Genomic DNA, 69,887 nt, shown 5'->3' with positions numbered 1-69,887 from the left:
TCCAGCTTCATGAATCTTCATAAAGTAATATCGTGATTGTCGAATAGTTTATATAATCTTTTTTATTAAAATAATATTATAACAAATCAGTTTTATAAAAAAAAAACTTATGCTTTAGAGTAGCTTATTGATTAAAATTTTGAGAGATTTTCATTATTTTTTTCAAATTTTTCCCTTATTATATTTAGTACATATATTTAAGTTTTTGTAAATTTAAAGTTATTTAATCATTTATATAAGAAATTCACACCTTTTCTTATTAAAAATAAAATTTGATCAATACTATTTAGTTAAAAGTTAGTTTAGATTATTTAGAGCGTAAATAACAGTAAAAATTTTAATACTCTGTCCGTTTCATTATAAGTGTCACTTAGATATTTTCCACACATATTAAGAAAATAATTGAAATGTATTTATGTTTTTCATCTAATCGACCAATAATATTTGAGATAAATAAGTTTATTTATTAGATCCATGCATTTTACAATTAATATTCGGTAAAAACAAATAAAATTGCATTGAAAATCTAAAACGATATTTTTTATCTAACAAGAAAAAAACTAAAATAACACTCTTTAAAAAATGGAGGGAGTAATGAAGATAAATTCTACCTACCGAGATAGTATTTCATACTTTTTGTTCAAGTGATCAAGCCTGATGAGAATGAGAGAAATAGGTTCATCTGCTCTAATAGATGGTTGACACGAGTTTAAAACTAAATATCAAAGATGGATTTTATTCCCTTTTATGATATCACTCAAATTACCATAAGAAATGACTTTTACTCTTTCTACTCTCTCAAATAAAAGGTTCAGTTGTAATACTTAGGTATCAAATCCACATTGTTCAAAAAAAAGAGATCGAATCCACAAAGAGATAAGACACACAATATATCCTAATCAGCAGTGATTAAGCTAGGTAAATTAAAAACAGTAAATAAGCAAGCAAAGCGAACAAGGCAGTTGTTGAGTTGGTTGGTTTGAGGTTTGTAAACAATTATTAGAAAGCGCTAGATTTACGGTTTCTATTCAGGTAATCAGGATTATAGAGGTATAGAATATTTAGGTTGTCAATCCTAGAATTCGATTTATAGTGTAAAGATATCCAGCTTTCGCATGTGAATCTTATGTTTTGACTAAGTCCAATATCTCAGCTTCCGCTTACGGATCGAACGTCGATCGATGTTTTCTTAGACAAACCTTAACGAGTTGATCGATAGGTACTAGTATTGTCTAGATTAGCTTTCACTTGTTTCTAGCAATACTAGATCAGATAATCAATTCTGGTGTAGAACTTAACGTCGTAGTTGTCCTCTCTCTTTTTTTTGCTCATTAAAAAAAAAGGACAATTACGACGTTAAATTCTACAACAGAAGTTGTTCACAATCCTAATCCTAAGTTCAAGGTTCTAGTTAGCTACTCTAGAACACATGCATTAACATCAATTCCTTGAAATATATTTATCACCTTAGCAAAACTATATTTTGGGCTAATTCCTCATGACCTATTTGAACCCTAAATCTAACAGATGAATTACTCGGACATAACAAAGTAAATCATAATCATAAACATAAATTACATAAATAGAATAAAGTTAGAAATACTGGAGTTTCAATACAAATCTCTGAAAGAGTCTTGAATTTTCTCTCCAAACTACTAAAAACCCTACGTATTGTCTATTGTGAAAAGTAGAAAGTATGAAAAGCGTGTGTTGTCTAGAACAATGGCAGATCACATAAATATTAGGTTGAATCGGCCAGAGGTATTTCTGTAAATGTGGGTGACTTGGAATTTAAGTGGGCTGAAAACCTAGTCGGGTCTTGCGCGCTTTGCTGTTGATCGATGGCACAGGATGTACATCGATCGATGTTTGTCTCTGAATGTTGACCTCTGGACTGGTTCGATGGTCAGCTACGGGTTTCCTCTCATTTTATCTCTAAAATGCACTAAAATCACAACTTTCCTCCAAAACACTCCTGAACCAGTAAATATGCTAAAAAGACTCCAAAACGGAATAATTATATCTTACTACACTCATATATCATGGTTAAAAGCAGGTAAAACTCATGGTATATCAACATCCTCTGACTTACTCTTTTGCTTGTCCTCAAGCAAAACACTGAATAATCTTTATGAAAGAGGTTTGAAAACAGCAGAGACTCACACAATTTAATAACTCACTATCATCACCTCTACTATGTTGCAAGCTACATCAAATCAATTTCAACTTTAGAGGTATTCTATATATCATATCTTAGCTTAGCAACCAAATCTATCTGACCAACAATTTGGTTCATTTTTTCATTTTTTATTTTTTGTAATAAGTATTTTAAACTTTATATTTGAGATATTTTATTTGAATAAATTATTTTTTTCATAATAAAGATTTGATTTGTCGGCTGAAAAATATTTTCAATTTTTCATTTTTTATTAAAAACTGTCAATTTTCATCGATTTTATCAACCCAAATAACATTAATCTAAACCAATATATAAATTGTGAAAGCCCATTAAAAATAAACAAAAAAAAATTCTAAAAATTGGACATGTGTCAACAAAACCCACAATCTTCCACATGTCATAAAAGAGAGAAAAATCTATACTTTATATATATATAATTTAAAATTGTTTTTTTGATTCATTTGATAGTGGTTAGTGACAGGAGTGCAAGTGTTTTTCATTGAAAAAATTCAATAAAAATAGAATAAATAACTGATAATTGCACAAAATTAAATATAGTTAAGCTTAAAATATAAAATAAACAGGAAAAATGTGTAAATGCATGTGTTGGCTATGCTGATTGTTTGTCGTTGGGCTATTCACATATGTTTTTTGTTTTTTTGTTTTTTGAAAAGTATGTGACGTGTTTGTTATTGGTGCCTTTGGAATTGATTCATAATAGTGTGGTAGAATTGTTCTTTTGGAGTCGTATAAATTTTCCTTGATAGATATTTGTTTGCTTTTCGGTTAAACTATTGAGTTTTTAATGTATTGTATAAACGTTGATTTTATGTAGTATGTATGTTTGAGAAAAGAAAGTTAGACAAAAAGTAATTGTAAAAGAGTAATAATATTTTTATATTTGTGGCCAACATAAATCTACAGATAATTGTTATTGTTGAAGTACATAAAAGTATTTGGGATCTAATGTTCATATGTTAAGCAATAAAAAGTGATTCACCACGTATCAATTGAAGTAGATGAATTTTATCATTTGCTTATAGGAATAACAGTTCTTGTATCTCTTGTTGATGTTGTTTGGATGACATTATATTATAACATTCGTTGCTTGTAAAGTGATAAAGTAACACTTAAAATTTTTAATTAATATTCCATGCAATATTTTTTTTGTAACTTGGCTTTCATATATTAAAATGCATGAGAATTAAAATGTTTACAAGCCCAAAGCTAGTTTAAGTAGGTAAGCCCAGTTTTTGTTAAACCAGAAATCAGAAATCAAAAGAGTAATTAAGCCCATTAAACCAGTTGATGCCCATTAGGTAGGAGGTTACGGAGAGTGAAAGTTACGGAGTTTGCGAAGAGCAGAGCGATCGTGAAGAGTCCCGATCATTCAGTTGAAAACCAAATTTGCATCAACTTGGAGCTTATTGCTGGATTAGATGGTCTGAAGGAGGAGATCATGTTTGTGACTTGAGTGATGATGTTTTTTGTAATGGAGTCAGTTGAGCGGAAGACTGAGCGGTGAAGACGAGAGTTGCGTTCTGTCCAGATCGCATAGATCGTTGCTTGCCAGGCTATGATCACAAGACGACGATGGAGCTTACCCGTTCGAAGGGAAGTCAGTTGTAGGATGGTTTGGTCCCAGGCAGGTAGCGCTTGAAGAGAGCATCGACGGGATAGGGCCGTCCAAATTGAGAGGGAGAAACAGCAGTTGAAGAGGAGATGGTTCCTGGATTCAGGCTCAGTAGAACATAGGAGACAGGTTGGGTCTGTTTGCAATCCCCAACTAAGTATACGGTCCCTAGTAGGGCATCTGTCAAGGATAAATAGCCAAGTCAAAAAAGAGTGTCGTGGGATCGATCCAGAGGACCAAACAATATCTTTCCATGTTACCGCTGGTTGATCTCCTCGCAGCAATCGGTACACTTCTCCTGTTGAATAACGATTCCTTATTCTGCCCTGTAGTTCCCATTCATAGTAATCATCTCCATCTTGCAGTTGGAAGGTAGTTAAGAACGTGAGAAATTGAAGTTGATTGTCTGAGCGAGCATTTGGTAGACGCCACACACCGTTCCTGCACAGACTGGCCAGAGTTGCTGTTTTGGCTATGCCTAGACGTGAGTTGCCGTGAGGGTTAAGGAACACTTGCAGATTACCGAAGGGAGACCAGTTCTCAACCCAAAACTTACAGGTGCGACCATCTCTCACTCTTAGCTTTATCCAAGGGTAAACTTCACTTTTGAGCTTGAGTAGTTTGTTAGCGAGCCAAGAGTGCTTCCTGCTAGGTTGAATTGTCCAGTAGTTACTAATGTCCCCATTGAGAACTTCATCTCTGAACCATGCTACCCAAACCGAACCCGCCTTGAAAAATAACATCCAAATTAGCTTAAGACAGGTTGCTTTGTTCCAAGTTACCAAGTCTGTGATTCCTAGGCCTCCATGCTCTTTCCTACGAGTGACAATTTCCCAAGAAACTCTTGCAGTGTTGCGACCTTCTATATTGCCTTTCCAGAGGAACATGCTACAGAGGGAGTTGATTTTGTTGATGCAGGCCTTCGGCAACACAAACGAGGAACACCAAAAATTTGTAATTCCCGCAATTACCGTTTTTATCAACAGCAATCTGCCCGCAAAAGAGAGTGTTTTGACTGTCCATGAGTTGAATCTTGACTTCACTTGTTGGATCAGCCGCTCGCAATGTAGGAGATTGAGCTTTGTTGTGCACAGAGGTACCCCTAGATAGCGAACCGGTAGAACGTCGTGTATCATTCCCGTCGATGCCTGGATTGTGTCTATTTCTGCATCTGTAAGACCAGACGAGAAGAAGCTAGTTTTCTGTAAACTCACCTTAAGGCCTGACCGCTTCTCGAATTCATGAAGCACTTGAAGGACCCGTTGAACAGAGGAAACTGAACCATCTATAAAGATCAGGAGGTCGTCCGCAAAGCAGAGATGAGTAAGTTTTGAAGTGTTGCAACGGTCATGGTATCCAAGAGTCCCTGCTGTAGCCGCCTCTTTAAGAAGGAGTGAGAGATAGTTCATTGCGATGACGTACAAGTATGGGGACAAGGGGTCGCCTTGGCGCAAGCCACGAGTTCCCTTCAAGTAGCCATTAACAGTACCATTGTACCCAACCATAAAGGAAGTAGTACACACACATGCTCGTAGGCGTTGAAGGAAATAAGGTGGAACTTGTAGCCCTTCTAAGCAGTGGAATAAGAAGTCCCAAGATAATGTGTCAAACGCCTTAGCAATGCCAACCTTGATAGTTATCCTTTTAACTCCCCCTCTCTTGTGATAACCGTTTACTAACTCACTAGCGAGGACAGTATTTTCGACGAGAAGTCGATCCTTGACAAATGCGGTTTGGTTAGGAACAATGAAGTCTGGCAGCATAGGCTTAAGTCTGGAGACAAGGATGCGAGAGATCACCTTGTAGATAGTATTAAGACATGATATTGGCCTGTAATCCGTAATAAGAGAAGCTCCTGTCGACTTTGGAACCAATGAGATGATAGTTGCATTGGCTGATGAAGGCAGAAAACCAGAAGAGAAGAAGTGAGTGATCGAGTCTACTACTTCTTGTCCAATAATTTCCCATGAAGCGCGGAAGAACCCCGAAGTAAGACCGTCAGGTCCTGGAGCCTTATTTGGGTTCATCTTGAAAAAGTGTTTCTTGATTTCCTCTGGGGACGGTGGTTTGATCATTGTCTCGCCAATTATGGTGGAAACCCTATAAACTGATAAAGACTGAAACCAAGTCGGTGGAGTGTAGAGGAGGTTGTAGCGTATGTTCCGCGGTCCCAAGACAGACTCAAAATGATGTATTGCGTGCCAACTCATTGCAACCGGGTCAACCATCCAGGAACCTGAAACTGTGAGGAAGCTTCTAATCGCATTGTAGCTAGCTCTAGCTTGGCAGATCCTGTGGAAGAAGGTAGTGTTTTGATCCCCTTCAAGCAACCAGTTTATCCTAGATTTTTGTCTGAAAAAACATTCCTCAATTTCCCTTAAGAATAGCCACTTTTTATGAAGTTCATGTTCCTGCTCAAAGAGGTGTGGTGAAGGGTTTTTGGAGAGCTTGTACCTGCAAACATTGAAGAAGATTGTTAGTGTCATTTACTCTCTCTTGAATTTTTGAGAAGTTGTCTCTGTTTAGAGTTCTGAGAGCATTTTTCAAGCATTTAAGCTTCCAGCATAGGCTAGTCAACGTGTAGCTTGCGCTTCCGGCTTGAACCCAAGTCTCAAACACAACCTGGAGGAAGTTGGGGTGTTTGGAGAGGTAATTAAGGAGTTTAAAAGGTTTGGAACCGGCTGAAGGAAGGGTGATAGCTAGGCTTAGGATGCAAGGACAGTGGTCAGAGGTTAGGGGAGGAAGGAAGTTTGCAGCAGCATCAGGGAAGGACTGGAGAGCCATATCGTTTATTAAAAGTCTATCAAGTTTCTTCGCTATAGGCATAGTAGGTTGGTGGTTCGACCATGAGAAGGTTGGACTTTGATATCTGAGATCAAACACTCCAAGCTGATCCAAACAGTCATGAAAATCAGACATAGGAGAGGTTGTTGTGTCAATATGAGCCAAGGAGTGTTCTCTATGATCAACAATCTGATTGAAATCACCGCCTAGTATCCAAGGTTTTTTTTCGAGGCCAAGAGAGCGATGGAGATCAAGAAGCTCCACCCATAAGTCTGATCTTTCTGCAGAAATGTTTGAAGCATAGATCATCGTATAGCAAAAGGGTGGGCACAGCGGCAAAATGACTTCACAAGTTAGGGATTGTCTTGACTGGTGGAGGACATTAACAACTGCCGGGGCTTTCCAAATTAGAATAATACGACCATCTTCATCAGATTGATGATTTGATGCATAGTTCCAACCAAAACAAAGTTTTGCCATTAGCTGGCTAAGATTTCCGAATTTTATATGGGTTTCCAAAAGTGCACCAACAATGGGATTATTATTATTTAACCATTGACAAAAAGGGCGATGCTTGATCGGGTCATTTAAACCACAAACATTCCAAAAAGAGAGTTTTACACTCATAATTAATTAAGGGAAGGGCCTCCGGAAGAATGGAGGTCACCTAGAGACAAAAGAAGACTAAAAGAGTTTTTAGTGAAGCTAGAAATTTCTGGGTTTATAATAAAAGAGGTATCTGACACTCCTTTAGACAGAGTGGTAGTGTTAGGTTTAAAAAGAGGAGGAGAAGAGATTGAAGGATCAGAACGGGACCTTTTTAGAACCCTACGGTCAAAAGGACCAGGGGGGCTAAGGTGAAAGGGATCAAGGGAATGAGAGGGGAAAGCTAGTGTGGTTGGGGTGGAAGGTGTTTTGGGTGGAAGACGTGAGGATTTAGAGAGGGAAAATGAGTCAGACTTGGGAATAGGGGAAGGATTTGGTAACTTTGAAGATGGGGCTTGAGATGAAAACACTAGTGGATTAGCTTCAACAGGGTGGAAGTGATATTGCATCCTCCATGACTTGATCAGACGTAGATCCTTTTTCTTTAGCATCAGCTGAATTAACTGAGTTGTCATTTACTGGCTTCTTTCCATTGGCCTTGTCTGATTGTTTTGTTGGTTGTTTCTCTGCAGGTTGGGCATCTTTTGGAGGAGTCCACTTGAGACAGTTGCGGATTACATGTCCCAGCTCTTTGCAATGTGAGCATGTTGGAGGTAACCATGGGTAGGTGACAGAGACTTCGACCACCTCTCCACTTTCCCGTTCAAATTCCACAACTGAAGGAGCAGGAATCGTCAAATCAAGCTCCACTTTTACATGAGATAGCGTCAAGCTAACAAGATTCTTTGTGAACTCATCAGTCTCCTTAGGTTCACCCACCAAACCTGCAACTAAGCTGAAGCCTGCCTGGTGACGAAGATCTAAAGGAACCCCTGTTAAGTGAGCCCACAGTTGCACTGATTGGAGAGGAGGAGTTGAGGAGGAGTGCTCAGATGTCCACAAGGCTGTGTGAAATATAGAGTCACCAACATACCATATATGTTTCTCTAAGATCTTTCCCCGCAGGTAGTCACTATGGATTCTCACAATAACTGATCTTGTTAGAGGGTTATTGTGAATCTCAAGTTTCTTTCCTTTGCCCCACATATGATTAAACACACTTTGAATCTGGTTGAATGGGGGCGGCCTTCCATTGAAATAACATACTATGAAATCTTTATGCATCTCCTCACCTGTTTTGAAAACAGTCTGGGATTAGCACTCGTGGCCATCCTGATGCTGCAATGGTGATTGGGGCAAGTCGCTGTAAGGTTTTATCTTCGGACCAACGTATCTTTTCAACAAGAGTTGGAGCAGGTCGGGGGGTAGGGTTGACGGGAGGGATATGTCTGGGAGTAGGGTTTGGAGTGGGGTTAGCTGGAATAGGGTTTACAGGGGGTTGGGGGGGAGGTTCTTGCTGGTTTTGAGTTAGGGTTTCATGAATAGTGTTAGTCACTGATGGATTTTGTTGAGATGGAGGAGAGACAATAGTGGGGACAAATTGGGGGGTTGAATCTGGTTGGGAAGTAAGCAGTTTGGTGGATGAGGGAGTGTAGGAGGAAGAGTTTGAAGCTCTGTTTGTTTGGAGAGGAGAGTTATGAGATGGTTTTAAAATGGTGAAGGTTTTTTTAAAGGAATTTTCAGATCCAGTGACTTCAAGAGGGGGTAAGCCTGCTGAAGAGGTGGACCAGTTAGAACTTTTCTGATTCTTCCCAGATTCAATAGTTACAGAGGATAAGGTAGTGTCCTTCGCAACAGGTTTCAAAAGAGAGACAGAGTGCTTTGAAGGAACAGTTGATTTAACAGGAGGGGAAAAGAGTGGCGGGTATTGGCTGGGGGAAAAAGGAGAGGCTGGGTCTGGGGGGTCAGGGGGCTTAGGAGGGTCTTCACCAGGAGTGAGAGACGGAGGGTTCAGGCCGGAAGCACCGCCGGGAAGCTGCCATGGGTTTTGCATAGGGAACTGAGTCAGAAAGAGTATTTGACTTTTTTAATATTGAATTATTTGATTCTAAATTCCATGCAATATTTTCTTAATGCGATGGACTCTATCATAGATCGCCAAGCTTATAGTCTTGCGTCCAACCAATTTTATCAATGTAGGTTTCTCTTATATTTTTTTCACCTTTGCGAAGCATTGTTATACTGTATACATAAACTGCACCTAGGGACAACCGTCTATTGATGTTTGTAGGTGATGGAAGCCGTTGTCAGAGTTGTTTTTTTATCAAAATATTCTTGAATGCTTTTTACATGAAGAATTTCTTAGTTTCCAACTGATAAACACTTTGTCATAAAATCGTTAGAAAAGTAAGTGGATGGATGGTCAATAGTTTAATTGATGGTCATTTCTTACTTTTTATTCTTATGAATTTTATATTTTTATTCTTAAAATTTATATGCTTTGAGTTATATTTTATTTTTACAGTTTATTATTTTATATTGTATATTTGAATATATATTCATCTTTAAATACAGTTATCCATCTTATAACTTATTAAATTCTTTAATTTGGTTTTCCTAACCAAATAACTTTTTTGTGTGATTCAATTATTATTTTTATTGATCTGGATTTTATAAAACATGTAAAGCAATATTATAATGAATTTCTCTTCTTTTGGTTTTAATTCATTTTTCTGTTTATTATATTATGTATTTTGTCCAAATTATTAGTTGTCACAGTTCAAGTTATAGATTGTCACAAAATTATCATTTTTATTTGTTGTAGTTCGTTTATTTTATTTTCCAAAAAAAAAATGTTCTGATGATGTAATAATATTTGATTATTGTTTTTTTTTTCTAAGCTTTGGCTGGGATTCACTCTTTGTATGGATTTGATAAAACCTGAGAAACAATATTTTAAATATTTTTTATGTCAACATTTTTCTTGCTGAAATTAATTTGTTTAAAATTTATTATATATTTTTACTGAATTACTGTACGTTAGCAGCAAATTGAAAAACCAGTACAATATATTAGTAATAGTTAAGGAAAAGGTCTTTGCTTTTAATACATATACATGTAGATATTTGAACAATTAAAACGATTTTAAAATGGAGTAAACAAACTTAGTCATTTGCTTATATAAGTAGTAATGCTTGCATCTCTTGCTAATTTTTTAGGATGGAAAAATATGGTAGCCTTTGTTGCTTTAAGAACGTTGGAGCACTCCATGCAAAGTTTTTTAACGCGGTACCAACTTTGTCATCCATCTCTGTTATGTTTTCAACCGATTTTATTAAAGTATGCTTCTCCAACATCTTTATCTCTCTGGCATATAATGGTTATTTCTATAAATAAATTACATCTAGAGATGTATCTTCTGCTGCTGCTTTGAGATGATGGAACCCAACTCAGTATTAGTTTTTTGAAAAAATATTCTTGAATGCTTTTGACATAGTAAACTTCCAAATTTCCAGTTGTTAAACATTTTATCATGAGATCACAATACCTTGTTAGAGATGTAAGTGAACGGATGGTCAATGGTTTAAGTTTTAAATTCTTGTAAACTCAGGTGTCTTTAGCAGCCTCAGCCAGTTCTGGACACATTGCATCACATTCTTTGTGGTTGTTCTTGAAATTTTTGCAACCCTAGAGATGATATCTCTTTGAATGTTTTGAGGGAGTTGTTCTAATTTAGAGGGTGGTTGATTGGCGTTCAAATTTTTTTCTATAAGAGAATGGTTTTGTGTTTGATTGATGTACAGATTAACAGATTTGTGTAAATTGTATGTTGTAAAAACGCTTGAGCTTTTTTAGTCAAAAAAAAAACGCTTGAGCTTTTGCGGTAGTGGTATTTAGTGCATAATATTATTGAATTAATTATTAGGCTCTTTTTGATAATGTGCTAGTTGTGTTAATTTCATGAGTTAATACGGGCGTACGGTTTTGAAATATTACTTTGGGGTCCGGTAGGAAAATTTATTTATGAGTATTTTTGTGTGAGTTGTTAGTCGATTTAAGGTAGTTTTTTGTTGCCATGTTAAGTGTATTTAGGAATGTCTGATTACGTTATTAAGAATACTAGGGGTTTTCCCGGGCTACGCCCGGGATATTCGTATAATTTTTTGTTAACTTAAAAAGAAATTACATTTATGAACATAGACCATGTATATATATATTACAATCGACTTTAAACTATTAAATTGATAGAAATTCTAAAATTTGTTTGTATTTATTCACTATCTTGTATCTAACCAAATTAAAATCATATATAGAATGAGAAGTAAGATGAGTGAAAACTAACAAAACTGGTTATGATTTAAATACATTGTGTTAAGTTTTTGTTCTGTATAAAAATGTGTAAGATTTACAACTGATTTAAACCTTGTTTTCATTTTAGAATCTTTGGGTTCTTATGAGATTGAAAAGTTTTATAATAGAAATAAAATTGTATAAAAAATTGATCCAAATGTAAAAGTAGTATCATTGTCCAAGCCAAACCAAATTAAAGAACAATTTTTTTAGACAAACCATTACCAAAACTTGATATTTAAGACTGCATACACTTGTATGAACCTATAATCATTCACGTGACAATGATCTGATCAGGGAATCACTTTAGACTAATCTTAAGACAAAATCTTCTTACCGCCCTCCCTCTTAGTTAGTCCCGACTTCTTTATCGTCTTTAGAGAGCACTATATATCCTTTCTCGGACTGGATTCCATGATTTCTTTAATCTCGAGCTCCATACAGAGTATGCACTCTGCAAGAAAAAGCAATTTGAAGCTACTCAATTGATCAAGTCTAGCATGTTAATACAACACACACACTACTCACTTCACCTCTATAGCTTAAGATTAGAACCCACATTTACGGTGTCATGATACATCTTGTCCATTTGCCAGGTAAGAAGTATTTTTTTTAGTAATTTCCACAAACCTTTCAGTCTCATCAAAAGAAACATGTGAACCATACACTTACGCCTGCAACTCTGGAGGGAGCATGCCAATAAAATGATGATATTAGATGAGAAACCAAAAAAGTATTAAAGTGAAGTTAAGAGTTTTAGATGAGAAACCAAAAAGGAAAAGTGTTGCATGCTCTTCTTGTAAGCCTTATTCGACGTATAGTTGATGACTTATGCATAAAAGGGGTTTAATGAGAGGTTGAGATTCTCATCTAAAATAGCTAACACCGATGATATCAAGTATCAAATTATATTCAAGCAGCAAATTATATTCCTAAGTGTAAAAATGGAAATAAATTAATTTAAGATTAGAATAGTCCCTTTGATGAAGTTTCTCAACATATATTTCCTGCTAGAGAAAATAACAAAATGAGGACCAAGCATCAAGGCAATCACATATAATCTTCAGATCACTTTGGAACTTCACCATTAGCTCGTAACGATCCATCTCGCCAGAGAAAATTTTCAAATTATAATACGTGAGGTAGAAAGTAGACGGATGCTCTGCCTTAAAAAAAATAATCATAAACTGCATCTGATGTTACAGAGAAAATGAAGAATGAATCAGCTCACTATATAAACTTGGTGAAGAGAATATTCAAGAATCAAAAACCTTAACGACATAGGACTCCTTGTGACAGAACAAAAGCCGTAGTTGAACACGGTAAGCGGCGTATAAAGAAACTCAGAGGAAGATAGGTCACTTGTGCGGTAAAATGAAGATATAATTTATTTCACTTTCTACTATTCAGATCATATTCAGATCATATATGCACAGCACATGTAAACAATGATAGGTCACTTGTGCAGTAATATGAAGATATAATTTATTTCACTTTCTACATTACTGGTCCTGAAATTATTGTAAGAAAAGTGAATAAATTAATTAACCATAGTCTGAGAAGATTATAAGGATTGCATGTGGTTGCATGTTTCGCCATCTGAATTACTTCTTCAAAATGAGAGGGAAACCAATCAAAATGATGGCCTGTTTTGCCGTCTAAATCACACGGTATTGCATACCAATAAATTTGAAGAAAAGCTTTACTTTAATGTGGTTTTCGAGATTTTAGGTCATGTGGCATCATCTCCAGTTACGAAAAAAGAACACTAACTGTATATAAACATTATTATTTTAAAAAGTGATATTTTAATTTTTTATAAATGATTTTTTTTTCTTTATACTTTAGTTTTGATTTTATCATTTATATTTCTATTTAAAATATAATTTTTGTTATTTTGTCTTTCTCAGAAAATAATTAATCATCATATGATTTTATCATTTTATATCTAGGCTTAGGCAGGGGGCGTGGGGGTGGGGGGCTTGCAAGATTTATAACAAAGAATAGGCACCAAAGCGACGATATAATGAACGTAACTTATAAACTATGGCTACATGAGGTCATTCCGATTACTGATTTTTTTTATGTGCAAGGGAACATAATTATTGTATAAAAATAACTATTGCTTTATAGAATGAGTATAAAAATACCTATGCTGAATGAGTAGTAGCACTAATATAGATCAAACTGTGAGTTGTTTTGAATATGATCTACCAATACAATGATAAAAATGAATCTAATAGACACCAAAGTATATACCTGCAGATTCCACTGGTTGGTCAGGGGGTGGCGTGGCCATTGTGATTAAGCTTTCACAGTTTCTGGAGTTGAAAACCGAGAAGAAGGTGTACTACGTTTCTTGCGCTTATGCGTGAGGAATATGCGTATTTAGCAGATTTGGGTTTACTTGGAAGAGGTATAGAGAAAGAGTGTAAATGCTGGCACAATGAATAATACTTCTTTCCTTCTCAGATCAAGATTTTTCGTGATTTTGAGATTTGAAACTTATTTTGTATTAAATTAAAGATCATGTGCATTGATTAGATTGTGAGAGTTTTGATTTATTCCGAAAAACCCCCGGAAACTCTAGTCAGCACCACGTACACCTATCTCTCCTTGAACTTACTACAAACAGATTCTCTCATACCCACTACATAAGTCAACAAAACATAAAACATACTACATATGCAAAAGGCAAATGACCTTTTCCCAGATCCCTAAAGAGCCTGTGTCCATTCACATAGATCAAAGAACCATAGACTGTGAAAATCGTAAATGAATAACATTAAAATTAAAACAAAACACATGGGTTTGTCCTTCAGCAACTTGATAACATGCCACTACTCGTATCAAACTTAACTTCATTCTTAAGAACTAAAAGATTTGAAACACATAAATACTACCAAAACAATGTAGATTTAAAAAAAAAGATAAGTGAACCAATAGATAGTAATACCGAAATGGTTCTAATCCGCAAAAACAGAGTCTAGAAAGGAAAGTAACAATGCATAGTCTTTAATAAAACCAAAAAACAGAGATAAGAAATTTCAGCCACAATTGTCCCGTTAGACTTCTGCTGACTCAACAACATCAGAACTCTTCTTCACTTTCTCATCAGCAGATTTCCCTTTCCATCTTCAGCTTCCTCATCCAAGTTGCCATCCAAGATGCCTTCAGGGTCCAGAGCCTCAGGGTGCAGTACCTTGGTGACAGTGAAAGACATGAGATAGAAACATGAGATCATCCAAGCCAACGCAATATTACAGCCTTAAAACGTTGAAAACCAAACTGAAGATACATATTTTCTCGGGTCAAGATCAACCAGCCTTAAAACGTTTAATACTCTCTAGACTAACAGCCAAAATTGCAAAGATCAGACACAACCAAGCAATATTTCATCATAACATAATCAAAACCAATCTGTTTACACAATTATATGGATTAAGAACCATAAAGGTCTCCTTTACGGTCTCAGGCCTCATCAAATTCCTTGTGCCCATAGAATCGGATCCGATCCTCAGGAAACCCAACCGTACTGTCCGCTGAAACAGAGAGGACGGAGTTCCAAAAGAAAGTCACGGTCACATTTGGCTCAACAACACGGTACACAATCTTGCTCTTAGACCCGTAGAAGTTGGTGAGTCTGTATATGGAACCAGCAACCAAGTGTGGCAGATAGGTGTCAATCCTCCCTGGCGGAATAAACCCCTGAATCACAATACCATGTTCATAACAGCGGAACAACCTTAGTTACTGTCAATCATTCGACAAACCACAATAGATAAATCAAACAAATATACTGCGAATCAGACCTGCTCGTCGATGAGCAGCATCTTCGTGTGGTCCGAGTCCCACATCCCTGAAGGACAAAACTGCATCGGACTTGTCAGAGGAGACAACGGCCTTTCCTTGGCGTTTCTTGTACCTAGCTTCTCCGGCGACAGCGTTGGCGGAGGAGTCACCAGTTATGCCTCTTTTTGGCCTAGCTACGACAGAGGAATCGGCGGTTTCAGAGGAACGGTTCACAGGCTCACCGGCGGAGTTGACCAACTTCGCGGAGGTAAGATCGCCGGAAACAGAGGTCTTGCTGTTGGAATTCATCGTTCTTGAGATTTTTGAGAGTATTGAATCCTTTCGGAAATGACCCGATATAAATAGGAGGAGATACATGAAGGCAAAACGAACCCATTAAAGAAGAATTCATGGTGCAGAGATGGATTAATGGGGTGGTGGCGATGAAACGATTTCCGTTGAGAAATCCAATCGCCGATTTCTCCACTCTCGTCGAAGAAGAAGGAAGAACAGAGACGGTAAGAGGTAGCACGAGAAATTAGGGTAAATCACGAAAACGAACTGGGCCTAATAGACCTTACAGATAAACAAATTAAAAACAAAGAAAAGTCCATTCGGTTTTTTGAATACTTTTGCCTACGTGGCACAACCACAGTTGAGGATATGTTACTTTTAGTATTGTATAGATACAGTAAGATATTATCGGCATGGGCTTGGAGGCCCAATTTCTATGAGTCATTAACCATAACCCAAGGATTAGGGGGACCAATTAAAATGCACCATTCTGTTAATCGTGATGAAAACATATAATTGTTGACTCGCTAGTTAGGAATGCCCGTTCTTTTCATTGATCTTTGTGCTTTATTGTTGTTCTATTCCGGTCTGGTTACCCAGACCACCTCAAGCTTGAGTAATAGAATAGCCGTTTGTTGGCAAAAAAAAAAAATGAAAACATATAAATAGTTCAATTAACTTCTAGAAGCCATTATATACATTTTATGTTGATAAAATGGTTTAATTGGTCGTCTTGGTTATCTGTTAACTTGCTAGTTTTATATTTGTCTGGATGCTATAATTGGTTTGGAGACTGAATGAGAATTAACTGCATAATTAGCTGTGAGGAAAAATGAAAACTTGATAATGAAACTTGAAACAGAAGCAAAAGTTGAAGTTGATAAAGAAACTGGAACTAAAAACTTGAAACAACACGTTGTTCTCCAATTGATGATTGGTTGACCACCAAGATCTCTGATGCCCAATTCTCGTGATTCTAAAATAAATTTTCACTTAACGATAATCCGAACGGTACTACTAAACCGAAATACAATCTGTTACGAAGCTCCTTTATCCGAAGTAAATTGAATCATAAAAAATTTAAATGAAACCTAATCATTGAATCAGTTCAATGTTTATTTCAGTTTCTCGTACAGAACAATTCGAACCATTGAAGTAAACCGAACAAAAATCTTGTAACTTTAAAGTACCACAGTAGGAACCAATCCCATACATCTACTCGTGTTTGGAAATCTTGGAGCATATGGGTACTAAACTTTTCGGAAACTCCATTAGTTAAGGCCTGTTAACAAACTGCGTGCAGCCTTTAAATGTCACCTTTGTGATCAATATAATCCTATTCAAGTTTTGGATGAACAAATGATACTTCGCAAGAGCAAATCAGTACCATCTCTTAGCAAATACAATATCCTTTCTCTTTTATTATTAAATCTACTACTTATGTTGTTAGGGTCAATTAGAGCTTAGAGCTATATAACTTGTTTATTTAGAGTGTTCCTTTGTAGAATCTTAATGAGAACAAAGAGATAGCCGCTCGCAAGTCCATGACCAAAGATTTCATAAATTAACTACAGAACACATTAGCACACCACCAATATTTTTTTTGTTTAATGATGCCGCGTTAGGATTATTGTGGCAATATCTGAAAAAAGAAACGGATTAGGGATGAAGTAATGATGATAATGAAACATTCAAGTCAACGTGACAAAATCACAAAAGGGATGAAGTTCTTGAAAAAGTGAATCCAGAACACTATATACTCAAAACACGGACAAATCATACAGAAATCACGATTCACGGAATCATCGTCTCTACAAAGAATACTGAAATGTTTTGTGAAAGACTGTACGGCTGGACATATGGTGTTCAATGGCGAGACTGTTATGTCGTAGCTCTTTTGTCGGCTGAGATTTAGCCGGGAAATGATTGGCCTTGTCTGCTTCTTCCCGCTCCAGGAATTGGGTCGATTCGCTGTATGGTTTTTGACTGTTCTCTGTCTTCCTCCGCCAGGTTTGCTTTATCCTGAAGTCAACGAAGAAGACGATCATGATCACGCTTTCACTTAAGGTTCATCTTCAGCTGCCATCGCTACATATCAGAATCACTTCTATCTGCATTTTGAGTGATCAAATATCAAACTCGATCATGTTTCTCTGTTGTTGCTCCCCATTACGTCGAAGCCTCTTAGCTTGTAAACAGAAGCTTCACTGAAACGGCCTGAATTTGATTAGACGGTTCGCACTAACGTATCCTCGCATAAGCGTTGACTGTTCGAAAAGAGAAAATTTAAAGATTAGACAATCAAAATGGCAGTAATTCATTTAGCAAAAAAAAAAAAAAAAAAAAAAGAATGGCAGTATTCGTGGACAGAGTTATTAGGAGACGGTCGTGATTACCTTCTCGTCAAGAAATAACATGTAACACCCATTAGTTTACCGCCTTTCTTCACTTTCCTAGCCTACCAGAACCTCAGAAACCGGAAACCGGAAACCGGAAACCGGAGCCTTTCTTCTTTACCGCCTTTCCTCTCGTTGAGGTTGTGCTGTTCATAGCTGAGAGGAGCTAGAGGATTTATAGTCGTGGTTTCCGGCGGTTACTTTGGGAGATGATGAGGTCTATTGAATACTTGTGAGTAGGATAAATCATGTTAAAGCTCGGTGTTAAGTATGTATTAATGAAAGCTGAAGACGTTACAGATAGTTCATTGGCGGCATCGTTATCTGAAACAGTCGGCTGCTGATTTTTGATTGTCGACGTTCAGAAGATGATATCAAAACCCTACACTAAACTGGGCCTGACTAAAACATTGATTAAAAGCCCAATAGCAAGCAACGAAACAACAGCCTGCATCGCAACATCAACAAATCATTCGTAATTAACATTTTTAAGTTACACGCGTCTAAATTTGCCCTCTGCTCAATACTGATGTGGCTTAAGGAGAATGGAGAAAAATCTCATTTATTGTTATACGAGGTTAAACAACCGTAGATCCAAACCCATCTCCATTACGAACCCTAACTCGAGATCAGAAAATTTATTGAGAATTCCCAATAGCGATTCCGACTACAAAACTCTTATATCTAAACGGTGAATCGAGTCGATACTCACCTCTGCTCCTGGAGGAGACAATCCGGCGTCGAATCGATCGAGAAAAGGAGAGAAAAGTGGAGAGAGATCGGCGTCGCACGGGAAATCGTCTGAGGAGGAAACCCTAGCTTTTCACGCGAAAATGAGAGAAATGATTCTCTCTCCGCTTTCCTCTGCGTGACGTCGACTCCCCTTCCCCAATGAAAATGCGACACCTGTCGTGAACCCGTATCGGACGGGGTCAAGCGTAAGAGGCGGGTCGCGAGATTAAACCCAATATATGATTTATTTTTATTATCCGGCCCTATGATACTGAGCCCATGAACCTGTTATAAACCCTTGATGGGGTTGCTCTTAGAATCTTGTTTTGATTTGGGTTTTAGGCAGCGAAGGCAAGAGACAACCAAAAATTGCAAAGCATTTTACAAGAGGATGTACAAGTTTTGCTAAAGGATGTTTCAGAAAATGTGTAAAATCACTCAACATAATGATAACTACGTGGTCGTAAATATAATTAATATATTGTTCGCATATCTTCTATTGATAGGAAATAAGAATTTGTTTATTATCACAAAAGTTGTTGACAAAAAAAAAGGGTTTATTAATCAATCTATACAAAAAAAAGGTTTATTAATAGAATCCTATCTAATTTTAACCCATGTTATACTTTTTTATTTACTACCTATGCCACTGATTTTGGAAAGATTTCAACAGCTTCATTAAGGTCATTTCCGTAATTTAAAACTTAACGATTTCTCCCTCTTCTATTGGCTCTTACTTAATGATGTTCTGTAATAATAAAGATGTAGGTCCAAACGTTGTCTAACAATATGGCTTCGATTGTTACTAACCGTCTCGTTCTGCACCGCAGTTAACAATAACAAAAATCTTTACATATACCATATATCTATATGTTTTTATGACTGTTAAAACCACACCGCAGTTAAACCGTTTGTCCCGCATCGCTCAAATCACAGTTATCATTCGGAGACTATATATCGAATGTCTTTGAGAAATAGGTCCAGAGACAAAACGATGTAGCCTTGCTAATCAATAACGTGGAAAACAATTATGTATTTATTGCACTATATCATTTTACTTGGAATTCAAGGATACATATTTACTATGAAAATTATTTCACCTTTACATCGTAGATTTTATAAAGATATTTTATTCCAACTGAATTGTAAATATTATATTTATATCTAAATCTAAGCTAACAATAAATCTCTAAATCTTTTTTGCTTGATCACTACTCTAGGGATTTCCTAAACTGAATCCAAATATGCTAGAGAATTTTTTGAGCGACGCTTAAAAAAACATCGCCTAACCTAATATTATATACTATGATCGGCCCGTCCTACGGGCTGGATACATTTTACTTATGATCTAGATTATTATTATTTTTGTATGATTTGTGGTTTGTCTTATAGGTTTGCATTTGCAAACATGTGTATAATAATGATTTTGTCTTTTTGAAAATTTTAGCTGAGGAGGGATTATACGTGATAAAATATATTTTGCTTGTTTACAATAGTTATTTCTGTCGTCCAAAAACATTAATTTTACAATAGTATATATTAGTTAAATTTTATCTATTTTTATTGTCAACAAATTTTATCTACTTAATTAAATTATTTGTAACGCCTGTTGAATTTGATGATAGTGTATAAATGTCTTTTATCTGTAATTCAATGAAAATATCAGAAAACTGAAATTAAAAAAAATGAAAGATGAATTCATTTTTTAAAAGATGACTTTTTTATGTTTATATGAAAGTTATATATATAATAGTTATTTTATTATTATTTTATCGAATTAAGTTATATTTTACATATGTCCAGTTCAAGACCAGTAAAATTTATGAATTAGGTATTTATTCATCTGCGAGTAATAATTTATAGATTTTCTCCTATATGTATTATTATGTTATCTCTATTTTGTGTTGATATAATGAATCTCCATGTTATCGGTTAAATAGTTATATTGCCTGGCATTGTAGACTAAAGGAAGAACTTCATTGTACAGTTTGTTAAGAAAATATATTTCAAACTGAAGGAACATATAATGGAGTTTAAATTTTGAAGTTTTGTACGATTCATATTTGAAGTTCTAATATACAAAATTTCATATTTGAAGTTCTTTACTTTAAAGTCCATGAAATTATCTGTTTTTCAAATAACATAGTTAACTTTTATTGTTATCACTTTAGTTTTTATAATTTTATTCTTATACAATTAAGAACATCTTGCGGTTAACTATAGTATGTGGATTGCATCATTATTGAAGGAAAAAATAGAGCTTTGAAACAAACAATGGAGCTCCACTATATTTTGCGAGTTATAATAATATTTCTTGAAAAAAAAGTTCACTTAGTGTACTGGAAGACAATCACTTAATTCCAAACTAGATTTTGATCCGCGCTTAGAAAGCGCGGGTTTGTTTGTTTTTCATTTATTAATCGAAAACTGATTTACAAATTACCATTATTTTTCATTTCGAACCATAACAATTGAGTTTTTAGGTTTTTATCATTTGTTTTTTTTCTCTTCAAAATATGGTATTTGTTCGAAATATGGTAGCTGTTCTATAATAATGTTTGAGTTTTAAAATTTGTTTTCATATCTGACCTAGATTCATGTTTGAACCTATAGACCCAATACATTGTATATAATCCTGTTCGGATTTAATGAAAAATTTGTTAATTAAAAATCCGATATAACCCGGTAAAAACCTAAAAACTCACTATTAACCCGCGATCTGATACTATTGATCCGATAACAAAATATCTTATAGTACTTTTTTAAAAAATTGATTAAATTACTCATATATTTATTAATATTACATAAATTAGTGATTCCTTAGAATTTGATAAAATTTTATCATGTTATCTAAATAAAAAATGATAATATAAAATAACTTATTGATATGACAATATTAGTTTATTTTCGTTATTAATAACCTATTATAAGTTTGTGTTTGTATTTTAGATTTAAAAATTTATTTTAAGATAGTTTTTAAAATATTCTTGAACACTCGTAATTGCCATATTAATATTATGTATAAAATGACATTATACACTGAAAAATGATATTCAAATATGTATATGATATATGGTGTAGGATATACGATTTTGGTTTGTATTGAAAATATGATCTATTTTGAATATTGATACGTATATTTAAGAAAATAATATTTTCATGTTTTTTAATTCATTTATTGTTCATAATATATTTATACTTATATTAAATTTAAAATTAATATATATTTTAAATATATATATAGGCCTATTATTTATAGATCCATTTAGGTGTATCTGTAGGCCCAAAACCAAAAGACTTAAATGCCATTAATGAATTTTATTAATTCTTTGTAAAAATAAGGGTATTTTTGAGAAAACTGCAATTTTCATTAAGGATATAATTTGAGAATGATCCTCTTTTAATGGTATTGATTCAATAATAATTCTAAATAATCAAAACCCAAATAACCCATAGTTGGAGTGCTCAGTGTTTGCTAGTTTTCTTTGAACTTGGGGCCTTTTTCATCATCAATAGGAGTCTCGGTGGAGGTTATGACTGAATTAGTATGCGTAGGCTATGGGTCTGTGCTGGCTGGACGTCCTTCAATAACTGGAACAGCATCAGATGCACGTTTGTGTGAACCGAACACTGCGTTTCACCACTGTATTTGGGACCACAGAAAGTTTTACAGCAGCCACATCATCAGAAACTCCACAGTTAATATTCAAATGTGAAGCTTAGTAAATGAGCTAAAGCAGAAATCTAAGTAATAACAAATCTCTTATTTAGTTATTTTCAAATAAAAGACGTTTTGATAAGGTAATTGTGCGCAGCATGAAAAGGAGAGACAACGCAAACAACACATGTATATGGTCATGCTATTACAGTGATCCTTATGCAGTGAACGTACCTAGGGATGAGTTGAGAACGTAGCTATTAATTTCAGATAATGTGACGGATTCAATTTTCTTAACATCACCATACTTGGAAGATGTGGCAGAGGAACCACTCTTTGCTCTACGGAGCCTGCAGTTGGTGTCTTTAATGTGGGAAGTGTGTCACCGATATGACATTGAGGAATACATGACCTGCACAGACAGATTAAGAGAGCATGAAAACTGATGTGTTCCTGTTCTTGTAAATGACATTCTCTCTCACTTCATTCATTCTCTGTCTAAAATGGAAAGAGCCATGGTCCCGACATGCAAAGCAGACCTAGTTTACCAGCCATTGTGAACATTTTTGAGCAGGAAAACCTTAGCATCTCAGTCAGCTAAAGCCAAATCTGCCCAAAACCAGAGCAATATGAAACAGCAATGGGTTTCAGACTTGATAAGAGTGATCAAGAGTCTTTCTACCTTCATTGTTGTTGCCCACCATGAGATATGCTTATGAAGCTCTGAACTCAAGATTTCCATCTCAAATTATCAATCTACAGAGGAAGCTCCACCCATACCTAATTAAATAGGCCCACTAAAAAGGACGGAAAATATTATATTCCTGCACGCAAGACAATCTGAGAAGACGACCAAACAAACAAAGGATTGAAATATCACATATCGGATTTTTTCCTGAAATCTGAAAATGAAAATAAAAACTGAATCTGATTTAGATAGAATTTTATATCCGGTAAAGATCAATTTGTGGCCGGAACCAAAACATCAAACTAACTAAAGGTATAAACAATCCGATTCAGAGGACGAAACGGAACAGAAGAACACAAAACATTGATTTTCTCTCTCTCTCTCTCAAAGATGTGTAGAGAGAGAACAGAGAGAGAGAAAGCTCCCTCCCCCATAAATCAAAATATATTCAGTTGATCTTAAGCAAAGCAAAATTTGCTCAGAACCACTAATGAACATTATGAAAAAAAAATATATTGCTGTTAGGAATTGTGAGGATGATGCTATGGATGAAGCTTACCTTTTTATAGAGTGGAGAATCACCGACTGCAAGAGGAATAAGAGTCATTGAATGAGGGATCGTGGCTGTAGTGGGTCGAAAGAGTTAAGAAATCGCTAATGGTGATGAATCAATCAAACTTGTAACGGTTAGGAGGTGACGAATCGTTAGCGAAACGACATGAACAGTCACGGAAGTTTCGACTCACACGACCTTTCAGAACCTCCGTTGATGGTAGACGAAATCAGATTATGGGGGAGACGATTAACCCTATACTCGAGAAGGAGATGAACGCAAACAACGGGTCAAGTATTTTATCGAAAAAAAAAATAATGGGCCAAGTTTTTGTTTGTCTCTCAGGCCAACGCATATTATTCAAAACCTAGAAATAATCAAACCGTATAAGCCCAAAAGAAAATCAAAGCTCAGCAAAGCTTTTTCATTTACGATGACACGTGTCACACCGTCAAGAGTCAAGTTTCTGACGTGGCATCTTACGTGGCTTAACCAGGAGGGAGTAAACTCTTCTTTATATATAAAGATATATATATATATATATATATATATTTTTAATCACAATTAGTCTTTGTATACACCAAACTGTTTTGTGCAACTATCTAATCACTTCTTTCTTTAACAACACCATTGTTTATTGACCTCAGTTTTTCTCTCATTCCATTAATTCATTACTCACTCAAATAAACAACTTAGACTACTCAATCCTTTGTGTTATATTAGTCGGATAAATTGAAAACTATGCAGACATTAGCCATCAACTTGTGTCTTTCATGTTTTATCGTCCAAACATTTTTTAATATAACTAAATTATTTTTCTTAGAATAAGGATTTGTTTTATCGGCTGAAAAATATTTTAATTTTTTTTAAAAAAATGTCAATTTTCGTAGATTTTATCAACCAAAATAACATTACTCTAAACCCACATATAAATTGTGAAAGTCCATTAAAACAAACAAAAAGAAAAAAAATTCTAAAAATTGGACATGTGTCAGCAAAAACCCTCATCCCACATGTCGTAAAAAGAGAAAATCTCTTTATATATATATATATATTCGTATAAGATATAAAAAAACGAATCTATACTATTATTTGAGAAGTGATTTTGCTTATTTGTCACATTTTCCATGATTTTATGCTGAATGATCAGTTTTAATGAATAATAAATAATTTTAATTAAACTATTATTAAAATATAATTCATTATTTACCTGATTACAAATTAATATTATAAAGCTATCTAAAAAATAATAACGGGAAACGTTTTTGTAAAAAAAGAAAATTTCATGTATTTATTTTATGTTTATCTACATCTTTCTTTCTTATTCACTAACTTTTATAATTAGTAGTATATATATACATATATATATATATTGTCATCATTAGTAGTATATATATAAATATAATAATTAGGTTTATTACTATACTAAAATATTAAAATGGTTTTATCAAAAAACCAAAAAATTGATTTATATTTGTTTGTAAACGTAATATATTATGAAATATTTTTTCTAAATTATTAAATTTATTTTAGTATTAAAATACTAAAAGAGGTACATATATAAGAAATAACAATAAATTTGATTTATGTTTGTTTGTTATTCGTGATTTTTCTAAATAGTTTTTATTGGGAATGAATTATCTTTTTAAAATAATTCTCAAAATATCTGCCTCCAGATGAGAATATTCAAAATATTAATTTAAATGAACTATATATATTTTTATGTTTTTCAAGAATTTCAGAGAAATATGACTTTGTTTAAATTACAATTTCTTTAGAATATAATTATGTAAAGAAAAATGTGATTCTATTTTATAAAAACATTTTTTAAAAAATTATTTGATTGAAAATAAGAAATTATGATTTTATAATAAAAATGTTATTTAATCTCTATATTTTGAAGAAAATAGCGTTGATAAAAAAATAGCAATCTCTATTTTAAATGAAAAATAGAGATTGACTATGGCATATATTTCCCTCTATTATATCATTTAAAAATGAATATAATAATATATAGCAAGGTCTTATCTTATACATTATATATTAATGTTCTATTTATCAACACGGTTAGCCTGTTTGAGTGTTTGTTTTTATTTATTTTGATTAATATAATATGTAGAGTTGGATTAGGTTTAAAAAATTTTTGCTTTCAATTTATTTTGAGATTTTGTAGGTTTTGGTAATTTCAAGAATTTGGTCTAATAATATCACTTTATAATAGCAGTTATATATTTGTTTATTTAATTAGACAATTGATTATAAATTAATCTAAAAAAATTAAAGATAAAAACATATTTTAAAATAATAAAATATTGACATTGTTATCCAAATAATGTCTTTAAATTAATAAAATATAAAATTTATGAAATTGAAAGATTCATAAAAATATTAAAAATTTATTTTTTGACTTAAAATTTTTGATCTTTAAATTTAATAGTACATTTATTAATAAATAACTATAAAATAATTATTTTCGCATGTGCGGGCAAAACACCGAGTAGATGAATGTTTGATTAAATTTTCATGAAAGCGAGAAAGAATGTCTATCAATACAAATGGAGAAGATATTAGATAGTTTAATTTAAGCGCAACATAGATTTTTTTCCTATTAAAAAGTGTGTTTTATGTTATAAGTGTGTCAAAGTGTAATTGGAAATATTAAATGTGTATCTAAACATAATTCTTTCTGTAACATATGGCTCAACAAGTTGATTTGATAATTTATTTATCTTCAAAATATAGGTAACATTTTCTTTTTATAAAATTCCATGGTTCATATGACCCCCTCACAACAAGATACCTCTGCCACTTGATGTGCTGGTTGGTGCATTTGTGTACGTTATATGTTGACGTACTTTCAAATATTTGAAGGATTGAAATCTAGGCTTTGGGAAAGTTTAGCTCATGATTAGATTATCCTAATAAATTATGAACTCATAGGAAGTTTAATTCAAAATTAGTTTATCTTAAAAAGGTTCATACTATAGAACAAAGCGGTAATTTCAAAGAGTTGTGTTTGTTTTACATTTTTTTGTAAATTAGTTGTAATTTGCTATCTTTTTCTTGTAAGTACAAAATTGCTAATAACTACTTGTGATGTTTGTACACTGTGATTACTGATACATAGATACCAACCAAAACTCACATGAAAAACTAATTTTTATTTTTAAATAAATTGTACACAGTATATGCAAAAATCCTACAATTACGATGAGAGATTCTTGTTTTTATATATTTCATGAAATTAAAATATCAATCAAAAGCCGTGCAACGCACCGGTCAATACCTAGTGTAAAATAAACTAGCGTACTGATATGCAAATTTGCAGAATTTTCAATAGTTCTAATAATATGCGTGAAAAACATTTATAATGAAACGAATGGTCTAGTTGATCAGGTCAGAGTCACAAAAAAAAAGCGTGTTTATGCACAAAAACATGGCTTTAAATACAATTCGGTAGATGTCCCAATTTAAAATAGTACATGTGTATCAAATTGTTCCTCGAGTAGAAGAAGCCAAATTGCATTTTTTTCTAACTATCACCACGAAATACACGCTTGTTGTGGTTCATCAATAACATTTAAGTCGAAAATGAAACATCATGAAATAGTCTGCTCTAGTACATGTTGATGTTGTTTGTCGAGTTCTTACACACCACGCATACACATCAATAACTTCGTCGCTCGTTCATGATTCACACAAATTATAGTATTTCCATTTTGAATATATTTTAAATGTTTTTGTTTCGAAGGGTACACAATTATTGTTTTTACTTCTTTTTTTATTAACGGGATATATAGGTCAAGCCAACTTGTCTTCGAGAGCGACGAATAGTCCAACTTCAAAATTTTCAAATGACACGTAAAGTATTGTTTCATATCCTGTAGAGTGACAGTTTAGTTCAAAGTAGGAGTTGAACCCATGAGCGACGGGTTTAATACACAACTAGACCCTGGCCAGCGCGGATATGAATTTTCAGTTTTTAATTATTTATTTTATTAAATGATGTATTTGTAATATTCGTTCATATTATATTCATTAAGTAAATATTTTTTTTTTGCATCTTAAACTATCTATGTTTTTACGAATGTGTGATATTATATAAAAATATAAAAAAATGAGTATAGAGTTAATTAGATAATTTTAAAAACATAAATTTTTCTTTCGTGTGCGATATCATATAAATAATGATCCGCCCAGTTAACAAAAATGATGATTATTTTATGTGTAATTTTTTTTTTTTTGACCATTTCCTTAAAACTATATTAAATTTTACATATTTTAATTAGAATACTTTTAATATCTTTACCTTTTTATTTGAAATGCAACTCAATATTTTTTTTAACAATTATAACAAAATATTTTTAAATATTTTTAGAATTTGTTTGAAAAATATGAAAATTACATTTTAAATTAAAATTATCCTAAAATATGATAAGTTTTGATGTAAACGAAAACTCAAATTATGTCAAAAATAATGATATTCAATAATAATAACAATTTTAATTGATTATTTTTTAAAAAAATACATTTACAAAAATATTGTTTGAAAGAAAATTCATTTATCTTTCAAATATAAAATAAAAATATTATAATTAAATAATAAAAAATATAAATAAAAACAATAAATTTAGCAAATGACAACTGAGTTATATTATGCTAAAATTTTCTTTCTAACAATTTATCAAATGACAAATGAGTTATGAGCAAATAATACCATATAATTTTTAAATTTAATCAACTGAAAATAATATCCGTACAATTGTGTGAGTCAAATTCTAGTTTTATTGATGCATGTTATATATTAGTGTTGCATGTTTTAGGTAACATTTTAATGATGCACGTTTTTAAAAATCTCTATTATTAAAATTATGCACGTAAGGATAACTCATGAGTTTTTTTTGTTGATTAAATGACATTATGTCCAAATTTATTTAAGAATATTTCATTAAGTTAACTGAAAAAGACAAACAATAAAATAGGAAGTTTAAATTCATTTAAGCATATTTCATTAATGTAACTGAAAAGACAAGTAATAAATTAGGCAGTTTTATTCGTTTTAGGATATTTCATAAATGCAACTGGAAAAGACAAGCAAAAAAAATAGAGAGTTTAATTAATGAAGTAAGAACATTTTCAAATGGGTACTTCTTTTTTTACTAATATAGATTATTGTTTACTTATAAATACTCAACGTAGCGGACCACTCTTGTCCATTATTAAGAAAAACAGTACTAAGAAAGCATATCAGTTTGATTCCGTAACTTAAAACGGTAATAACGACGCTGTATTTTTACCATTTTATCACTTAAAATACTGAGACATGCAACGTGCTTTCGAGGAACCGCACTGTGCCATTTCCGTCGGATCACCTACGCTCGTGGAGTTGCTGACAGACTGCGACAGTTTCCGGAAGGAAGAGTCGAGCTCTGTCGCCAGAAGCGATGATCCGGTTCATAGCATTATAGATGTCGAGGCTTTGCACGTAAAACCCGTGCGTTTTGTCTTAGCCTTTAACAAACTTGAATACAACGTGACATTTCGCCGGTGGTTTGATTTCTCGAGGCCTCGAAGCTCCGATACAGTGAAGACTCTACTCGATGATGTTTCCGGAGAGGCTTGTGATGGAAACATCCTCGCCGTTCTCGGCGCAAGCGGAGCCGGAAAGTCAACCTTGATCGATGCACTGGCGGGACGTGTTGCGAAGGAGAGTCTCAGAGGCTCTGTGACACTAAACGGGGAGAATGTTTTGCAGTCGCAACTGTTGAAAGTGATATCAGCATACGTGATGCAAGACGATCTTCTCTTCCCGATGCTCACTGTTAAAGAAACCTTAATGTTTGCTTCCGAGTTTCGTCTCCCAAGAAGCTTCCCCAAGTCAAAGAAGATGGAGCGTGTCCAAGCCCTCATCGACCAGCTAGGCCTCAGAAACGCGGCGGACACAGTTATAGGAGACGAAGGACACCGTGGCGTCTCCGGTGGAGAGCGGCGACGCGTTTCAATCGGTATCGACATCATCCACGACCCTATTGTCTTGTTCCTAGACGAGCCTACGTCGGGGTTGGATTCCAGCAACGCGTTTATGGTGGTGCAGGTTCTTAAACGAATCGCTCAAAGTGGCAGCGTTGTTGTTATGTCGATCCATCAACCAAGCACTCGTATCATAGACTTGCTTGATCGCCTTATCATCTTATCTCGCGGAAAGAATGTTTTTAGTGGCTCTCCGGCTAGCCTTCCTCGATTCTTCTCTAACTTGGGACATACAATCCCTGAGAAAGAAAACATCACCGAGTTCGCACTCGATTTAGTTCGAAAACTAGAAGGATCCACCGAAGGAACAAGAGAGTTGGTAGAGTTCAATGAGAAGTGGCAGCAAGACAGTTGTGGACTCAGCCAATCAGCTCGACCCACCCCACAAGGGTTATCCTTAAAAGAAGCAATAATTGAGAGTGTATCAAGAGGCAAACTAGTCTCGGGCTCATCTGGAGCTACTAATTTCACCTCCATGGAAACAGTATCTTCATACACGAACCCGTCACTATTCGAAACGTTCATCCTAGCCAAACGTTACATGAGAAACTGGATCCGGATGCCTGAGCTCCTAGGAACACGGATCGCCATCGTTATGGTCACTGCATTTCTCTTGGCCACTGTCTACTGGAAGCTGGACAACACTCCGAGAGGTGCACAAGAGAGACTGACTTTCTTCGCATTTGTCGTGCCCACGACGTTCTACTTATGTTTAGACAATGTCCCGGTTTTTATCCAAGAACGATACATTTTCTTGAGAGAGACAACTCGCAATGCGTACAGAACATCTTCCTATGTCATCTCCCACTCGCTGGTGTCTCTCCCGCAGCTTATTGCTCCTTCCTTGGTATTCTCCACGATAACATTCTGGACCGTTGGTTTGCGTGGCGGCTTAGAAGGCTACGTCTTCTATTGCCTCATTATCTACGCCTCGTTTTGGTCTGGATCCTCCGTCGTTACTTTCATATCCGGTCTTGTTCCGCATATCATGTTGAGTTACATGGTCACCATTGCCTATGTCGCCTACTGTTTACTCTTGAGTGGCTTTTACGTTGTCCGTGATCGTATACCGAGCTACTGGATTTGGTTTCATTACATTTCACCGATAAAGTATCCATACGAAGCAGTGTTAATCAATGAGTTTGATGACCCGTCTCGTTGCTTTGTCAAGGGAGTCCAAGTATTCGAGGGTACCCTTCTCGGAGGAGTTAGCGATATGAAAAAGGTGGAGCTTCTTGAAACTCTAAGTAGATCTCTAAGCACTAGGATAACACAGTCCACGTGCTTGAGGACGGGGCCTGGCTTTCTTTCACAGCAAGGTATTCCTCAACTGAGTAAGTGGGATTGCTTGTGGATCACGTTAGCTTCGGGGCTCTTCTTTAGGATCTTGTTTTACTTCGCGTTGCTGTTCGGGAGCAAAAATAAGAGGACGTGAAAGTAGTCGCCATAAAAATATTTAAATAAGGCTTGAAACTTCAAAGTGTATTAGATTCTCGCTTGTTGTAGTTTTGAGCTATTCTAAAATACGGTGAATACGCTGCTTAAACGTTGAACGAAGGTTCACTTATCGAATTTTACTATTCGGATTATCTTTTCTTTTTCCAAACAATTATGATTATCACTACGTTCAAAATCTTACTTCAATCAATATATTTTGTTCTCGATATCTTACTTCAATCGAAGTTTGATGATTATCATGCCTCTTTATATATAAAGGAAACACTAAAGTTAAAGATCTACAAATCTAAAACTTTCATTTTCTTCTTCAAGTAATAAGTCAATCTCTTTTTAGTGAAAAGGCACACTTCTTCTCTGCAATGACTTTCCTCAAGTTGCTCCATAGTAAAATTTCCTTTTATTTAATCGCACTTTGATGAAAACTTCAGTTGGCTCCATGTCACATTGTTTCTTCAAGCTGTAATTCATGTTGTGCTTCATGAACTATTTCACCTTTGCTCGGATCATACATCTTCAATCTCTCCCTCTTTAATGTGTGCGTCTCAAAAGTGCCTGAGATGTTAACAATCAACACGCATACACATGCATCTGTCAGATTTTGTTTCGTGACACGGGTTTTCAAAACTAATTGAACATTTCTTTAATCTCACTTATTTACGATCAATTCCTCCACTTTGAATTACTCTCATCTCAGCTACTAGAATGCTCACCAATCAGTCAATGACACAATTAGTTTCGTTACACTTGAAGCAAAAGCAATTGGCTTTGGATTATTACTTTGGTTTCGCCATCGAACCCATACAACGATCCAAGGGGAAAAAAATAATACAGAGAGTTACTTTACTTAGACAATGTCTCTAACACTCATTTTTCGCAAGTAAAAGAAAGAAGCACATATAGTCATATAGGTTGCAGAAAGTACGGCATATAGCAAAACAGCTATAGTGGAGGGTAGAAGTAGGAAGAGACTGAAAAGCCAAGGAAGAGTAAGCCCCCAACAGTTGCGACCGTGCGTTGTGAGATCCTTGAAGCCAACATGCTTCCTCCTACAACCGCCAGCGATGTACAAATTGTGTGTCCTACTGATGCTCCTATCGCCACTCCTATAGCGTTCTTGTGCGTCGCCAACTTCACATGAGACACAAGTAGATTGTTTTAACCACACAAGTTTAATCTCAGCGGGCAAAGTCCAAAGACTGGTTAGGTTTCGTAGGAAGTTAGATATATGAGAGATGAAAGGGGTTCTCTCTTACAGCTATTGTTGCAATCTGGCTACGGTCTCCCCATTCGGCTAGAAAGGTTAAGATGAAGGACTGCGCATAGATAAAAGAGATGGGTCAAAGTTCAAACCTTAAGAAATTCAAAGCTCAATTACTGGCAAGTATGATCAATATACTTTTAGCTGTAAGCAAAACACTCGAAAGCATCTAAGATGCGGAATAGAAGAACACCTCTAGAAATATTGGGGTACAAAATCTTGAGAAAAAGCGACGGAAGGGTGTCTTCCCTTGGCCTGACTCAAGCTTCTCCTCAACCTTTACCACAAATAGTTGGAAGTTAGTCAACATCATAGTTCATAAACCAGTCCAGGAATAGAGAATGGAAAGATAACTCTAACTTTTAATGTGAGTAACTACTAAGAACGTTTTGCAAAATCTATAGCAAGCAAACAACTGGCAACACATGTGGCTCGAGAACTACTTACTTCCTCCATTTCCTTCTTCTGATTCGACTTTGAATCAGATGACCTCCAAGCAATGTAGAGAAGTCGTAGACCAAAAAACGCATAGAGAACTGCATGATCAAAGATGTATGATCCTTCAAGTGAGGACTCAGACTAAAAAACGAAGGACCCACATAAACTTCTAGTTAAGTGCAACAATGCTGACAGAAACATGAAAAATCAGTAATGATTAGCTGCCTTTCTATTAGACAACTCAAAATCCTTACATTTCATAATGCGAGATAAACTTAGATACAAAGATATACAGTTCAAGTCAGCTACAGTTGCTAATTGTGATCATAAGACGCATTAAAATATGATTTGGACAAGTTGTAAGCTTCGGTCAACACGAAATGGAGGACAAAACTCATAACCATATAGTATACAGACTAGTGGTTACACACCCCTCTCAGTATTTCTCAGCTAACAAAAAAATATACACCACAAAAATGAAATGTTAACAATGGTGAACTCTACATACCTGTAGCAGCGCTATTAGTGTGCTTCCTAGAAATCAAGTTTGGCACTATCCTACCAAGTCCAGTAGAAAGTATCTATATAGAATAAAGGAAAAATCATAACGAATACACATACCCTTTACAGAAAAATGAAAATCCAAATAATCTTTAGCACTTACGGTCATAACAAACAAAGCTGAAAGTGCACCAGACAAAACAGTAGCTTTAGGGTGTCGCATAGCCATAAGTGCCGCTATTATAAAAGTCTCATCGCCAATCTGACATATGATGAGCAATAAAGATTACACTATAACTTGACTTTGTTATGACTTGAACCAAATCAAGACAAAATGTTAACAGGGAGACGAACCTCGGTGACAAGAATCATGGAGAAACTCGAGAACAAAGCATCAAAGACACCAGGGCCAGTGGCTTCGAGGTTCAAACCAAGATCACCAAGATTGTCACCAGCAGCATCAAGTCCAATTCGTTCAGTGCCAATCTTCAAATCAAATAAAGAATAAATTAAAGCTAGATTCCACCAGAATTCGAATCTAAAAAAAAAAGAAAAGCTTAATAGAGATTCCAATTCGAAAAAGCAGCAAAAAGCAGATCGAATCACCATTCCACGACGGCCAAGCTCTTTACGAGATCCTTCCGATTCCTGCGTCTCATTATCAACCCCAGAGTCCTAGTAAACGAAGCAACAATCAGTTAATATATAAAGAACAGAGACGAATCCGTGGAGGAAAATGGTATACCTGCGCAGAGATGGCGGAAACGAAGATCAAGAAGAAGATGGTGGACACGAGAAGCAGGCGAGTGACGAAACCCATGAGGTGATGCGAGAGTTGAACAGATCTGTGATTGGCGACGAAGAAGATGAATCGGTTTCAATTTCTAAATCTGAGAAAGTGAGAGGTTGGGATCTGAGAAAAATGATAAAAATTTTGCTTACGAGTTACGATTCAGAAAATCATTGGGAGAATCGCTGAGGGCTTGGTGAGCGTGTGAATAATCCTTGCGATGCTGCTGCGAAACAGAGATCTGTGTGCGATTTGAATGGTGTGTTTTTTTTTTGTCATCAGAAAGAAAAAAAAAATCACACGGTTTTACATAATAAACATATATAAATACTGAAATATTTTTATATAAAATTTACTACCTTCTTTTCACAAAATAATGGAAAAAAATTAACAAAATAGAATTTTGTGTGTGTTTTTATCCCTGTTCGGAATTACGCTAGGCGCTAGTCGGGCGGTCATCACGGGCCTAGCGAATTACCAAAAAATCGGAGAATAAGCGGGATATACGCGGGGATAGTTTTGAACATTGTTTTCAATTTTATAATAAGTGTATATATTATTAACTTACTTACGTGAAAAACATCAATTGTTGATGTAGCCTAGTGGAAATTTTCCATGTTTGTGTCGGTAAGGTGAGGAGTTCGATGACTAGGAAGCGTGTTTTGCTTTTTTTCCTGCTTTTTTTCATTAATGGCATAACTGTAAATTAATCATCATCTTCTTTTTTGGGTTACGCAAACCTTTTTACAGAGCCGCCATGCTTTCTTTCTCTGATTTCTTCCATTATTTTTGTGTTTTTCTTTCTGGGCATGAAATAAATTTGAAGGTTTAACATGTATCATCCGATTTCAAGCTTTCAAACCTCAAAAATGTGAATAATATTAGTGACTCCGATTTAATGGCCGCCTACGTTGAAATCGCGACGCTTCACCACCGCCGAGCGCTTCTCCGGCCGAGTAATCGCATGTGCGGCCGCGTTTTAGAACCATGGTTTTTATTATAAATTTTAGATTATTTAGTAGTAATTTATAAATTTTTAGAAAATTCATTAAATTTATGGAATTACAATTGATTTACTTAATTGAAAATTGATAATAACAAAAAATGAAAAATTTATTATATAAACTTAAAATTTTTAAATATCATATATATATATATATATATATTATTTTTTGGAACAAAAAATAAAAATATCATATATAATATTCATTCACTATAACTAAATGAATATTCAGCCGACAAAAAAATATAACTAAGGGTATAACTGGTGACCATTATAGGAACATTAGGGATGTGACTGGTGACCAAGAGAATGAGGATGAACACTATGTTCTTTAATATTCTTTAAACTTTTTATCATTCAAGATGAATATGTTTTCCTTTTTATTCATCTCCATTCATTTGTTTGTAGAGAATTATATGTCTAATTTTAGCGAGAAACAAATTTGTTCTATATTCCTCTAGAATAAAAAGAATGAAAAAGAATGAAAAAGAAAAAGAATGAAAAAGAAAAATAATTCCTTATAAATGGTAAAAAAAAATTAGGAATAGCAAGGAATGCATTATTCTCTTTCATTCCTTGGTCACCAGTTAGACCCTAGATGTTGGGTTGGGTGATAGTGGTTCCAATAGGATTTTGGTTCGGATTCATTCCAGTTATATGTCTAAGATCTAGTAAAATACGAAATATTATTCAATTCAAGTTACATGTCTAAGATCTAACTAATTGTTTGGAAATAGTTTTGGTTTTGGATATTAATCAGAGTATCGATTCCAAAAATATTGATTTGTAGTTGATTAAACTCAATAAATTTGTTTATGTGGCTTCTTCAAACTATATTTTTGTCCTTCAAAATATTTCGAGGGACTCGTCTATCAACTATACACAACTTTTTCTTGAAGTATATGTTACAACATCAAACATATCATGACATCCCAAAGCCTCGTACGAACGAGAATCATACATAATGAAACATAAACAAATTAAAATTAATAATTAGCAACTCTATAAACCTAAGATATACTATTTAAACTTAATATATATATATATAATATTAGAAACAAATTTATTCATAATTGAACTCCCATTGTAATTGTCAAAACATAAAAACATCAATATTAACCCAAACCAAAAATATATATTAAACTAAGTATGTAAGTTAATTATTCATGTAATAGATCATTATTTTAGGTACTAAATAATACCTCATGTGTATTTTGGATATGTATTAGGGATTGATAGGATTGGTACAAGTTCTTTTGGGAATTTGATTTTTTGGGTTTTTTTGGATATCTGTTTGAGTTCAGGTTTGGTTCGGACAAATAAACCGAGTTTGGGATTTTTTTGGGGTTTGGTTAGGACAAAACCCATGAATTGGAATACCGTAAAACAAAATCTATTTGGTGTTCATTTCGGGTTCATATCGGTTTTTGGATTTCCTTTTATTGAGTCGATTTTGGTTCAAATTTTTGAATTCGGTTTATTTGTCGAGAAACTAAAAAAATATTTTGGCTACAACCTTTACAAAATTATTTACAAAATCAATGTCCCACCATTTCTTGTGGAAGCACCGTGGCCTAGTGTTCAAAGTTTAAAGGCTTCTACACCATGTCTGGGATTTGATTTCAAGAGGAAGCACAATTTCTTGCAGATTATAGGATGAGGTTCCAAAGTACTGTAGGCAGAACCGTTCGTTGTGATCATATGCTGCGGAAAGAGCCTATTCATCGATGATGTCGTACATGCATAACCGTTTGTTGATCCAAGTATTACGGGGAGAGCTACATCGTGGAATCGATGTTCGTGAAGTTGTCCATCATGTTCGCATATGCTGGAAGTAGTTGATCTATCATATGTAATAAAATAGATATTAAATGATGATGCAATAAGATTTGACCAGTGTTAAAAAAATCAACGTTCCACTTAAACTTACGATCCATCAATCAGTAAAATGACCAAAAATCAGATCACTTGCATAAGTGTGAAGAATAGCTTACATCTTTCGACCAGCACGTGGATTTGCCAATCCAAGGAATAAGGAGTCATCTGCAAACAACAGATGATTAACATCAGGGGCCTGATTTGATATCCTTATTCCTCCCAACGACCTATCTTCCATGGCTTTATTCATCATATGTGAGAGGACTTCAGTGCATAATATAAAAAAATAGGGAGAAAGTGGGTCTCCCTGTCTTATACCTTTCTCTGGCGTGATGAAGCCCTCAGGTGAACCATTGATAAGTTCAGAGAAAATAACAGTAGAAACACAGGTCATGATCCACTTGGTCCACTTGCGGTTAAATCCCATCCTCCTCATAGTCTCTTGAAGAAAAGCCCACTCAAGCCGATCATAAGCCTAAGTGATATATGTCTTTACTGCCTTGTAAGAGGTTGCTTGTCTCTTTCGAGCCTTTAGCGGGTGAAAGATCTCATATGCAATAATGATATTATCAGTAATGATTCGCCCTGGTATGAATGCTTGTTGATTCTCAGTAATGAGATTGTGGAGATGCTTCTTCAGTCGGTTGACAAGAATTTTGGAGATAAGCTTATATGTTACATTACACAACGCTATAGGTCGGAAATCAGACATCAGAGGGTGGGTAGACTTTGGGAATAAGGCATATGTTAGTGTGGTTAAGCTGTCCATCAAAAGCATCCTCTACAAAGAAACTACGCACTTCATCAATAATTTCAGGCTTGATATCCTCCCAGTATTGGTGATAAAAAGCAGCAGAAAAGCCATCCGGTCCCGGAGCACGATGAGGGCCAATGTCAAGCATAGCTTCGTGAATCTCCTGTTCGGACACTAAAATTTAAAAACCAAAAAGTAAAATTAAAAACTAATGAAACAATCGTCACCTTAATATGATCTTTTGATTTATTCGGTCATACATCTTTTTTTCCATTCATCTCCGTTTGTTTTAGACTTTCAAAAATTATTATTTTATTTTTTTACGACAACAAAAATTATTATTTGACTAGAGATTTTTAGTCAAAGATAAATATGAACTGCGATTGACCAAAAGAAAAAAAGATTATATTAATTGTGAATCTGTGGTGCCTACCATTTTTTCGTAATGGGCTCCGGATTCAGATTATTTGCACAAGAGTCCAATGCTTGGGTCTATACGACGTCGTTTAGCAACTCATGTAAAGAAATCGCCTTCGACCTCCGTTAAAGAAGAGAGAAAGAGAAGAAGGTTCTAGGGTTTATTTGTGTAGCAAGGAATGGCGTCCAGAAATGCGCTACTTCGATACCTCAGAGTCAATGTCACGCCTGCTCTCCGAAGCTCGAGCATCACTTCTCATCGAGGCGTAGCTCCCTTGTACGTTATTCTTCGTCGTCGTTTCTCAGAGGAAGTCAGAGGATCATTCCTCGACAAATCCGAAGTCACAGATCGTGTTGTCTCTGTCGTCAAAAAAATCCAGAAAGTAGAGCCTTCGAAGGTAATTCTTCTACCTCCACCAATCTGAAAACCCATTTAGTTTGATTTTGTTATTGGAATGATAGTTTCTTCTTATGTGTCGAAATCGAAACAAGCATTACTTTGCGATAGGTTTGATGATATAAGCTGAAGTTTAGTGGTCTCTTGTGTTCTTTTGTTTTGTTTTTTACTTTATGTGGACAAGAACCTGATGAAGCAAATATATTTGTTTGAGTTGACTTGATACTTTAAAAGTATGTGTGCTTCGTGTTGTTGCAGGTGACAGCAAAGGCACACTTTCAGAATGATCTAGGGTTGGATAGTTTGGACACAGTGGAGGTGGTTATGGCACTCGAAGAAGAGTTTGGATTCGAGATACCTGATAACGAAGCAGATAAGATACAGTCCGTCGATCTTGCTGTTGAGTTTATTGCTTCCCACCCACAGGCTAAATGAGTCATGAAAATCAAACACATGTTTCTTTTGCTAGAGTGAGACATTTTCAGTTTTTTTTCTCTCATGTTTGTTAATGCATCTAGAAACGTGATTCGTCTTCTTTAAGCATCTGAGAAGATTGTAATTAATTTGGAGTCTATCATATGGTAGTAGCTCATAATATAGCATATGGAGACTGTCTTATTTCATCAACCGAGACTTGTATTAAGGTGTTTCAGAATTTTCTTCCTTCATTTTCTTTGATGTTTCTATGCAAATTTTATATGATTGATACATACCACTAGTTAGTTATATATTCTGTAGCATCTTTATGTGGTGAGTTATTTTAATCTTTGCGTAAGAACAGCATATATTTCGATTTAAAAAGATTTCAAAGAAAACATTAGACATTGGTCGGGTTCTCAGGGACAGGCCATTCCTTGAAATTCCTAACGCGATATCTAGATGGTAAAGCTTTGCCGCTAGGTTCCAATCCGCCGCCTTGAGAGTTTCACCAACCACGAATTGTCCAACGCCTCGAGCTCATCCAACAAAACCTTTTCAGTTCCGTCATTGGCATGATCTTTGCTCTTCAGAAACATGATAAAACCACCGATGATATTGGATCCCAGAGAGGCAAACTCGGGAGGAACCATCACCAGGGAAGGCTCCGGATACTTCTCCTCGATGATTCCAACTATAACATCGGAATCAGCAACCCAATTCTCATCGTCATCGAACTTCACCAACGGAAACTTTCCCTCGGGACTAATAGCCAAGAACCAGTGGGGTATGAGTGAAGTGTTGATGAGATGAGTCTTGTAAGGGTCTTCTCCTCTAAGGTGAGAAGAACCCTTTGACTGAAAGGACAGTCTCCAAGAACATCAGGTGCACCTGAAGCGGCCTTCACGCAGACTTCTATTCCCATTTTTTTTGTTCGATAGCATACCATTTTATAGTGGATATACAAGTCATGACGAGCCTACAACAAGCCTTGATGTGTGAGGTTTATAAATATAATTCAATCAAATGTTTTTGCGTGCCTCCCAACATTCTTCAGTTTGTCTTTACACTCTCCTAATGTCCTAATAAAGAATCTTTACTCAGTTGTTTATTTCCCTTAACAATGCATTATGCGAGTTTTGACTTTTATGCAATGATTAAAAAAACTAATAATTTTGCGGTATTTAGAAGTATTTAGTGACAACACATTAACCATGGTTTCAAAATACTGTTTTAGAAAAGATATAATATAAAACCTGAATCATGCAACTATTAAATCTTTCAACTCTTCAAACAATGAAGTCTTAAAATTATTTGTCACTACATGTAAAATCAAATAACAATGTTAAGCCAGTCATAACACCAGTATGGTCGTTACCATAACTAGCCTACGAATGCAGGTTGTTCTAGTGACATAGCTCCACAAAAGATATATTTAAAAAAAAAACTGAGAAAGGAATGATCATCTTCTCCTGGGTGCGGAACCGCGCTGAATCGCTGCTGGTGCTTGCCCTTGAGACCCCGCAGGTTGTTCTTCAGCCATGTTACTCGCTTGTGTCACAGCATTCATCACTATGAGTCCAAGTGGTATCAAGTACATCCACTGTCATTCCAAAGTTCAGTTATTTCCAAGTCACATCAACTGTACACGAAACTAATGTTTGTTTACTCTATAATACTCACATATTTTGCCCAAAATGATCTCTCTACTGGCGCTTCTGCTTCACCTTCCATATTCTCGCTACTGCCGAGAATCTCCTCCGTGAATATTGGAGTTCTGCATATAGACAATTTACCAAACAAGGTTTATGTGTATGTCAATAACTCAAAATCATTTGCTGAGTTTATAAAAATAGATGTACACCAACTGATGTTTCTACCTTGGTGCCTGCTCACTACTCTTCAAGATAGTGTGGGAGTTAAATGTCCATTTTCCTGGCTATATTAAACACAAAACAGTTATCAAACACTCTAAACCAATAACATTCTAAGAACCAGGTTCAGTAAACAACAGTGGATAGGTGGTTTCAGTTCTTAGAATACGCATGCCAAAAATCAAAACTTTTAATTCTGAAACCAAAGAACGATTGGATAACATGTGTTACTTACAAGTTTCAACTGTCGAGGATACGGGCATGCTCCAGGAGAGCCGTAACTGACTGCCAAAATGTTGGCACCATCCTGCAATTGAGTAGGAAAGTGTGACAAGTTAATAGCGAGAAACTAATTGTCACACGACGCTGAAACCTAAACTGTAAGAAACTGATTCCAAAAGAATATATTACCATGTGTATGACGATATGCTCATCCAAGCCATCCCGTGGAAGACATCTCTGTAATCAAAAGTTAGAGCGTATTAAAACAAGATACATTGAGCAGAGGGAAAGAGAGAAAAGAAAATAACAAAAAGCAAGCAATTAGTAATGGCAATGCAACGTTTCTAGGTTTTAACCATTCCAAAGGTAACAGGTTTGGACTTATATCTAAAAACAAGTAAATTTGAACGGAATCACAGAAGTAATCTTATCTCAAAGATGTAGAAGAGAATGGTTAATGTCTGTAAAAAGCTGCAATAAGATTAACCTAGTGGGAGTCTGAAATCTGAGCTCAATCGAACAAAACTACAAGCAGGCACCAATCACTCAAAGAAGATTAAAAGAATTTGATAATGTGAATGGTAATTATAAGAAAGAGTTCTCCTAAAGCTTTTTGGCAGTCAGATGATGATATCAACTGCAAACTTGAGATCAAAGATTAAAAAAAAAGAAAGAGAAGAAGTGAACTTACAGCTCTCACTGATGCAATCACATACTCTCTCCCAGGTGGAGTGACAACATTAGATGGGAGTCTTATTCTATAAAAGTCATCTCCTTTCAGCAGATTCTACAAAACGAGTTTTCACAGCAAAGGCAAAACTTTATTCTTGTTGTATTTTCCAAAATTAAAATTAAAAAAAGAAACAAAAACCAGTTGTAGGATATAGCTTACTTGAAAGGCATCTTTCTCTTCATCAGAAAACTCATTCCTAGAGAACCGCAGTTTCGTTAATGTCTGCATCCGACAAGATTTATGGTTAGTTAGCAAATCAATTTGAGTTATCTGCAATACCACTTCAAATCTAAAGCTCTATCAGTGATTCTCTAGACACTATGTAATTAACAATATCTACGATTGATCGACGATGGGGGCAAAGAGAGCAGACCTGACCACCATGGCTCCAAGTCTTGAGGCGAGCGGAGAAAGTACCGGCGGAGGAGAAATCAGAGTCTCCGAAGGCATGTTCGAGGGTGAATTGGATCTTGGAGTCCAGATCAGGATCCGAGTACCGCCTACGGATACTCGGTGTCTGCTTCGGAGGTGAATCTGTGATAACTGGTTCGGGCGAGCGAGGATGGGATCCTCCCTCAAGACCAAACTCCTCGTCGTCGAGGAGGAGCTCGTCTGATTGGAAAGCGAAGGAGGAGGAGAATAATAAAGTGGAAAGGAAGAGCACAAGTGTGAGATTCGGCATGGTCACCGTCGTCTCGAGAGAGAGGTTTGGACTTTGGATCCAAACAGAAGAACACGAGAGTTGTTTTGTCCAAACTTTAGATTCGTTAAATTGCAATTGAGCCCTCTGTATTTAACAATTATTCGCCTTCCCACTCCTAAAAATTATGATTCTCGTTTTTTTAGGTTGAAATTGAAATGAGTTATTCTTGGGTTCACCCCTAGGTTGAACCTTTAGGTTCACCAACCAATAGAAAATTGTCATTTTAAATATAGTATCTTTTAATTAAAGAAACCAAATAACTTGCAAATTATATTATTTTTTCAAAATAAAATTTAAAAATAAATAAAAATAATATATAAAAAACGAATTCAAAAAAAAAAAATGTTGTCAACAAAACACTAAACCCTAAGCTCTAATACTAAACCCTAAACTCAAATCCTAAACCCTAAATCTTTGGGTAAACCCTAAATCTTTGGGTAAACCCCTAAACCCTTGGAAAAACACTAAACATGTTGTCAACAAAACACTAAACCCTAAACTCTAATCCTAAACCCTAAACCCTTGGGAAAACCTTAAACCCTTGGGTAAACCCTAAACCCTTGGGTAAACCCTAAACCCTTGGAAAAACACTAAACATTTGGATAAATTCTAAATTATAAATCTTAAACACTAAACTCTAAATCTTAAAAATAAATATTTTTTTTAAATAATCTTTTTTTAGAACTATTGTTATTTTTATTTATTTAATTTTTTATTTTTTATTTTAAAAGCATAATATAATTTGGCAAGTTATTTTGTTTCCTTAATTAAAAGATACTAGATCTAAAATGACAACTTTCTATTGGTTGGTGAACCTAAAGGTTCACCCTAGGGGGTGAACCCAAGAAAAAGTCAATTGAAATCAATTGTTTCCTTCAACTATTCACACCAACACTCAGATGTTTTACATTCCCAATTGTCTTCCTAAACTAATAATTCAACTAATTTATCACAATTGTTTTCAAATTAGTTAACATAATCACCTTCTGTATAAACAGGTTTCTAATGTTTTAACCTGATGAAAACATCAATCTGACCTTAATCCTTATTTAAAAAGGTTTGTAGATTAGAATTAAGGGAAAATTGAAAAAAAATGACACTTTGAACTTAGATTTGTCTCAATAAGATTTTTGGAAGATTATTTAGGGAAATAGGATTTAGATTAATGTTAATACCATTATACTCTTAAATTATTTAATTTTTTTTAATTAAAAACTAATAATTAAAATATTTCGTAATTTTCTTATAATATAATAAAATAATAAGAAAATAGAAAGTATTTCTCCTCGATGGCGATGGCGACGGTGAAAACAAATTAGGGTTTCAATGGTTCTTCAACGATGGGATCCATGGATTCAATGGTTGTTATGGAATCAAAAAGAGCATCATCACGAGGGCATGATCCGAAAGATACAGAAGAGTCAGGGAGATTTGGCAAGAAAATATCTTCCGGGGTCATGAAGGATTGTCTCGCAAAAAGGAGATATCGGTATGGAAAGATCTGGGAAAATACCAAGATATTCTGATTGGATTTGGAGCTCAGACTTCATCAAGTCACAATCTCAGATTCAACGAATGTTTTGGCGAGGGGAGTTGGATAACTGGGTTTGCTATAAATAGAGATGTGCTTACAATTTTTTTAGCATCACTCTTACAATTGGAAAGTCTGGAGTCATGAAAAGCGGTGAAGCTGAGAGGTTTCGTGAGCAGTCATGGGTTTCTGGTTCTTGGTTTTTATATGTTTTCATAAGCTCTCTGAGCGTTCTTATCGGTTTTTCCTTTGAGTTTCTTTTGTTTTTTTATATCTTATTTCTGATGTTATGGTTAAGGGTAGAAACCCTCTATAAGTTCAAACTTTGGATTAAAATTGGCTCTTTGTGTTGATGTTATTGCTGTCTCTCGGATACAATCATTATAAGCATTGTTCTTTAATTGTTTTGTCCATCTCTGTGAGTTGTTCAAGTATTGGAATGCGCTTCATATTGTTGGTGTCAGTTGGCTAGGTCATTCTTAATTGGAGTTTTGGCATGTTTTGGTTCTGTCATCAATAAGAGATCCTCGGCATTGTCTGGTAACATCTTTTTTTGGTTACTGGTATTGTTATGTCTTCATTTTGTTAAGAGAAACATTTATGGGGTATGTCTATGGCTCCTGTTTATCTTTTAACTGCCAGGATCTTAAACTTGGGTATGGATTTGGGTTCTTGGGTTTTCTCTATTTTCGGTTAGGGTCTTGGCATGCTATGATTGTTGTTTTCAATATAGAGCAGGTAGTGTGTTTGGTCTCATTAAACCACACACAGCCTGTAACTAAGTGCATGGAGAAGCACGTATAGGTGATTAGGAGATTATATCACTTCGAGGGTTACGGGTGTAAGGAACAAATATTGTATTTGGCCCCATTAAGCCACTTGCAGTTAATTTTAAATAAGGTCTTAGACATGCCATATCCTTTCTTAATACCCGACCAAGCACGGCAGCTTATTTTAACGTATATTACACAAAGTTACGAGTTTATGGATTTTATCAGCTATGAAGATATGTGGTCCGAGAATGTGGCTGGATTTAGTGTTTTGCTTTTTTTATCGTTTAATAACCTCTTTGAGCATTTTTATGTGTTTCTCCTTTGAGTTTTATTGCCATTGATCGTCTAACATTAGGCTTGAGTGCTTGTATCTGAATTCCAAATCCAAACCTGAAGCAGAGTAAAAACATAATAGAGAAGCAAAAATAAAGAAGGGCTCACCTGGTCTCGAACCGGTTACCTATTGATCTGCAGTCATTTGCTCTACCATTGAGCTAAAGACCCTTGATGTTTAACCATATAAATCACATTAAATATCAGCTTCAAATTACAATCACATGATTCAGATGATGCATAAAAGAAGAGATTGAAAGAGAAGTTATGGTGCGAGATTTCCACTCTTCATTGCAACTAGACATCCATTCATCAGATTTAACATAGATTAGAACCATGTTGTATTGATAGAGAGAAGAGGTGATTATGTGGATGAAGAAGAAAGAAACACAAAAAACCAAGAGGAAAAGATCGTGGGAGTAGGAGGAGGAGAAAATATTATTTGAAAGATTTATGGTAGATTTAGTTTAGATTTATGTGGGAACCGAAATTCGCACTGTCGATTTCCGTTTCCGTTTAAATAAGGAAACTAGGAAAAACCTAATTTCCCAGAGGTCTCGGATATCTGCTAATACCACACGCCAAGCAATCAGAACACAATAATAATAACGATAAAGTATAAGAAATCGAAAAGAGAGCAAAGTAGATCTTATTCCGAATTCGCGTTTGGGCGTTACAACAAGGTAAGAGCCTGGGCTACGAGGGGAACGAAAGCTCGGTCGCTACGAAGCGATTGAGCAGAACACACGTTCGGTCGCTGCGTAGCGACCCTTTTCGAGCTCTTGTCCGATGTCTCGTGATTCCTCCGCAAAGCTTTTCGTAAGGAAGAATCTATTTCGAAAAAGTATTTGTCGAAGAAGGTTTTTCGTTTTCTTCTTCGGACGTTTTGAATGTTAACTTCGTCGTAACCGTTTTTGACCCCAACAGTTAGCCCCCAGCTCGTTAGAGTCGAGACTCTAGCGCGCGGTTTGACGATTTTGGCAAAGTTAGGCGTATTGAACGAAGTTTACTTCAAACTCCGCGGAAGAGAATTCTCGAGAAAGTGTATATTAAAAAATATAAAATTCAGAGCCCATACTTCTCTAAGTAGTGAGCTCTTGTCATTCATTTGCTTCACACCTTCCCTTCTTCAAACCTCCAAAACCTCTCTAGCTCCAAATCTTTTGCCTTTAACATGTCTTCTTCCCATGGTGACAAGAGAAGTTTCGATGTTGAGATGGGCGAGGCCACCTCTCTGGCTCCGATTCCGACTTCTCCGGTCAAAGCGCCGGCTTGCGTTGCCGACCATCTCTCCTTTCGAGAGAGACTAGTTCGTCGCCAAGCCGAGAAGGAACAGGTTCGAGCCGCCGCCGAGTTCCCGTCCTCTTCTGCACTGGCCATTGCTCCGGGTCATGGGACCGAGGTCGTAACTCCGCGAGATACGGGAACTCTCGCAGGCTCGGTCGTTCCGGATGCTTCGTCCACGACTCCGATTCTCGTCGAGGATAAGGAGAGGGCTGTTGACTCTATGCCTCCTCCTCCGGCCAGGAAAGAGATCGTTCTAGCGCTGCGCGCTCCTAGTGTTGTTCCGGTTGCTCAGCCTAAGGGCTGGAAGAGAAAGTTTACCAAGGGCGGTGACGGGGAATCTTTGCAGCAAGGAGACTCGAGCATAGCGTCGGGGCTTCGCGGAAAGGTTTGTCGCTCACTTACTTTCTTGATTGTCACACATTTCTCTGAAAGACAAAGAATCCCTAACTTTCTTCTCGTTTCGCAGTTCATGTCGTTGATCGACAGGATGATCAGCGAATGCGGTTCTGAGACCAGTCGTCTCGCCGGGGAGTTGTTGGAGCTACAGGGTAGATGGTCTGAAACCGAGGCCATGCTGACGGCTGTCAAAGATTCTCACTCCGTGAAAGTGTCGAAACTCGAGGTCGCGATAGGGGGGCTCGAGGGGAACTCGGGAAGACTCGGGAAGGCGGCGAGTTCATTGCTTAAGGAGAAGAAAGCCAGGAAGGCCAAATCTTCAGAGGTGCGTCGTCTTCAGCGTCAGATTGAGGGCAATGCAGGGTTAGCGAGCCGCGGGATTCGAGAGGCCAAGGACGCTCTTCGTTCTGAGTTTTAGGCTCGCTTGGCGAAGATCTCCGCCTTTCTGGGCTCCCTCGAGTGCATCCGGAACAAAGATTTAGCCTTGGCGACGATTGAGGGTGGGATGGTCGTGGTTCAGTCGTTCCTGAGTGAGACTCCTCTGACCTTAGAGGCCGAAGAGGCCCGACTGTCCGGCTGCAAGGGAGATTTGGCAGACGTGGATGGAGATTTTGATCTCATCCTAGCTGACCTGAAATCCGCGTGCTTTCTTCCGACGTGTTCAGAAGGCCCAGAGGGAAAAGATCCGGTGCTCGGAGAAGGCGGAGGTGATGCGGCTCCAGGCTTGGACGAATCAAAGGGTGAAGAGGGAGCGTGAGCTCTGAGGATGAGTTTGGTTAGATCTCTTGCGGGAGATTTTTTTTAATGTTTGATGTTTCGGCCTTAAATGGCCTCATTTCGTGTTTCGGGACTGGCCGTATGTGGCTTTTGAATCCCTGCCGCTCTGCGGCATTCTTTTTATGACAAGATGGTTGAGTTGCATTTTTCATAAGCTTACGTATGGCGTAGAAGAAGGGTGATGAGTTGTCGTCTCATATCCTTCTTCGATGTGAAATGTTTTGTTCGAGATCTGTTTCGAGAGTTTTTCCGCGAGATATTGACTTCGCGGGATATCTGGAGATGTCGAATATAAACATAGAGGCATGGTTTTTGGATCTTGTATCTTTTGGATATCATGCCTTGAGATGTTAGAGACCAGTGCGCTGGGTTTAGGGCAAGACCTAGGTTTACTTTCGGTTTTAAGATTTTATGCGGTGACTAGCCGGCTATCGATTTATCTGTCGCGATTTTAACCTGATTCGTACCGATTTAAAGTCCGCGATAGGTTCTCGGCTTATATGACTTGTTAGATATGAATCGAGCATCTCTCCGGAGACAATTTTTAGGCCAACCGGAAGTGTTGGACCAAAATTTCGGGTTTCTTTTATAGCGCTATTATCCTTGTGTCGGATGTACGAGAGTCATCTTCGTGAGATGGCTATGTCTGTTTAGGACGTTCAAGAGTTCGATGTGATCAGCACCGAACTTGGTGGCAGATGTCGTCGTTCAGAGTTTTTTCGCAAGATATGTGTTAAAATGTTCATCATTTTTTGACGGACTGTCTGTTTTCGTCGTTCGGAAGAAGTAACCCACGAGGCATCTCTCGCGACGTCTCGCGATGCCAAAGGCTGCTTCTCCCTAACGGCTGATTTATTTTCGAATATTGAAAATGTTTTGCGGATAAAAAATAATTTGCTCGGTTAAGATATGTCGGAACCATCGAAGGCGTGGTCGGATGTTTTCGAGTTTGAGAGTATACGAGTATACGTATCCACTCCCCCCCTTTTTAATGAGGGGGGACAGCTGAATTTGCCTTTCGACAAACTGCCTACGTACTCCTTATGGAGATCAAGCCGTCTCGTAGTTCGGTCATTGTGAGTTGGTTTGTTTAGTGATAGTATTTTTTGAGATGCATGGCGTTCCAGGTCCTTGGAATTTTTATGCCTTGCATGTTGGCTATTTCGCAGGAGCCCGGTCGGACGACTTTTTCGATTTTATAAGGTCCTTCCCAGTTTACTCCGATTTTTCCCGCGTTTCGTTCAGGTGTGTTTTGGAAGACTTTGCGAAGGACCAGATCTCCTTGAGTAAATCTGCGATTCCGTTCGTTGGAATTGTAGTACTTTGCGGCTGTGTGTTGATAATTTTGGATTCGGATGAGCGCTCGATCTCGGAGCTCGTTAATGAGATCGAGATCATCGAGGAGAATTGCATTGTTGAGCTCCTCTCGTTCGGGAAGTAATCTTCTTCGAACCCCGGGGAACTCTACTTCTGCGGGAATCATGCATTCCGTTCCGTACAGCAAAGCGAAAGGGGTTTCTCCTGTTGCTCGCCTCGGGGTGGTACGGTGGGACCAGAGGACTCCCTCGAGTTCGTCGGCCCACCAGCTTTTTTTGGTCTCTAAGCGTTTCTTCTGTCCGTCGAGAATGGTTTTATTAATCGTTTCAGCTTGTCTGTTACACTGCGGATACCTGGGCGTCGACTTATTAAGTCGTATCTTCTATTTTTCGTAGAACGCCTCGAACCGGGTGGAGATAAACTGAGATCCGTTATCGGTTACGATTTCGTAAGGAACTCCATGCCTTCAGATGATGTTTCTCCATACGAAACTTTCGACTTGGACATCTTTTACTTGCGTACGAATCTGCCTCTACCCATTTTGAAAAGAAATCGGTGATGACTAAAAGGAAACGCTTTTGCTTTGAATTATGAAGGGGACCGACGATGTCCATGGCCCAGCGCATAAAAGGATAGGGCGATGTGATGGAGGAGAGAACTTCGGCTGGTTGTCGGATGGTTGGAGCATCCCTCTGGCATTTTTCACATTTTCGTGCGAACTTCTCGCAATCTCTGATCATCGTTGGCCAGTAGTATCCATGGCGTTTGATTTTCACTGCCAGGGATCTTCCGCCGGAATATACTTATTCCATCAATTTTCTTGCTTTTCCCCCTTCCAGGCATGTCATGAGTGGTCCGGAGAATCTCCATTTGTAAATTTCGCCGTCCACTGTTACGTAGCGCGCGGCCTGTGTGTCGGACTTTGCGGGCTACCCATTTCTCGGTGGGCAGGTGTCTGTTGATAATGTAGTCTCGAATTGTCTGCAGCCATGGGGTATCGCAGCCGTAATCAGATTGCTCCGATTGCAGTTGTATCATAACTTCTTATTCTTCGTCATCTTGACCTTCTATGAGGTTGACGACGATTGGTGGTCCGATGCTCGGATGTTCGATGAACTCGACCGTAATTACCTTTTTAAGTCCTGGGTCAGAACTTGATGCTAAGGCCGCGAGAGCATCTGCCTGGACGTTTTCGGAACGGGGAATTCGCGTAAGGGCAAAACAGTCAAACTTTTGAGCTAGTTTTTGGACCAGTTTGAGGTACACGTCCATCCGTTCGTCCCTGGCTACATACTCTCCGCTAAACTGACTTGCCACTAACTGAGAGTCGCAGTAAGCGTGGATGTTTCATATCTTCAAGTCGTGAGCCAAACGCAGCCCTGCGATGAGTGCTTCGTATTCGGCCTCGTTGTTTGAGGCGTGGAATTCCAGCCTGAATGATTGCTCTAAGATCTCGCTCGTTGGAGATGTGAGGCAAATTCCGATGTCTGATCCCTGCTTGGACGAGGATCCGTCGACGTGGAGGAGCCAAGTGGAATTTGGTTCCTCGTTGGTTATGATCTCTGTCGGTAGTTTGACCAAGAAGTCTGCAAGCACTTGTGATTTTGCGCTTGTTCTCGGTCGGTACTCGATATCGTACTCGCTCAATTCGACCGCCCATTTGGCCAACCGGCCCGATTGACTCGGGCTATGCAGAATCGTCCGTAGGGGAAAAGTCGTGAGGACGACGATCGTGTGGGATTGAAAATATGGTCTTAGCTTTCGGGCCGATGTTACGACCGCGCATGCTAATTTTTCCATTAGCGGGTATCTATATTCGGCATCCATCAAGGTTTTGCTTATATAGAAAATATGTTTCTGTTCGCCGCGTTCTTCCCTGATCAGCACGCCGCTCACACCTGTTGCCGATACAGCGATGTACAAGAACAAAGGTTTCCCCTCCACGGGTTTTGCGAGGACTGGAGGGGAAGCTAAATACCGCTTCAGCTGTTGGAAAGCGTTTTCGCATTCTTTCGACCATTCGAATTTTTTATTTCCCCGTAAGACATCGTAGAAGGGCAGGCACTTGTCCGTTGATCGTGAAATAAACCTGTTAAGTGCCGCGACTCTACCGGTCAGCCTTTGGACTTCCTGCTTATTCTTCGTTGAAGCCATCTCGATCAGTGCGTTGATCTGTTTTTGATTAGCTTCGATGCCGCGGAATGTGACTAGGTAGCCGAGGAATTCCCCTGATGCTACGGCAATCCTGCATTTTGTCGGGTTGAGCTTCATGTTAGGCGAATTTAGCTGCGCGAAACATTCCTCGAGATGTGAAACGTGATCTTTTGCTTGGAGGGATTTGACGAGCATCATGTCATTATAAACCTCCATCGTTTTACCAAGTTGTTTGAAGAATATACGGTTCACGAGTCGTTGGTAAGTTGCGCCAGCGTTTTTCAGGCCGAAGGGCATTACCTTGTAGCAATAGGTTCTGCGATCGGTGTTGAACGCAGTCTTCTCGCGATCGTCAGGGTTCATCATAATTTGATTGTAACCTGAGAAGGCGTCCATGAAAGACATAAGTTCGTTACCCAACGTTGCTTCTACTAATCGATCGATATGTGGCAGAGGGAAACTATCTTTTGGGCAGTCGTTGTTTAGGTCGGTAAAATCCACGCAAACTCGCCATTTTCCGTTTTTCTTTTTGACTACTACAGGGTTAGCGAGCCAGTCTGGATACCTCACTTCCGTTATTGACCCGACTTTAAGCAATTTTTCGACCTCGTCGTTTACCGTGGAAGCCCGTTCAGGTCCTAGCTTCCGCCTTTTTTGTTTGACGGGTTTGAAGGTCAGATCGATATTTAATTCGTGACACGTTATGTTAATGTCGATCCCTGGCATATCTTTCGCGGCCCATGCGAAAGTATTGAGGTTCTTTTTTAGACAGGTTATGAGCTCTGTCCTCAAAGGCTCGCGGAGATTGGCTCCGATCTCGACGCATCGTTCCGGCGATGCTTCGTCGAGACAGACTGTGACCACTGGTTCGCAAGTAGGTTCGCGTTTTTCCTCTAGGGCTGTGATGTTACGAGACTGCCAGAAGAGTTCCGCCGAATCTTGACTTCACGAATCCTTGTTGGAGATCTTTTCTCCGCTTTTCTAGGAGTGGTCTCGAGGTCTGGTCTTTTTCGTTTTTGTTCTGCGGCGTAACACACCTGTGATACTCTTGGGTTTCTCCATATTACCTCGACTCCGTTAGGGGTTGGAAACTTGAGGCAAAGATGGTACATTGATGGGATGGCACACATGGTGTTCAACCATGGCGTTCCCATGATAACGTTGTAAGATGCGGGATGGTCAACGACTAGAAACTCTGTGACTCTTGTCACGGTTCCGGCTTTGACTAAGAGATTAATCGACCCGTAGGCCATGGTCGTTTCTCCCGAAAGCCCAGTAGTGGGCTAGGGAATTTCACGATTTCGGATTGATCGATCCCCATTTTCTCGAGAGTATCTTTGAAGATGATGTCGGCCGAACTTCCGGTGTCGATTAGCACCCTAGCGACATCGACATCTCGGATCATCAGTTCGATAACAAGGAGATCGTTTTGAGGTTTGGCTCGATCGACCGTTCCTCCCCCCTTGAACGAGATGACGTTCGCGCATGTCGAGTCTTGCATATCGTTCCTGATCGTTAAGTGGCTTTTGCGGGTTAGATTGATCCGTAGATCCCCTTCCTTCTAGCGCCAAACTGTGGGAACCGAAATTCGCACTGTCGATTTCAGTTTAAATAAGGAAACTAGGAAAACCCTAATTTCCAGAGGTCCCGGATATCTGCTAATACCACACGCCAAGCAATCAGAACACAAGAATAACAACGATAAAGTACAAGAAATAGAAAAGAGAGCAAAGTAGATCTTATTCCGAATTCGCGTTTGGGCGTTACAACAAGGTAAGAGTCTGGGCTATGAGAGCTGTCGGCGAGATTCCTAGTTCTAAAACCCTAAGACGGCAATAACCTAGTTGAGTCGCAGCTCGAATAACAAAAACGGAAATATGCCTAATTGCTCTAAGTGCTAAGTTTTCTCTGAAAAAGTCTCCCCAATGCTTCTCGCCTAGGACTCCTTATATACTGGCTTCTAGGTCGGTTTGCGCTTTTCCTCTTCTGCCCTTAAGCCGTCATAGCGTAAAAATGGAGATATTCCATTTTTTCCGATCTTCGTAATTATCTTCAAAATTTCGTATTTATCCGCGGAAACTTGATATTTATCTTTCCTTGCGAACCAAGCGTAAACTGTCATGCGGCTTACGGCCTATTGGTTAAGAAATCGTAAGTTGGGCCTCGAGTCATGTCTTAGGTCCCTTTGGGCCGTCTTCTGACTCGAAGCGTTTATTACGGCTTCTTTCGATAAAGAACGAACTTTCCGCAATTTTTACGGTAAAGTTTGATCGATGACTTAGAATGGCGGGAAACGTGAAATGGGCTCGCTACGGTCTTCGGGAGATAGCATCGAAGGATAGACGAGAATGCATGGACTAATGTTGTATCGACGCTTCGGAAGAGCTCGGTCGCTGCGTAGCAATCGAGCGGAACACGCGTTCGGTCGCTGCGTAGCGACCCTTTTCGAGCTCTTCTCCGATGTCTCGTGTTTCCTCCGCAAAGCTTTTCGTAAGGAAGAATCTATTTCTAAAAAGTATTTCTCGAAGAAGGTTTTTCGTTTTCTTCTTCGGACGTTTTGAATGTTAAATTCATCGTAACCGTTTTTGACCCCAACAATTTAAGAAACATCTTTAACCGAATATGGAAGTTTCCATATTTTCCGGATTTTCCTAGAATATATATCCTAGCTTACGCAGAACACAGTAGAGTAGATGAGAAACATATTTTTGCTTAAGCGCCACATAAGTTAAAAGGCATAATATGTTATGGCACACAATATAGATAAGGTATATCACTGCATTGTGGTTATATGTCGTTATCAAGCTGTAGGTATACTGAAGACATATTTCTTGATTATAATGTTTCGAATTATAGATGTGTTAGAATATATAAGAAATGCTAGTTTACGTTGTATACCCTGAATATAGCTATGTATAAAACTTAGTATCCGATTTCTAGGCTAAGTAGATAAACATATTGGGTATTCTAACTGTAACTAGAAGATAAAATAAAATATGATTCCACTTTAAAAAAAAAAACTTTTCAACATATATATTGTCATACTTATGTTTCCAATAGTTTTCATATTTTTAACATTTTTAAAATTCAGTTTAATATTTTTCCCATAAAATAAGGGTAAAATACGTCCAGAATTGTCTGTGACAAATAAAAGTTCAAAATGTCCATTTTTCCAATTTTCCCTAGAATTAAAGGTTGGATTAAAGTTTTAATAGGTTTAAGCCATTAGGAAACATATTTATACAAAACTAGATAATAATCCGCACTACGCACCCCTTGGAATTTTTCTTATCTTTTAAATTTTTATACTATCTGATTTTTATGGTTTGATAAAGTTAAAATTGATAAGATGAATTGTAAGAAATGGGTTGTATCCCTCTACAAGACCCATATAATAGGAGACTCAATCCGTTAAGCCGGTCCAAAATGCCAGTTTGAGTAGGCGGCTCCCGACCAAATAACCAGTACGGCTCAGCTAATCACTCGACACCACAAAAGCGCATCAGATTGGCCCGAAAAGAGATTGATCAGCCCGACCATTCGGCCTGGCCACAATAAGCCCATTAGAGCGAACCGACCTAAAGTGGGGCGAAAGAGGAGCACCTATATAAGAGAAGGAATGAGAATCGAGACATGGATCCAAACGTACACATATACGCTTGGCGGCTAGAATTAGGGTTTTACTCTTTTGTATTCTCACTGACTTGTACTTTTCCGGCCAACGCTCTTTGAGCACCGGTTTACTTTCCGATCTAACTTACCTTATTTGTAATTCAACCTTTCACCGATCTAACGAAACACCTTTGAACTAACCCACCGACGAGTTTCGTCTCTATTAACGATATCTGCCAAACTCGGTTCAAACAGTTGGCACCCACCATTTAAAAATATGATTAATCTTAAAATATATTAGTCTAAATTAAAATATTACAAACCAAGGTTTACAAGTTGACACAAATTTAGAGATTGTGCAAAATATATGGCTTTTAGAGGAAATTCAATATTTTTCAAGTAAGTGGTTGTATAGCAAATAAAGGATTTTGATAGAATAATGAGACTTATAAATATTTGAAGGAATTTATCCAATCTACATGCAAAATTTGGAGGTTTTAATTTGGTAATAAAATATAGAATTATTTTTTGGCAAATCGAAGTAGATTTAAAATTACTCATAGTTGGTGGAGATATTGTACACCGGTGGAATGACCAGTTGTTCAGTTAATGTTTCCACAGTCTCACATGTTTCTCCAAGACAAACACTTATGACATGCATGTTCTATACGGAATACACGAGGTCAGATAACATATGTTGTGGGCATAAATAAAAAAGCTTTTACCTTTGATTTCGTCATAAGTTAAGAGTTTTTGTATTGTTGAAAACAAAGCTGTTGTTGAGGAAAACGAGGAAAACTTTAGATTCTTGCTGGAATTGAGAGAAAAAGAAAAGGGAAATTTGGAAAAAAGAAACAACTAATCTATACTACTGTCCCCTTAGTATAAAATCAATTTTTTTCAATTTTGGACTTTTATTACCCTTTTTGTAACTAAAAATTCATATCATTATATTTACAATGCAAAAAAATTAAGAAAAATATAAAATATGAAGTAGTCAAGCATGTGCATATATGAAAATATTTTTGGATTCAAAAAATATTGGAATAGTAAATTCAAAAATGGGCTAAAAGTGTTAGAATATCAGATCTATCATCTACGAAGACTTAGAAAATACAGTCTAGGTAAGACACAATGATCTACCATACGTAAAATGCACAACACATCGAAAACACAATGATCTACCATACGTAGAATGCGCAATACACGGAAAACATATCCATCTAGTGTGGAAGAATAACAAATCTACAATTTTTTCTATGTTCTGTATTTTTGGTAGATTACAGGACATACTAAATATTCTCATATCTGTCTTGACAAAACATACATTCTACGCGATTTTCTTTTATCTATAAACTCAATATTCCCTATCTACGACTTCATCTCTTTTCTAACATTGGTATAATGTAAGTTCTACTAGATTTTTAAACAAGATCCGAAAATTAAGAAAAAAACGATTAGAAAATATTTCCTAAATCTCTTAAATCTTTTTTTTTATTTCTTTTTTAAATTTAAATGTAAGTCTTCTTCATTACTGCAACAATTTTGGATGTGCATCGTGGGATTTATTCTCTTTTTCCTAGTTCTTCCACACTTTGGTCTATTGTTGTTGGACGCACATCTATTGATGTATATTATAGTAGTTTTTACATGCTATTATAGTAGTTTTTACATGCTATTGTTGTTTTACTATATGACAGCATTTATAATAGTTTGTTATTATAGGGTAAACATTATAATAGCATTTATATGGTCTTTTTAAAATAAATATTCAAAAATAAATAAATCCCAAAATACAAATAAAAAATAAATAAAAAATATTTTTATAAATCAAATTTTTTTACAAGATTAAAACGGTTTATCAAACTAAAGAAAAAAAAATTGTTTACACTAAACAAAAAAATCTAAACCATCTTCATGGCCACCACACCTCTTGTTCACAGCCACCACCTTCTCAACATCATCCAAATTCACCAACTGTTACCGTATCTTCAAAGTACCTCATGTTGAAATAAAAGCCAATCTCCTCTAACCTAGAAACAGAACCACAAAACACAAGCCTCAGCACATATATAAATGACTTAAAAATAAAGAGAATAATAAAAGAAAAGGGCAACTCGCCTTTCAGAGTTCAGGGGGACTCAAAATTGTATCGAGAAGAGCAAATAAGAAAGCTGGAATGATGGTGTATCTTCTTAGTCGTCTCGACCCTTCAACCGTGAATCCACCTTCTCACTGGATCTCAGAGATGTTCTTCATCCAACCTAAATCTGTGTGACATGAATCCAACGACCACCACATCGCCTTGACCACCATTCTTTTTCACACCACCACTAATCTTCTTCTCACACAACAACTCGTCTATAAAGAACAAAAATAAATTCAGAACAAATTATACTATCATAGTAACCTCACCTGAAAACTGATAAGTGTTCCAGGTCCTCATCATCATAAGCTCCTGACAAGTATATAGGTAGTGGTTTTTAGTCAAGGCTAATCCAATCTGATACCAAGTGTGTTTCTATCTACATAAACACAGCCAATAACTACAAAGGTTTTAACTTGCCTAGATAACAAACTGGTGCGGATATAGGCTAAGTGAGGAATCAAGAAAAAGGTCTAAACTTTGTTGCCCTTCTGGTTTTGGTTCCAAAAACGCAGAACCTTAAAGACAACCCTTGACTCATTTTACTGATACGCTCCTTAACTGCGCAGCCCCTCTCCTTAACCTTCATAAAACCTATATACAACAACATATCATCTTGCAGCCACTGTCTCCGAGCTCTCTCCTCCTCCACCGGCCTCATAACTCAAAGAACCATTACAAAGAGAAACAAAATCATAACACAGAAACTATTAACAATATAAATTAGCTACTATAACAAGACTATAACACATAGACAATATAAATAAGATAGTCAAGACCAGCGACAAGATAAATCAAATACAAGATAAACCATATAGTGAAGACCAGAGAAAAGATTAATCAGGTACAAAAACAGAGACTCAAAACAGGAACAAATTGTCAAGATAGTCATAATCAAGACTCTTGATACAGCAACAGAGACAAATAGTCAACCAAAATCAAAACCCTACGAACAAAACATATTGGCAACCAAAATCAAAACCCATAGACACAGAAACAGATAGTCAAGACAAATCGAAAATCAAACCTAAAAATCCCCCAAATCGAAACCCTAAGAAAGAACTAAGAAGATTGAACAACTCCGATTGTAATCGGCGGAGATTACAAAGTGATTGTAATCGGTGGTTCTCAAAGAGAAAAGACAAAAGAAGGAGGACGAGAGAGAGATGTGACGGTGAGTTGAAGCTTTCCGACGAACTTAGACGGGCCAGAGAAAGAAGGTGTCTGACGGCTAAAACGAAATTGCCTTTTTGATTGAGAAAGAAGTTGGAGACGACAATAGAGTTCTGTGTCTTTTTTTTCTACTTTATATTTCTTATTTCGTTAAAGTAAAATGTTAATTTTATTAAATGTATTTTAAAGAAAAGGACAAAATTGAATTTTTATTATTGTTTATATTATAGGGACAATGATTTTGGTTTTAATTATAAGGGGACAAGAGTATAGTTGTTTTGTTTCTTTGTGCCAAATTTCCCAGAAAAGGAATTTAAGCAATTTTTACTTAATTCTAAAAGTTAACTCCGTTAGTTTTAATAGTATTAGTAAAAAAAGGGTGTCCTAATAATGACGAAAGATGCTAAAAATCACAGTTGGAAAGGCGTGGCTTTCGCTTGCATATCCCTCCCAGCTCGTTCCCATGTTCTCCCTCCCTCCCTCTCTCGCTTCCCTTTACTTTATGTTTCATATTCAATTTTAATCTATTAGATACCAAATCAACAAAAATACACTTTTCAGAAAGAAAAGAAAAAAAAAATACAAAATTTGAAAATCTCTTGAATTGAATATTGTATTTTTGTCTTTCGGATTTGATATCGATTTAAATCTCTGAGGTTTACATCAACTATAGGGTAATGGTGGTGGCGATGGATCTGAGGCTAAGTTTACGCATTATAGCGCCCGTTTTAATGATGGTGATCCAATTTGCTTCGGGCAGTTTCGTGTTCAATGTGACGCATAAGTTCGCAGGAAAAGATAAACAGTTATCGGAGCTCAAATCTCACGACACCTTCCGTCACGCTCGGATGCTCGCCAACGTCGATCTCCCTCTCGGCGGTGATAGCCGAGCTGACTCTATCGGGTTCTCACACTATTTCTAGATCTTTGAAAAGTTGAATTTGATCTTTAGATTCGATCTTACATTTTGGGTTGGATCAAATGCAGTTTATACTTCACGAAGATCGAGCTAGGATCACCAGCAAAGCACTATCATGTTCAAGTTGATACGGGAAGTGATATACTTTGGGTCAACTGTGCACCTTGTTCCAAATGTCCTGTCAAAACTGATCTCGGTGTAATGTTTTTGTTTTTGTTTTTGTTTTGTAACTTTTTTTTTTCATTTTTCATTCTCAGCTGCTTTGTTTTGCTATGCGGTGCAGATACCTCTGTCGTTGTACGACTCAAAAGCTTCCTCGACTTCCAAGAAAGTTTTGTGCGACGATGATTTCTGTTCCTTGATTTCGCAATCGGACACGTGCGAACCCGAGAAGAAGGCCTGTAGTTACCATGTCGTCTATGGAGATGGAAGCACCAGTGATGGGGATTTCGTCAAGGATAACATTACTCTCGATCAAGTCACTGGAAACCTTAGAACCGCACCTCTTGCTCAAGAAGTTGTCTTCGGGTGAGAGAGAGAGAGCACGATGCCCTATTCAGATCTCTGTTTCTTTTCTGCTTCTTACACTCTGGTTTACTCAGGTGTGGAAGCAACCAATCAGGGCAACTTGGGCAGACTGACTCAGCTGTTGATGGCATTATGGGATTTGGACAAGCAAATACCTCTATCCTTTCACAACTCGCTGCCGCGGGAAGTGTGAAGAGGGTTTTTGCACATTGCCTAGACAATGTTAATGGAGGTGGAATCTTTGCTGTTGGGGAAGTTGAGTCTCCAGTTGTGAAAACAACTCCTTTGGTTCCTAATCAGTAAGTGAAGAGACCATCTTATTTAGTCATTTTCTCTTTAAGGGCATTTAAGCTTGTGGTGTTTACATATTATGTATGTATAACAACTTTATCCAACAATGTTGTTTATTTAGGGTACATTACAACGTCATTTTAAAGGGAATAGATGTAGATGGCGATCCTGTTGATCTCCCACCAAGCATAGCTAGTTTTGGCGGAAATGGAGGTACCATTATTGACAGTGGTACAACTTTAGCTTACTTACCTGAGAATCTCTACAACTCCCTACTTAAAAAGGTGAAAAACTCTTTTACACTCTTTGTTTCTACTTTATAGTCACAACCCTCACTGATCTGTGTAAATATAATAATAGATTACTACTAGACAACCAGTGAAACTGCACATGGTACAGGAGACTTTTGCGTGCTTCAGTTTCACTTCAAAGTAAGATGACTTGCTTTGTGCTCTTTCTCTCAACCATTTTTGATACCAACAATGTTATATATATATATATATATATTTGCTTTTAAGTAAACATTCATCACAGATACTCAAAATGCATGTGTAGAAACAACAAGATCTATAAGATGCTTAGGCTAGGGATGTGCTTATAATATTCATTATTGTACCTGCAGCACAGATAAAGCATTTCCGGTAGTCAATCTTCATTTCGAGGACTCACTCAAACTGACTGTTCACCCGCACGATTATCTTTTCTCACTTCGTGTAAGTCAATTTCTACTTTTATATGTTTGTATCGACAGAATATTATTCAGAGAGTCCCTTGCTCTTGTATACATTTTTGTTTCTAGCATTTTTGTCTGTCTCGTCCACAAATTGAGCTTTTCCATTTCTTACAGGAAGACATGTATTGCTTTGGTTGGCAATCTGGTGGAATGACGACGCAGGACGGATCCGATGTAATCCTTTTGGGCGGTAAATTTCAAATCATACTATCGGATATTTCTCATGTTTTTATGGTCTCCCATGTGTTTCAGTCCTCAAATTGGGTTTTCTTCATATGTAGATTTGGTGCTTTCGAACAAGTTAGTAGTATACGATCTGGATAATGAGGTCATTGGATGGGTAGACCACAACTGTAAGTATCTAGAACCTGAAAACTAAACTAGCTGAAAAGAAGAATTCAAACAAATATCTTTTTTTCTTCTCTCTCAGGTTCTTCAAGCATCAAAGTGAAAGATGGATCAGGAGCTGCTTACTCACTTAAAGCAGATAATCTCGTACAATCTGCTTCTTCGGTGATTAACGGAACACTTGTAACGTTATTATCGATACTAATTTCGGTTTTCTATACTTTTACTTTATAGTTTTGCTGAAAGGATATACATTGTTTTTTTATAACTCATTTGATCCTCTTTGTGGTTGCGACTTGGCATTTCGAGTCATGTAAGTTACATAGACAACTAACTTGCTCATTCTTTCGTGTACAACTCTCAAATATAAATATATATTCTCTTGTTTTGCTCTACTTTTTGGCCGTAATTTATACAAAAAAAGGTTTACTTCTCAAAAATATGTTTTGGGAAAAAAGACACTATTATCTGTACAAAGAAGTAGAAATGCAATATTGTCATGCGATTAAAAATGACAAGATTTTGTTTGTTTGTGTATGCCTGCTCGGTCGCTTAAGGATTTTACAGAGAGATTTGATCGACTAGTCAATGGACTAGAGTGATTGATCAAAGAAGTATCACCTAATCAGTCTAAACATTTGGAATTTTATTTCAAATCGTCAGCAACTTAAGCCTCCACCTACAAATGACCAAGAACTTCATATATTTCATTGCTTTGTTCTATTTTTTTACCTTGTTCATTGGAAAAACGAGATTGCATACACTTTTCCCAACCAGATCATCATCGAACGCAGAGTTCGTCTTGTTGGTTCTTAAGAACACTTACAAATAAGATGCTAACTCATATATACATAGTAAATATAAAAGATCACATATACAAATCTTCCAAAATCCATAGACTCAGATATAACACTCTAAATATATACTCCCAAACATATAAGCAAACACGACACTTCATGCACCCAAAAACAAACAAGAGTCCTAATTACGAGATCAGTGACTCGCACATACCCAATAGAGATCAGTGACTCGCACGTATGATACTAGTGCTCACACACACCACCCAACAATATCTCATAACACATCTCTACATCATCCTAAACCCAAAGAAAATCCAAATGAAAAACCACGTAGTAGCAACAATCGATCCAAATATATCTACACGTCAGTCACCTGAAATAGGGGAAAAGAAGAGTGCATAACAAGAGAGCCACTCAGTGAAGTATAGGATGCTAAACCCGATATCCATGAACTCGGACATAGCACTATAAATATATATTTTACCCTAACACGCAACAAACACGACATCTAATGCACCAAAAAAAACCAAGAGTCTAAGTTACAAGATCAATGCTCACAGACCCCCAAGTAGAGGTCACCCCTTATGTAGGATTAACGTATGAGACTAGTCCCATTCACACTGCCCAAGAGATGCTTTATCGACCTCCTAGGCTACGGCTCAACACGTCGACTAAGCTGGCCGTCGTATCCACACAATCTTAATCCGGCATACACAAACATCCTCTCTGTATTCAGCTAACATCTTATTTGTCTCATTATTTAGTGATACTTATTATATTAAATGAAGAAACTATGTTAAACCCTCTTGCTTCCTATTTATAGTCTAAGAAAATACCCTAATATTCTAAACACATAAACTGCAAACTTCATATATTAGATTAAACTATATATATTCGATGTTATAGACCACGTACAAGAAATTACAAGAATAAGATAGCACTTGGATCGACGGAAAATACAAAACACAAGAATAAATGGTTTATATTTTGATTGTTCACTGATCCCATCTGCATAGATCAGTTTTGGAGAAATGATCATAACTCTTAAACCAAAGTTCTAAATGAAGCTCCGTTTTCGGCTATAGATAGACATATGAGTGAAGAACTTACCCTATAGTTTGACTTCGAAATTCACTGATTTCATCATCCATTCTTCTTCTTCCAAAACATATTTGATGTGTTTCTTCTCCTTTTTAGGTGGTTATGATGACTTTTCTTTCATGGTGGCTATTGAAGGTGGTTCCTATGTCATTCTGAAAATAATTCACTACTCCATAAGCCTCTGTTAAAAGCCATCATGAAATTTCTAATTAAATAGAGAAAACTTAGGGTCTCTTACAATTAAACTGGGTCAAAAATTAAAAAGTCGTTATAGATTAGATAATCTGATTTACAACAATTTGAAAAAGATTCCTTGGTATGCCACATTCTAGATTCACTAGTTATCAGTTCTTCTAAAACGCTGATGTTATCTGAGGAAGGATCAAGGACTATTGCCTTGGATTTATGTGCCTCTCTCAGCATCCCAACCAAAATAAAGCATGAAACCCACAAAGGCATAGGAGCTGTTTGTTTCACCATTTGTAGTCTACATCCAGATGATTCATTTGTATGATATATTCAGATGATCCATTAAGATTTTTGTGACTGTTTGTTTGTCCATCCAGATAGTTCATCTAGATGAATCATCTAAATGGATCTTATGTTTGTTTCTTTATTTTCATTTCCACACAAATGAATAGTAAACAAATTACCAAAATACCCTTATGTTTATTTAATAATATATTTGATATTAATTTTAACTATATTACATTTATTATTTAGTCTAATATATTTACATTATAATTATTTCAAAATTAACGAGTTTTTTGTTGTTTTGGCGGGAAAACAAGATTTTTTGGTTTTAGCGGGAAATCGCATTTTCGGTTTTAGCGGGAAAAGAAATTTTTTTGGTTTTGGCGGGAAAGCGCGTTTTTGCGGTTTTGGCGGGAAACTACGTTTTTGCGGTTTTGGCGGGAAACTACGTTTTTGCGGTTTTTGCAGGAAAACACGTTTTTGCGGTTTTCGGGGAAAAACGAGATTTTTGATTTTGGCGGGAAAATGATATTTTTCGATTTTGGCGGGAAAACGCGTCTTAGCGGGAAAATGAAATTTTTGGTTTTGGCGGAAAAATTCATTTTTTCTGGCGGGAAAATGAAAATTCCCGGTTTTGGCGGAAAAACGAGATTCTGCAATTTTGGCGGGAAACGCGTTTTTGCGGTTTTTGCGGTTTTTGTGGAAAACGCGTTTTTGGGGTTTTGGCGTTAAAACGCGGTTTTGCAATATTGGCGGGAAAAACGAGATTTTGCAATTTTGGCGGAAAAACACGTTTTTGCGATTTTGGCAGGAAAACATGTTTTTGTGTTTTGGCGGCAAATTGCGTTTTGGAGTTTCGGCGTGAAAACATGTTTTTGTGATTTTGGCATGAAAACACTTTTTTGCGGTTTTTGCGGGATAATACGTTTTTGCAATTTTGGCGGGAAAATGCTTTTTTGGGGTTTTGGCGTGAAAAAATAGTTTTTAGATTTTTGCGGGAAAACGTATTTTTGTGGTTTTGTCAGTTTTCGTGTGTGACAAAATAATATTATGTTTAGATTTGTAATTTGTGAATTACACTAAGGGCATAATAGACATTATACTAAGGGCATAATAGACATTATACTACTTTGAATGAACCATCTCCATTCAAATGATCCAAATTGGTTCAGCTGGATGAACTTTAAAATTAAGCCTAAATTTTCGAAAGTCATCCGGATGATCCATATGAATGAGTTGCACTTTTAGTGTCTAAACAAACAAAACTCTCATTTTCAACCGGACGGAGAAACAAACATGCCCATAGTAAAAAAAAAAACTCTGAACAGCACTTTGGTTCTAAAAAGCAGATGCGGTTTCTAACATTTAAAAATTGCTCAAACAAACACAAATGCAGCTTCAGAAATTTATTTACAAAAAAAAAAGGAAAAGAAAAGAAAGACCGTAGCAAAAGTATTGGCAGATTTATATATACAAACAGTGACTTTTGACGTGAACATAGAGCATAAGAGACGTTGAGAGACTTAAAAAAAAAAAGGAAATGGAGAGAGAGAGAGAGAGAGACAAAGTCTAATCTCACATTTTCACCATGCCTCTGTTCTATCTCCCTACTCTTTGGTTGGCACATGCATGGTGAGATTCACGAGTGTGTCGATTCTGTCGACTCCATTGAGCTCAGGTGATTCGGTTCCAGAGCCTGGAGTTGACGTTGATGCTGTGTCCGGTTCAGTAAGGCCATTGCTGATGTGTTTATCCACTGAGAAAGAAGCAGTTGATAAGTTGTCTGGTTTCGAGTCAAGGAAAAGGCAAACTACAGCGCAGTCATCGACTTTTGAAGTGGGGAACTTCCATCTCCAATTCCTCACTGCAGCTTCCACCAAGGCTCGACCAGCTGTGCAACGTGTTGGTGCTTTCGCTACAATCTCCACTACTTCTTCATTCGTCAATACATCCCAAATCTAGCAAAAGTTTCAAGTTAGAAAAACACACATTTAAAAGACCAAATAGGTTTGTACATCCATTATGCATTTATTCAGAACTACTAACACTATGTCAGACACTGTGATGTCTCTTACCCCATCAGTTGCCAAGACAAGAAATTCATCTTTCTCAGTGAGGCGTCGGTAAGACACGTCAGGCACAGAAATGAGACCAAAGTCCTTAAGGCAAAAATCTCCAAAAGCACGCGCCATGGCCAGACCAGGTGAGTTGTGGTTAGGAAGCCAGAGGCGGGCAACCCCAGGTTCATCCCGGAGAGCAAATATACGTCCTCTGCACCTCTTTATCCTGGCTGCTTCAGCTGGGAACACGAAAACTCCAACTTTAATTGATAAAAACTAAATTATCTTCTCAAATGTCTAAATGCTTAAACTAAAGTTTCATCATTAGTTGTTCCGTAAGAAGAACATAACGATGATGGAAACGGTTTGATCCAGCGTAAACGGTTTGAAAACCTTTATTAAGAGGCAGTTAATGAGTGGTAAATAACCTGGAACATCTGGTTTGAGATCTTCAGTTAACTGAAAAGGAACAAGTTTATTCTCTTTGTTCCTCGTACCCAATACTGCTCTTGAATCCCCAATGTTTCCAACAACAAGATGTTGACCCTAAACAAAAAATACCCAAAGAACAAAAAAATAAAATAAAAGAAAACGACTTTCCGCAACAAAACTCAAAAACAACATCAGAATATTTAGTCCAAACGAACTACCTGCTTAACCATAGTAAGAGCAGTAGTTCCACTACAAAAACAATCAACATCCACTTGCATCTTCAATTCCTTGTCCATGAATCTGTAGGCCTTAACAATTGAGGTCAACAGTGTCTGAACCATATCCTGATCCTTATTGTAGATTCGGGATTCTCCATTAGCAGATATGTGGACAAGGCTTTCAGAGGTCTTTCTGTCAGCAGTGTTGAGGCTGATCTCTTTAAGAACCTCCTCGCAGGAGACATAGGACGACTCCAAGTGAGAGCCTAATTTGAGCGGAAGCAAATCCCTGACTCTCTTTGCTATAACGTGACCATATGGACCATGTCCATCAAATACACCACAAAAAACAGTGTCCGCCATTGACCCAAAATTCTGAAACATTTCAAAACAAATCAAATATTCAGCTGAGTGTGACACTAGGCCCTATTCAACTAAGTAAAGGTGAGAAACGTATTAAAAAAAAAAAAAGATTAAACTTCAAAAAGTTATGTCAGCTCAATCATTTGAAAACTAAATCAATAGTTCCTTGGAGTCAAACATTTAATGATAGCTATACAGAATTTACAGTAACAAGAACTATATTGAAGTAATACATTTTGATGAGAATGTACACAACATACTAATTATTAGAAAATTGGCTTTTAAACTGCACAAAGGAACGCACCTCCCAGACAATCATAGCGTCCTGGTTAGGACCTTTCTTGCCCTGTTGGGAGAAGAGAGACGCATGATCGGTAGATCCATTCAAGAACATCCTTCCAGGGATCCTGTGGAGAAGTGGCTCATCTTCTCCAGTGTTGTCGAAAGAAGAACTGCAAGATCTCCTCTTGGAGGAGCTCTTCCTCCTCCTACTCCTGGTTTCTCCTGAAGATGATAAGCAGGACCCCATATCAAGGGCCCTGAATACGCTTATCAGGCACTCCAGACCACCAACGCAATCAAAATCAAAGCTTGTGGTTTCCGGTGAAGGAATCTTCAACCTCAGGCTTTCGCTCAACGCCAGGATTGTATAATTGAACAACAAGACACCGATTTGGTGATGAGAAAAAAACAAACCCAGATTCTTCAAACTATTGATGATCAAAGGGATCCGCTGTATAGCTCTCTCAGATTAATGCAAAAGAAAAAAGTTTGGATAGAATCAGAAGAGGAGTCGTAGTTGAAGGAATAAGAAGAGAATCAGAGAGAAGAGAATGAGTTTGAGCAGTCCAGAAATAGAAGATGGCTTTATCCACAATCTCATCCACAAACACAAATCCAAAAGAGAATCTTTTTTCAAGAACATGGAAAATAGAGAGAGAGAGATGGAATCGGATCTGAAGGGGACGAGAATCAGAACCTGCTTTCAAGGAACAACCACATACTTCTTACGATAATGGTGCTCTCCTTCTCTCTCTCTCTATCTCATATTTTATTATTTAGGATGCCTTTTTTTTTTATTAAAAACAATATGTTTTACGAAATACTTCACGAAAATACTTCAATTACTATTTTCTTTTTCAAACTTATCTCATGAAAACGGGAGATTAGCAATGAAAAAATTTATAATCCATTGTATAATCAAAAATAATCCCCATGATATTCTTTTTTTTTATATAATATATACGTTTTATCTTTTCAAATGAATCTTGATTTTTATTTCATTTATTTTGATTATTTAGAATTTAAAATACAATAATCTGAATATATGTCTTTTAATGTGATATGTTTCAGATTGTTGACAAAAAAAAACATATGCTCCAACATTTTGATGTATATATAGTTTAAAATAAGAATGTTCCATACAAAATACAATTGTTTTGAAAAATAAGACAATTATATATTGAGAAATACTCTCAAATTGTACTAAAACAAGTTTTTATTTTAAAATAATAAATAAAACAAAAATTCGCAAAATTTTATGTAAATTTTTTTTAGTGTTACTATGAAATTTATTATTATTTAATACGTATTTTTATTACTAGATGATTTTCCGTGTTCGTGCACGAATATAAATATTTATAAAATAAATATATTATAATAATTGATAAATATTTTTCATTTAAATTAGATAATTGTGTAATTTATATGAATGATTTATATTATTAATATTATGTTCACCTTTGTTGCTCTTGGTTCGATCTTCTTGCTGGTTCGCCCATCCAGTTCGTCCAACCAGTCTAGTTCGCCAATGGTTGCATCAAGATTGGATTTTCCGAAGTTTCTGATCCAGCGCATCCATCTACGATGGACCATGGGCTTAGTACTAAATCACTTACGGGGTTTATTTGTTCATAGAGTTTCTATTTTATTTAATAATAATTGTATTAGTTATAAAGATAAACTAGATTTTGATCCGGGTGTCTGCGCGGATATATTTTTTAAAAAATATAATATTATTTGTTTTTTATGTCACTATTTAGGGTTGAGCAAAAAATTCGAATTCAAATAACCGAACCGATTCCATTCCGAATAAGTAGTACCAAATCCGAACCGAAATTGATTAAATATCCGAATTATTCAAAATTTTGATATTTAAAGAACTGAAACCTAATTTGATCCGAACTGGAGTATTTTGGGTATCCAAAATATATTTATATATATTAATTATTTTTAGATTTAATATACATAAAAACATCCAGAATATATATGACACTTTTAAGTTTGTTTAAATACTTGGAAATATATACAAATAATCAAACGTAAATATCTAAAATAGTTAAAATATACCCAAAACTCCAAAAATACTTAAATAATTATTAATTCTCTATCCAAATATTTAAATCAAACCAATTTATATATTAAGCTAGGTATACTGACATATGTTATTCAAATTTATATGTAATATATTCTATTGTTTATAGATTTTTTAAAAATTAAAGAATATAATAAATTTAAAATTTTTTAAAATAATTTAAATTGGTTATCAAAATCTGAACCGAATCCTCAAAGATATGAACCGAACAGGAAATCCCAAACAGACTCGAAAACGAACCTGAACGCCCACCCCTAATCACTATTATATATCTTATATGTGTCATTATAAGTTACAAAAATATGTGTTATCGTATTATTAATTGTATTTTATACGTACCATCAAATAAGTAATCTTATAATTAATAATATTTTATACGTAGAATCATATATTTTTGTATTGTATTTTTCTTATATATATTGAAACCATTTTGATAATGGTTATCGGAAAATATGTTAGTAAAAATCAAGTTTTGAATATATGTATATTTTTAATGAATTTTTGATATAAATCAGTTTTAAATTATTATTTTGATTTGAATATGTATATCAAATAGCATAAGTCCATTACTTTTTAATATAATGTAATGGATTTTCAATTTTTTTAATTGCATAAACTCATATTACTTTTTTTTTCTGCTATCCATGTTTCCAAACATTACTATATATTTTTTTAACTGCTATCTATGTTGCCAAACAAAAACTGAAAGTATTTATACTTTAATAAGATATATATTACTTTATAATATAATGTAATGGATTTCCAATTTTTTTAATAGCATAAGGTCATTATTTTTTTTCTAACTTACTGCTATCCATGTTTCCAAACAATACTATATTTTTTTAACTGCTATCTATCTTGCCAAACAAAAGCTTAAAGTACTTTTACTTTAATAAGATAGATACAAATAGTGTATATTAGAATATGGAGATACGATTATGATCTCTTTAGACTAGTATAAATAGCTTGATCTATAGTTTGTAAAGATATATCTAATCTATTAAAAAATAGTACAAAATAAAAATATCATTTATTTGTAAGTTATTTACACTCCAATGCCACTGATATATTTAATGAACTTATTTGAATTTTTCTTTGTTTTTTACGATTAATAAATGTATGTTCTAAATCTATTTTAAATAGAAAAATGTTTAAAGCTTAAAATTAACTCCTCAAAATATTCTTAATAGGATATTCCAAATTTAAAGTATCCATACTTTATTGCTATCAAATTAACTAAAAAGAAATCAATCTTTTGTATACAATCTATATTCTTAACTAACCATATAATAGATAAACAATTAAGTATTAGAAAACCTAAAATAAAAA

At 36.1% G+C, this 69,887-nt stretch overlaps 8 protein-coding genes, 1 long non-coding RNA gene and 1 pseudogene across 11 annotated transcripts in view; 3 read left to right on the top strand and 7 right to left on the bottom strand.

Moving 5' to 3' along the window:
- LOC106376637 (putative pentatricopeptide repeat-containing protein At5g36300) overlaps positions 1 to 17 on the bottom strand; it is a 2,300-nt gene extending 2,283 nt beyond the window's left edge. The window contains exon 1 of one of the 2 annotated variants that reach the window (XM_013816734.3): positions 1 to 17. This exon is cut by the window's left edge and continues 1,355 nt beyond it. The gene's annotated coding sequence lies outside the window, so the exon portion shown is untranslated. The other variant, XM_013816732.3, reaches the window with a different exon arrangement.
- A 14,346-nt stretch (positions 18 to 14,363) lies between these two features.
- LOC106376635 lies at positions 14,364 to 15,883 on the bottom strand. The gene is made up of 2 exons (XM_013816730.3): positions 15,245 to 15,883; positions 14,364 to 15,140 (listed from the first exon to the last, which is right to left on the bottom strand). The coding sequence occupies exons 1-2, from the start codon at positions 15,308 to 15,310 to the stop codon at positions 14,904 to 14,906; spliced, it is 303 nt and encodes a 100-aa protein (XP_013672184.1). The 5' UTR covers positions 15,311 to 15,883; the 3' UTR covers positions 14,364 to 14,903.
- Positions 15,884 to 21,800: 5,917 nt separating this feature from the next.
- On the bottom strand, positions 21,801 to 24,510 carry LOC111205337. 2 transcript variants are annotated; one of them, XR_002657835.2, is made up of 4 exons: positions 22,987 to 24,510; positions 22,787 to 22,913; positions 22,539 to 22,716; positions 21,801 to 22,289 (listed from the first exon to the last, which is right to left on the bottom strand). It is a non-coding gene; the product is annotated as an uncharacterized LOC111205337 (long non-coding RNA). The 2 variants fall into 2 exon arrangements; XR_007322478.1 differs by having other exon boundaries at positions 22,539 to 22,913.
- A 4,244-nt stretch (positions 24,511 to 28,754) lies between these two features.
- On the top strand, positions 28,755 to 32,014 carry LOC106395067 (ABC transporter G family member 19-like). The gene has a single exon (XM_013835598.3). It carries the CDS (start codon positions 28,869 to 28,871, stop codon positions 31,008 to 31,010), a length of 2,142 nt encoding a protein of 713 aa, XP_013691052.2. The 5' UTR covers positions 28,755 to 28,868; the 3' UTR covers positions 31,011 to 32,014.
- On the bottom strand, positions 31,778 to 34,355 carry LOC106390838 (GDT1-like protein 3). The gene is made up of 10 exons (XM_013831377.3): positions 34,173 to 34,355; positions 33,976 to 34,075; positions 33,837 to 33,905; positions 33,585 to 33,716; positions 33,394 to 33,492; positions 33,238 to 33,310; positions 32,739 to 32,827; positions 32,485 to 32,568; positions 32,287 to 32,346; positions 31,778 to 32,161 (listed from the first exon to the last, which is right to left on the bottom strand). Exons 2-10 carry the CDS (start codon positions 34,048 to 34,050, stop codon positions 31,973 to 31,975), a joined length of 870 nt encoding a protein of 289 aa, XP_013686831.2. The 5' UTR covers positions 34,051 to 34,075; positions 34,173 to 34,355; the 3' UTR covers positions 31,778 to 31,972.
- Positions 34,356 to 38,154: 3,799 nt separating this feature from the next.
- LOC106394702 (acyl carrier protein 2, mitochondrial-like) lies at positions 38,155 to 39,179 on the top strand. Its single transcript, XM_013835274.3, has 2 exons — positions 38,155 to 38,470; positions 38,728 to 39,179. Exons 1-2 carry the CDS (start codon positions 38,252 to 38,254, stop codon positions 38,902 to 38,904), a joined length of 396 nt encoding a protein of 131 aa, XP_013690728.2. The 5' UTR covers positions 38,155 to 38,251; the 3' UTR covers positions 38,905 to 39,179.
- A 91-nt stretch (positions 39,180 to 39,270) lies between these two features.
- Positions 39,271 to 40,005, bottom strand: LOC106374730 (annotated as a pseudogene).
- A 131-nt stretch (positions 40,006 to 40,136) lies between these two features.
- On the bottom strand, positions 40,137 to 42,476 carry LOC106376632 (ER membrane protein complex subunit 10-like). The gene is made up of 8 exons (XM_048754743.1): positions 42,089 to 42,476; positions 41,875 to 41,937; positions 41,674 to 41,769; positions 41,172 to 41,219; positions 40,996 to 41,067; positions 40,767 to 40,825; positions 40,570 to 40,663; positions 40,137 to 40,489 (listed from the first exon to the last, which is right to left on the bottom strand). The coding sequence occupies exons 1-8, from the start codon at positions 42,395 to 42,397 to the stop codon at positions 40,349 to 40,351; spliced, it is 882 nt and encodes a 293-aa protein (XP_048610700.1). The 5' UTR covers positions 42,398 to 42,476; the 3' UTR covers positions 40,137 to 40,348.
- Positions 42,477 to 58,302: 15,826 nt separating this feature from the next.
- Positions 58,303 to 61,131, top strand: LOC106376631 (aspartic proteinase 36). The gene is made up of 11 exons (XM_013816727.3): positions 58,303 to 58,382; positions 58,591 to 58,821; positions 58,905 to 59,034; positions 59,120 to 59,364; positions 59,439 to 59,663; positions 59,777 to 59,939; positions 60,016 to 60,086; positions 60,278 to 60,368; positions 60,503 to 60,578; positions 60,670 to 60,741; positions 60,819 to 61,131. The coding sequence occupies exons 1-11, from the start codon at positions 58,318 to 58,320 to the stop codon at positions 60,968 to 60,970; spliced, it is 1,521 nt and encodes a 506-aa protein (XP_013672181.2). The 5' UTR covers positions 58,303 to 58,317; the 3' UTR covers positions 60,971 to 61,131.
- Positions 61,132 to 64,461: 3,330 nt separating this feature from the next.
- On the bottom strand, positions 64,462 to 67,274 carry LOC106390836 (probable protein phosphatase 2C 74). The gene is made up of 5 exons (XM_013831375.3): positions 66,489 to 67,274; positions 65,822 to 66,196; positions 65,600 to 65,717; positions 65,187 to 65,410; positions 64,462 to 65,069 (listed from the first exon to the last, which is right to left on the bottom strand). Exons 1-5 carry the CDS (start codon positions 66,711 to 66,713, stop codon positions 64,719 to 64,721), a joined length of 1,293 nt encoding a protein of 430 aa, XP_013686829.1. The 5' UTR covers positions 66,714 to 67,274; the 3' UTR covers positions 64,462 to 64,718.
- Positions 67,275 to 69,887: the final 2,613 nt, after the last annotated feature.

This window comes from Brassica napus, chromosome C4 (genome assembly GCF_020379485.1).
Source record: "Brassica napus cultivar Da-Ae chromosome C4, Da-Ae, whole genome shotgun sequence".
NCBI classification, from domain to species: domain Eukaryota; kingdom Viridiplantae; phylum Streptophyta; class Magnoliopsida; order Brassicales; family Brassicaceae; genus Brassica; species Brassica napus.
Note: the sequence above shows the minus strand (reverse complement) of the source record. Positions and strands in the feature narration are given on the sequence as shown.

What these genes read in the sequence shown, in the direction of transcription:
- LOC106376631 (XM_013816727.3), top strand. Translation starts at nt 58,318, where the DNA reads ATGCTAAAAATCACAGTTGGAAAGGCGTGGCTTTCGCTTGCATATCCC. An exon ending in CCCTCCCAGCTCGTTCCCAT is followed by an intron (nt 58,383 to 58,590) that starts GTTCTCCCTCCC and finishes CATCAACTATAG; the next exon opens with GGTAATGGTGGTGGCGATGG. An exon ending in GCTCAAGAAGTTGTCTTCGG is followed by an intron (nt 59,365 to 59,438) that starts GTGAGAGAGAGA and finishes TGGTTTACTCAG; the next exon opens with GTGTGGAAGCAACCAATCAG.
- LOC106376632 (XM_048754743.1), bottom strand. Translation starts at nt 42,397, where the DNA reads ATGCCGAATCTCACACTTGTGCTCTTCCTTTCCACTTTATTATTCTCC. An exon ending in AAGAGAAAGATGCCTTTCAA is followed by an intron (nt 41,770 to 41,874) that starts GTAAGCTATATC and finishes CTCGTTTTGTAG; the next exon opens with AATCTGCTGAAAGGAGATGA. An exon ending in ATCCTCGACAGTTGAAACTT is followed by an intron (nt 40,826 to 40,995) that starts GTAAGTAACACA and finishes TGTTTAATATAG; the next exon opens with CCAGGAAAATGGACATTTAA.
- LOC106376635 (XM_013816730.3), bottom strand. Translation starts at nt 15,310, where the DNA reads ATGCAGTTTTGTCCTTCAGGGATGTGGGACTCGGACCACACGAAGATG. An exon ending in TGCTGCTCATCGACGAGCAG is followed by an intron (nt 15,141 to 15,244) that starts GTCTGATTCGCA and finishes ATTGTGATTCAG; the next exon opens with GGGTTTATTCCGCCAGGGAG.
- LOC106390836 (XM_013831375.3), bottom strand. Translation starts at nt 66,713, where the DNA reads ATGGGGTCCTGCTTATCATCTTCAGGAGAAACCAGGAGTAGGAGGAGG. An exon ending in ACGCTATGATTGTCTGGGAG is followed by an intron (nt 66,197 to 66,488) that starts GTGCGTTCCTTT and finishes GAAATGTTTCAG; the next exon opens with AATTTTGGGTCAATGGCGGA. An exon ending in CTCTTACTATGGTTAAGCAG is followed by an intron (nt 65,718 to 65,821) that starts GTAGTTCGTTTG and finishes TTTTTTGTTTAG; the next exon opens with GGTCAACATCTTGTTGTTGG.
- LOC106395067 (XM_013835598.3), top strand. Translation starts at nt 28,869, where the DNA reads ATGCAACGTGCTTTCGAGGAACCGCACTGTGCCATTTCCGTCGGATCA.
- LOC106390838 (XM_013831377.3), bottom strand. Translation starts at nt 34,050, where the DNA reads ATGGGTTTCGTCACTCGCCTGCTTCTCGTGTCCACCATCTTCTTCTTG. An exon ending in AGCTTGGCCGTCGTGGAATG is followed by an intron (nt 33,717 to 33,836) that starts GTGATTCGATCT and finishes TTTGATTTGAAG; the next exon opens with ATTGGCACTGAACGAATTGG. An exon ending in GCCAGATTGCAACAATAGCT is followed by an intron (nt 32,162 to 32,286) that starts GTAAGAGAGAAC and finishes TCTCATGTGAAG; the next exon opens with TTGGCGACGCACAAGAACGC.
- LOC106394702 (XM_013835274.3), top strand. Translation starts at nt 38,252, where the DNA reads ATGGCGTCCAGAAATGCGCTACTTCGATACCTCAGAGTCAATGTCACG. An exon ending in AGAAAGTAGAGCCTTCGAAG is followed by an intron (nt 38,471 to 38,727) that starts GTAATTCTTCTA and finishes GTGTTGTTGCAG; the next exon opens with GTGACAGCAAAGGCACACTT.